Below are 72,089 nucleotides of genomic sequence, written 5' to 3' on the forward strand. Positions count from 1 at the left end.
GAAACTCTGTCTTGGTTAGGGGCAGTAATGGTTTGTTAGAATCCACTTACTGTCTGTGGGCCGTGAGCCCACTGCTAGCTAAGGACAGTCCCATAGGATCGTGCACATCGAACATCTGAGTTAGAACTTATAGAACGGTACATTGGAGAGATGAAATTAATTAATTGATTGATAGTAAAATATCAATGTAATTAATTGGTGGTTGATTAATTGATTAATTGATTAATGGTCTTAAGTGTTGAGTATTTAATTGATTAATTAGTTTGCGGGATATAATTAATTAATTTGTAAATTAATGAAATTGCATTCAGTGAATAATTAATTAGATTAATACGTCAATTTATTAATTAGTGTTATTTATTTAATTGGGGTAATTAAATTTAATCTAATCATAATCAATTGCATAGAATAAATATTATTGGTATTTATTTATGTAATTAGATTAGGATTGGATTAGTTTTGTAATTAACCAATTAACCCTAAACCAATTAGGTTTAGGAATACACTATATATATAAATTAAAACACTCTAAAACCCTAATTTAACATGTATATTCGGCCACCACCTAATTCAGGTAGAAAATCAAAAATTGATTTTCGGCAGAATGTGAGTTGGTGATAAAGTGGAATAGTTTTGGCAAATTTCACAATCTCTCCAGTTCTTCATCCGTTCTTCGGTTAGCACCGGTTCTAACTCAATAGCTGTTCGTGCACCTGACTACGGAGATCTTACTACCTTGTGGATTCTTCAGTCGTCTCTAGAAGAGACAGTCCGGGTATGTTTATATCCCTAAACGGATCAAAAGGTTTTATTCAATCAATGGTTAACGGACAAAGATCAAATTAAAGGGATTAGAAATAAATTTTAAATCGCAATTCCGCTGCGCTACAGTTGATTAACTGGCTATAATCCCTAACAGTGGTATCAGAGCCATGGTTTAGTCCGTTTTGATTGATTGAAAAATTAATATGATTTGGTTTTATTATTTTTCCAAATCAAGTTTTGAAATTTCCTATTAATTCCTCGTGTAGAAATTGTTCTAGGAAGGTTTCAATTTTATTTCTGTCTGTATTTTTGGTGTGTTTGGTTCTGAAATTAATTTTAGAATAATTCAAAATTAAATAAAAAAATACAGCAACATTTTTTTTAAAATAATAAAAGAAAAAAAATAGTTTTGGACACGGAACAGTAGTCGTGGGACTGCTGTCCGCGAACAGCAGCCCCGCGGCTGCTGTTGGGCGGACAGCAGCACTACTGCTGTCCGCCAGACGGCAGCCACGGGGCTGCTGTTCGCGGACAGCAGCCCCGTCACTATTTCGGGTCCGTTAAAGATTCAGAATTTGTTTAATTTTGGATTTGACGGGACTGATTTTAATCTTTAAATTTTTCTCGGGTAATTTTAATAAAATCAGGGCCCTAGTACCGTTTAATTTATTAAACGTGTTTTAATAAAAACTAATTGGTATTAAAATGTTTTTGATTGGCATGCATATTTAATTTTAATCGAATTGATAATTTGTGTAAAATTGAATATGGTTAATTTGTGAAATTGGCCCAATAGACCGTGACACCGGTTTAAATTGGGAGGGCTAAATTTTAGATATGTGACGACCCTAAAATTCAGTGGGAGCGAAATTGTAATTTTGCATACAAATGGATGTTAACCGTTTGGGCCTTTATGGGCCTTAGTCACATATGGTAAAATTGGCGATTTCACCCTAAGTAACTCGGCTTAACTTTATTAGATGATTTTGGAATGCCATGATCATGCATTATATTTATGTCTTACCGTGCAGCAATGTGTTATAGAGTTCTATGGGCCCTAAATTAAAGTCGGTTTGTAATTTAATTTATTTTGGGAAATATGGCCTGCGTGCCATTCTTTCATTAATGTAATTTTAGAATAGGTTCTATTCATAAAATTGTAATTGGCCGTGAAGAAGTCCAAATGGTCCAAGCCCATGGTGGGAGCCCAAGGAGACTTGAAGCAAGCCCGTGAAGATTAGATAGTTTATCTAGTTTCACTAGGATGTATTATAAGGCCCATAGAGTCTCTATGTTTATTTTATTATACAATTGCTTAGTATAACATGAAATATAAGTAGCAACGATCACCAGATCATCACCCGCGATAATTATATGTTAAAGCCGTATCACTTAATTAATCCAGATAATGAAATATTGAGTCGCTTAAAAGTGCTTTCCAGATTCACACCTCTTCCTCCCAGGTAGTGCTACAGTGTATGACGTGCCCTAGCAGGTATGCTGTAGTAATTAGTGGGCCGTCGAGGGTTAGGATACTTCGGTATGGCTAACACGTGTATGGTGGTTGGACTCAACGTGGGTAGCATTAGCTCAGAGCGGGCCCTAAGCACAGATAGGCTAAGTGTCACAAAGCCCATCAAACCAAGAGTCCTTGTGGAGGATTGGATAATTTATCCTACCAAATCGTCAATGGTCGATGGCGGAGCCCTAGCTCGGTCTATTATTGATGGATTGTGGATCTTGGTCAAGACAGCCAAATAAATATCACCAATAACAAATTAAAATGGATTATTAATTTGATCTTTGGCTTAAGCCCTTTATTCTAACTCTAATGTAATTTTTCCACGTAGATAAAAATCACCAAGTTACATAAAAGAAATAATGAATGCAACAAGCAACAACTCACTCAGACCACTCTTGGAAAAGGAAAAACTTTCAGGGACTGATTTCCTTGACTGTCTTGTAAACTCACAAAAGGTTTGTAGACATGAGTGGAAGGAATCTGTACTGATTGCTACCTTACCAGCCAACAAAGGGAACACACCTAAGGGAAAGGCCAAGTCCAAGTCCAAGGCGAACGCCCAAAAGGCCAAGTCAAAGACAAGGAAGGCGGCAGCTCCTAAAGTTAGGTTGGCCTTGGCAGATGATATCTGTCACGAGTGTAATGAGAAGGGACACTGGAAGAACACGTGTCCAAAGCTAAGGGAGAAACAGAAGGCTAAAGCTTCTGGTTCTGGTATTTATATTGTTGAGATAAATCTGGCTATTTCTACATCTTGGGTTTTAGACACTGGATGTGGTACTCACATTTGTTCAAATGTGCAGGGACTGAGAAATAGGAGGTTGTTAGGATCTGGTGAAGTGGATCTTCGAGTCGGCAATGGTGCTCGTGTAGAGGCCTTGGAGATCGGAGATTACACTTTAGAGATGCCTACTGGTTTAGTTTTAGAACTTAGAGATTGTTGTTTTGTACCTGCAATGCGCAGGAACATTATCTCAGTTTCTATGTTGGATATTTCCGGTTTTAATTTTAATATTGGACGTGGTAGGATTTCTATACATCGTGGCAATATTGTTTATGGAACCGCATTTCTAGAAAATGGTTTGTATATCCTTGATCTAAAACGTAGTGAATCAATCTATAACATAAACGCTAAAAGGATTAAGACTAATGAATTGAATCCTACATATATCTGGCACTGTCGTCTTGGCCACATAAATGAGAAACGCATAACTAGGCTTCACTCTAGTGGAGCGCTAGGGTCATTTGACATGCAGTCTTATGATACGTGTGAATCCTGTTTAAGAGGGAAGATGACAAAGGCGCCTTTCACCAAAACTGGTGTAAGGGCCACAGAGCTATTGGAGCTGATACACTCAGATGTATGCGGTCCAATGAGCACCGGTGCTAGATCTGGTTTTCTGTACTTTGTTACCTTCACAGATGACTATAGCCGATACGGGTATGTGTATCTGATGAAACATAAATCTGAAACTCTTCTGAGATTTAAAGATTTTAAAAATGAAGTAGAAAATCAACTTGGCAAGAAAGTAAAAGCGCTTCGGTCTGATAGAGGGGGCGAATACTTGAGCCAAGAGTTTGTCTCATTCTTGAGAGAGTGTGGGATTGTATCCCAACTCACTCCTCCTGGTACACCCCAATGGAATGGAGTGTCAGAAAGGAGGAACATGACCCTGCTTGACATGGTCCGCTCAATGATGAGTCAAGCTTCTCTCCCTATCTCCTTTTGGGGATTTGCTTTGGAAACTGCTGCTCATATAATTAATAATACACCGAGCAAGGCAGTTGAAGGAACACCATATGAATTATGGACGGGCCGAAAGCCCAACGTTTCCTTCATGAAGATTTGGGGCTGTGATGCACATGTCAAGAAATTGATGAGTGGCAAACTAGAGTCCAAATCTGTCAAATGCTAATTCGTGGGTTACCCTAAGGAAACTAAGGGTTATTACTTCTACAACCCAGCCGAGAATAAAACATTCGTGGCTAGGTTTGCAGTCTTTTTGGAAAAGGAATTCCTTTCCAAAGTAGACAGTGGGAGCAATATTGATCTCGCTGAGATTCAAGACTCGCCGACTCCTGCAGCAGATGCTGAGGATGCTCAGGTAACTGATTTAGGTCCTCAAGAAATTGAAGAGGCTGAACCAGTTACACAGGAACCTAGAAGGTCTGATAGGACACGTCATCAGCTCGAGAGGTACGGCTTTGTCGTGACTGATGATGGGGACATAATGGTCGATGACCAGGATGAGCCCAAGACTTATCAAGAGGCTATTGAAAGCCCACAATCAGATCAATGGCGTAAAGCCATGGAGGCTGAAATGCAGTCTATGCGTGATAACCAAGTGTGGAACTTGGTGGATCCACCCCCGGGTGTTAAAACGATTGGCTGCAAGTGGTGTTTCAAATTAAAAGCCGATAACACCTTCAAGGGGCGACTGGTGGCAAAAGGTTATAGACAAATCCAAGGAATTGACTATGATGAAACCTTTTCACCAGTTGCTATATTCAAATCCATTAGGATAGTACTAGCCATAGCTGCATGGTATAACTATGAGATATGGCAGATGGATGTTAAAACCGCTTTCCTGAATGGGAAGTTACTGGAGGATGTCTACATGACTCAACCAGAGGGTTTTATCGATCCGAAGTATCCTAACCGAGTATGTAAGCTTCAAAGATCCATTTATGGATTGAAGCAAGCATCTAGGTCATGGAATCAAAGATTCAATAAAGCCATAACTGAATATGGTTTCGTGCAGAATCCTGATGAACCCTGTGTATATGAAATTCAGTGGGAGCATATCCACTTTCCTGATATTGTATGTCGATGGCATACTGCTCATTGGAGGCGATATACCAACACTGCAAGGCGTGAAGCAGTGGTTGAGTAAATGCTTCGCAATGAAAGACTTAGGAGAAGCCGAAACGATCTTAGGGATCAGGATCTACAGAGATAGATCCAACAGACTTCTAGGCTTGAGTCAGGCAATGTACATAGACAAAGTTCTTAGAAGATTCAGCATGGACTAGGCTAAGAAAGGATTCATGCCTATGCGCCATGGGTTGAAACTTGGTAAGAAAGATTGTCCTCAGACAAAGCAGGACAGAGAGAACATGGAAAAGATCCCATATGCGTCAGCTATAGGATCTATCATGTATTCTATGTTATGTACAAGGCCAGATGTTGCATTTGCACTTAGCATGACTAGACGGTACCAGTCAGACCTCGGCGAGGAGCACTGGAAGGCAGTTAAGGCTATCCTAAAGTATCTTAAGCGTACCAAGGATCTCTTTTTAGTTTTTGGTGGGCAAGAGGAGTTGGCAGTATCAGGTTACACTGACGCGAGTTTCGAGACTGATGAGGACCAGAAACAATCACAATCTGTTTATGTTTTTCTCCTGAATGGCGGTGCCATTAGTTGGAGATCCTCAAAGCAGCCTACTATTGCCGATTCTACAACGGAAGCTGAGTACATAGCTGCATGTGATGCTGCAAAGGAAGCAGTTTGGATCAAGAAGTTCATAACTGACTTAAGTGTAGTTCCCACTATCCTAGGTGCAGTTGATGTTTTCTGTGATAACAACGGTGCCATAGCACAAGCACTGGAGCCCCGATCACACAAGAGATCCAAACATGTACTTAGAAAGTTTCACCTCATCCGGGAGATCCAGGCGAGAGGTGACATTACATTACAAAGAGTTGACACCGAGAACAATGTCGCAGATCCGTTTACCAAGGCACTTGCACAGCGCCTACATGATGGTCATACTAGATCTATAGGGATTAGGGCAATGCCTGCTTGGAACTAGTCCAAGTGGGAGACTGTTGGTGTGCCCTAGTTCTTAGGCATTGGTTCATGTATATTGTATTATGCTTTTTGATTATTCTTGCATAGATACACTATTTGTGTTACATTAATAAAGGCATTAATCTAGTTCATTTATATCTTGTGCTATAATATGAATAGAGAATCCATTGATTGATAATCGTAAAACCATATCCCAAGTCTATTCTATCATGGGAATGATTAGGACCACAGACTTGTATATTCGACGACTGTATGGTAGTAATTGATACTAGCCATAGCACTTGATAAGTCAGTTGTGAATATAGGTACATGTTGTATACATGTGACTGGATCGATCCGCCCGAGAAAACTACATGGTGGTTGTGTCATTAGTTTTCTTAAGTAGGTCTCTAACTATCTTCAGACCAGATTTCATTATAATATCAATATGGGATCCGGTTCACTTTGACATACGCCTAACAGGTCTGTAATAGGATGCTAAATACGGGTATGATTGGGTGAACATGTGAACATGTTGGTATTGATATTGAAGTGATGGAATTACCACTCATGTAACAGTGAGATGATATCACAGGCCACTTGATAAGTGAGATTGATAAGTGTGTGGCCACACCCTGATAAGTAGTTTACTTATCGGATTCATTAATCTACTTAAGATCAAGAAATATCATAAACATCAGAGAGGATGACAGCCGCCATGCCTCTAGTTTATAATATCGATATCAAATGGTAAAAGACGTTAAGAGATAACTACAGGGTCTCTGCATCTTTAGACTGCTGAAACTCTGTCTTGGTTAGGGGCAGTAATGGTTTGCTAGAACCCACTTACTGTCTGTGGGCCGTGAGCCCACTTCTAGCTAAGGACAGTCCCATAGGATCGTGCACATCGAACATCTGAGTTAGAACTTATAGAACGGTACATTGGAGAGATGAAATTAATTAATTGATTGATAGTAAAATATCAATGTAATTAATTAGTGGTTGATTAATTGATTAATTGATTAATGGTCTTAAGTGTTGAGTATTTAATTGATTAATTAGTTTGCGGGATGTAATTAATTAATTTGTAAATTAATGAAATTGCATTCAGTGAATAATTAATTAGATTAATACGTCAATTTATTAATTAGTGTTATTTATTTAATTGGGGTAATTAAATTTAATCTAATCATAATCAATTGCATAGAATAAATATTATTGGTATTTATTTATGTAATTATATTAGGATTGGATTAGTTTTGTAATTAACCAATTAACCCTAAACCAATTAGGTTTAGGAATACACTATATATATAAATTAAAACACTCTAAAACCCTAATTTAACATGTATATTCGGCCACCACCTAATTCAGGTAGAAAATCAAAAATTGATTTTCGGCAGAATGTGAGTTGGTGATAAAGTGGAATAGTTTTGGCAAATTTCACAATCTCTCCAGTTCTTCATCCGTTCTTCGGCTAGCACCGGTTCTAACTCAATAGCTGTTCGTGCACCTGACTACGGAGATCTTACTACCTTGTGGATTCTTCAGCCGTCTCTAGAAGAGACAGTCCGGGTATGTTTATATCCCTAAACGGATCAAAAGGTTTTATTCAATCAATGGTTAAAGGACAAAGATCAAATTAAAGGGATTAGAAATAAATTTTAAACCGCAATTCCGCTGCGCTACAGTTGATTAACTGACTATAATCCCTAACAGGACTCGCCGGACTCGAGGACTCGGTGGGGACACGGCCGGAAAATTGGACACGGATAGGGACACGGCGGGACATGGCGGGACTCGGATCGGGACACGGTTGGGGTAAAAAAAGTTAAAGTTCAGGGTTTTCTCACCTGCGCAAATCGCAATTCTTCCTTCTCCCCCTCGGATTGCAAATCGCTGGGTTCTTCTTTGCGCAAATCGTGGGTTCTTCCTTCTCTCCTTCCTGCGCAAATCCTGGGTTCGTCTTTCTCTCCTTCATGCGCAAATCCTGCGCAACATCACGATTCCAATTTCCTTCTCCTGGGATAAACAAAAACCATGAACAGAAACCATTCCTTCTCCTGGGATATTCCGATTTCAATTTCATACTTCTTTTGGGGTTCTTCATCTCCCTTCCCTTCTAATTTCATACTTCTTTACTCACTCATGGCTTCTTCTTCTTCAGCCAGCAATATAAATTCTGCCAGTGTTTCTTCTTTACTCACTTATCAATGTTTGTTTATGGATTAGAGAATGATTTATTTGTGATTTAGCAAGTTTTTTATATATTTTTATATCTAATATATATGTATAATTAATTATATAAAATTTTCCGTGTCCCTGCCGCATCCGTGTCTCATATTTTCTAAAAATATCGTTTGCCGTGTCCGCACCCGAGTCGGTGCTTAATAGGTCTCAACTAAGCTTTTTCCAAGATCTCCAATTCCTTTAAGCTCTGAAAACTGACTATCAGATCTCACATCAAAAATATAAGTTTCCAATTGATCTTCAAGTACAGCAATTTGCACTGTAGAAAAATCAGAAGGATAAAGTTGAGTAAGTCTGATCAGTTTATGCTTATCAAAGACTGCAAAAGAGTCAATAGGATTTAAGCACGCGACACATAGAAGTAATTCAGATTTTTCTCCGTCAAGCGGTCATTGAGTTCTATAAGTTGCTTATCAAGGATAGTGTTAAATATATCAAATCGATAAGGATGCAAGTTTGTAATTGTTGGAGCATTTCTTCGTGACCTTCCTTGATCCACAAACACACAATCCATTTCTGGAACATTGATGCTATTCAAGTAAAATAGTAGCAAAAATATAAATCCAAAATTCAAGTAGGAGTAAAAAAATACTAGAGCAAAAAGGCAAAGATCGGATATGGAGTGTCAAATCAATGATCAACGATCCGACTATGGAGGGATTGGCTACCGATTTTAATTTAATCTTAGTTAGGATTAGGGATTTAGGCTTAAGAAGAAAGAGGAATTGAAGAAGAAGAACTAGAGAGATTAAAGAGAGTAAGAGAGACCGATGGTGTGTTTTAGGACCTATTTAGTTTTACATTTAAATATTTACATTTTATTTTTTATTTTTGTTGTAAACAAAACGACGTAGTTCTAATTAAATAAAACGGCGTCGTTTTGTTTTAAAATAGAATTAAAAAAATAAAAATAAAATATTAAATTTAAGACCTTCATCCTCAATTATAGAACCAGTAAACCTTAAACCTCTATTGATGAATGAAAGCAAAGTTCTGAAATTTCAAAATTAATATCTGGGTTTAAAAAAAAATACAAATGTTTGTGGGGGCAACTGCCCCCAGTGCTCCCATAATGATTCACCTCTCTCCTTTTATGTTGTGAAGTAGCAATTTGAAGTTAATTATGTAAAATTAAATAAATTTAGAAAAATAATAAGATATCTTTATAATTTAGCGGAGTACTATCATTAACCATTAGGAATTTTTCAAAAAGTAAAAGACTAATTTATTTAGTTAATCCAAATATTCAATTCAATTCACCATTAGGAATTTACACATTAGGAGTGCAATCCTTTTTTATCATCACATAAAGCACTTTTCTAAAACTAAGGTATGCATTCATATTTAAAAATTAGGAATTGCATCCATATTATGAATTATTTCTAAAATTTACTAAATTTATCAATGTTAGGAATAAAATTGCACTATTTTAGACATTAGGGGTAAAAGTATTCCTGACCCAAAATGTTATGTTTGCACTTTAACCCTTAATTAGAATAAAAATTTAAGAGTTTATATTCATATGAAAATTTGTATTTAATTTCATAGGCTTTAAATTATATGTAAATTTGTGCTTGTATGTAATTTGTATTTTTAATTTAAATTAGACTCATTTTTATTTAATTTCATAGGCTTTTATCGAGCCAAGATTTTATCAACCTGAACTTTTATTTGATATTCAATTTAATTTTATCTTTAATAATATATTTATTTATTATTGATATTATTAAATTTATTAGAACCATTATTATTATTATTATTATAAGTTTATTAATGTCTAATATTATCATTAAAATTATATTAAAATCTAATATCATTATTATTGTTAAGTTCGGTATAATTCAATTAAGTTCAGTAGCATTCAGTTAAATTCAGTTCAGTATTCAGTAGCATTCAGTTCAATTCAGTTCAGTTCAATTTTTTTCAGCGATAAAGAACAGAACCTTAGAGTGCAAAAGCTAACATTTTGGATATATGAGATGCAAATGTTACCAAATAATATATCATATCATGGCCCAAAAACCAACATTTTAGATAGATAAGTGGTCGAATAGTGCTTTAATCCTCTGAAGTTATTGGGAAAGATCAATTTTTTTTCTTACCGTACAAAGCGTGTTGGCCATATATTTTGTTTTTTTCCCTCCCAAGTTCAAAACAACGTTATTTTGATTGTAGGACAAAAACTTTACTCAATCCGTAAATTTTGCATCCTCATTTCCTATTGACACGAATAATTATATGCATGCAAATCTCTCTCTCAATCCATAATAGAGCAAACACATGTCTGGTGATTAGACCGAATCCATCGAATAATCAAAATTAAAAAGAAAATAGTGAATATGTATTTAGAGGGCGTCTTGAACTTGGCCGACCCTGAAGTTGGCCTAAACGACTGACTGGTCATCTGGATTCTGAAGGTGTTTCATTAATCACTTGAACTTATTTATTTAAAGTGACACATTGATATATTTTAAGCAATATACCGGCCTTCTGACGTATTGAACCTGTAAGTTTGATTAAAATGATATATATTTTAATTTGTTTAAATCTCCTTTTATGTTGTGAAGTAGCAATATGAAGTTAATTATGTCAAATTAAATAAAGGGATAAGTACAAAAAAAAATGTCTGTGGTATACCGGATTTGCGAACTCGGCCATGTGGGTTTTTTTTTTTTTGCAAACAGAGGTCTGTGCTAAACGCCGTTAGCAAACAGAAGCTAAATTGACTAACGGTGTTAAAATTCAAAGAGAAAATGGTTAATTTGGTCCTTATATTTATTTATTTTATAAATTAACCCTCCTAATTATCTAATTATCACAAATAAACCCCAAAAACAAAAATACCTTCTTCTTCTATTTGTTTAAGTTCCAAAATCCGGAAATTCCAGATTTCTGGGAATTTTCAGAAATCTGGAATTTCCAGATTTCTGATTTGGGAAATCTCAGATTTCCGATTTCAAAAATCTGGAAATTCTAGATTTCTGGAAATTTCCAGAAATCTGGAATTTCCAGGAAGGAAATTTAAAAATTTCCAGATTTTCGATTTTCAAAATCTGGTATTTTTAGATTTTCGATTTTCGAAGAAGAAGTTGAAGAAGAAGAAGAAGAAGGTATTTTTTATTTTTATTTTTGATTTTGAGGTTTATTTGTGATAATTAGATAATTAGGGGGTTAATTTATAAAATAAATAAATATAAGGACCAAATTAACTTTTTTCTCTTTGGATTTTAACACCGTTAGTGAAAAAGGAATCAGAGGAGAGAGATATTATTGATCCTTTCAAAAATGAATTGAAAGAATCTATTTAGAGCTGTTAGCTCTTATCTCTTTTATACACAGTTCCCTAGCTAACTAAAATAGTTACAAATAACAACTTTCCCTCCAAAAGTAGCTAAAGGATCTTCACCCTTGATTAACCAACGAACCAGATTGTTTCTTCATGCCACATCAGTCTTCTAGATTGCTGTGGAAACACTGCAGCTCTTCTAGCTTGTTAGTATTTCTACAGCCCCTCCTCAAGCTTGAAGAGGTAAAGTGTTGATAAAACCCATTTTGACAAGTGATGGTGTCATCTGATTGCTGCTCAAATTCTTTGTAAACACATCAGCCAATTGATCAGTTGACTGCACATATGGAGTTTCTACAAACCCATTCTCTACATTCTCTCTTATGTAATGACAGTCAATCTCCACATGCTTCATGGTTTCATGAAAAACTGGGTTCTTTGCTATTGCTATTGCTGCTTGACTATCACAGTGGAGCTTAATTGGCAATTGCAGATCTATAGAGAAGTCTTGCAACAAGAATGTTATCCACTTCAATTCACAGCTAGTTATACTCATGCTTCTGTATTATGCTTCTGCAGAAGATTTACTAGTCACTGCTTGCTTTTTGCTTTTCCAGGAGATGAGTGCATTACCTAGAAAAACACAATACCCCGAAATTGATCTTCTAGTTGTTAGACACCCTCCCCAATCTGAATCAAAGTACCCCTCTACTCTGTAATTGGATTCTGCTGGATAAAAAAGACCATAATTCTTTGTACCCTTTAAGTATCTTAACACTTGAAGTGCAGCAGTTAGGTGATGTTCACAGGGTGCTTGCATATACTGGCTTAGCTGTTGTGAAATTTCATGGTGCCGCTGCCTACCAGCCTGTTTTAACCCATACAGGGATTTATTTAGCTTGCAGGCTCACCCTTCTGCCTTGAAATACCCTTCTGGAGGTAGGAGGTACAGATCTTCATCAATGCTTCCATGTAAGTAAGCATTGTTGATGTCTATTTGGTGGATTGCCCAATGCTTCGCTGCTCCAATTGCTAATAGCAATCTGGCTGTTACTGTTTTTGCCACTGGGTTGAAAGTTTCATGGAAGTCGATACCATGTTTCTGGTTGTAACCTTTGGCCACTAAACGAGCCTTATACCTATCCACTTCACCATTGGGTTTGTATTTGATTTTAAAGAGCCACCTGGATGCAATGCCTCGTTTTTCTTTTGGCATGTCCACTATCTCCCATGTATTGTTAGCTTCCAGTGCATTGATTTCCTATTGCATTGCTTTGATCCAATGTGGTGACTGACATGCCTCCTCATAGTTCTTTGGCGTTTTCTCCTGCATTATATTTGTGAGAAAAGCATAATGGGAAGGGTTAATGCTATATACCTATGCAATGGATGTTGTGTTGGACTGTGCAGATAGTACATAATCCTGCATCCATTTTGGAACTTGCTTTTGTCTAGTTGTTCTTCTGGGAATTGATTGTTCATTTGAAATAGCAGTTGTTGTATTCATGTCAGTCGTTATAGCACTGCTTGTGGTAGGTTCTTGTACTTGTAAAGGATTCACACCACTGTGAATTGTTGCTTCTTGTGTGTGAATGTTGACATTGTCATCAGTTGCTGCATAGTTCTCGGTTGCTTTTTGATATGGAAATGTAGTTTCATCAAATATGACTTCTCTGCTGACAATGAGTTTATCTGTTTCGAGGTCATATACTTTATATCCTTTTCTACCAATGGCACGCCCCATACACATCTATGAGATCTGGTTGAGAACTTATCTGAAGTGGGAAGGAGTTTGTATTGGCAAGAACAATCGAATACAAATATATCAGAGTATGTGGGGGGCCTTTTGTGAAATTTCTCAAATGGTGTTTTCCAATTGAGTATTCTGCTGGGCAGAATATTAATAAGAACAACAGCTTGTAGTATGGCTTCCCCCCAGAAATGTATTGGCAGATTTGCTTGAAACATAATGGATCTTGCTACTTCAAGCAAATGTCTATGCTTACGCTCTACAACCCTATTTTGTTGTGGAGTGTAGGCACATGATCGTTGATGAATTATGCCCTCTTGCTGAAACAATTGATGACATTTATCATTAACAAACTCCCCTGCATTATCGCTTCTCATAACTTGTACAACTGCATTGTACTGAGTCTGTACCAATTTCAGGAAAGCTGTCAAGGCCTCTATAACCTGTGATTTATACTTCAGCAACACTATCCATGTAACACGTGTAAAGTCATCTACAATTGTCAGAAAAAATTTCCCCCCTGTCATAGTGGGCACTGCATAAGGCCCCCAAATATCAACATGTAACATTTGACATCTATACGTAGTTTTAATTTCACTGTGAGCAAAAGAAAATCTAACTTGCTTTGCACAAGGACAAACATGACAATTAGCAGAATCTTTTATCACTTTTATATTTTTAATCCGACTAAGTACATCAATAGGGGCATGTCCAAGTCTTTGATGCCACTTATCAGTATTACATTGAACATTACAAGCCAAATCACTACTATTTGTCCTATATTGTTTTGCTTTATTAATAACATCTTCTGAAAAAGAATTGCAGTCTAGAATGTAAAGGCCATCAGTTTTCCATGCCACAGCTAGAACTTCATGTGTCCTCAAGTCCTGCAAACAGCAATAACTCCCATAAAACATGATTTCAATCTGAGATTGTTGCAACAATTGGCCAACTGAGAGTAGGTTATATTTAAAAGATGGCACATATAACACATCCAACAGAACAGACTGTTTGTGAGCTTTATAGTGCCTCTATGACTGACTTCCTGCACTGAACCATCTGGTAGGACTATCTCTTGTTTTTTGAAAACTGATTTGCATCTTAAAAACCAGTGTTTTTGATAGCACATATGGGAGGTTGATCCACTATCAATTATCCAGTATTCATTTTCAGGCACAAAACAAGTAGAGTTATGTTTGTTACTTGAGAAACCTGCAAAAGCAGTGAAATCTCCCCTCCCTGACAATGGACTGTCGATCATATCAGGTTGTTTGCCTGCTCTTCATCATATTGTACACCTCTCGAATCATGTGTGTCATGTCTTCTCCTTCATATGCTTCTGCTTTCGACCTGCTTTCAGTGTTAGCAGAAGAGCTAGCATTATTGCTTCTATGGATCATTTTGTTACCTCATTTTCCTCGCTTAGAAGGATCTTTCCACCAATTTGGATAGCCTATGAGCTTAAAGCAACCTGACTTCACATGCCCTGTGTTCTTGCAGTGTTCACAATACTTATCTTCATTTTCCTTCTTCCTGTTCTTATAATTGTTTTCTGCTCTGCCTTTACCAGTTGAGAAACTGGCTATCTCAATGTTTTGCTCCTGAGATATTTCAGTTTGTTTTTCGATCCTCAAAACCATAGAGTATGCTTTATCAATGTCAGGTAGTGAATCTGTAATGAGGATCTGATTCTTTATATGATCATAGTGCGGATTAAGGCCCATCAAGAACTGAATCAACTTATCTTCCTCATTAAGATCTGTTATTCTCTGAAATGCATACAGATACAGTTTCTAGCAATTCCACATTTACAGTTAGGTACTGGCCTTAACATCATCAATTCATCCCAAAATTTCTTCAGTTTATTGAAATATTGCATAAGAGTCATATTACCTTGACTGCAGAGACTCAGATCTCGTTTGATCTTGTACAGGAGAGGTCCATTGCTATCTCCATATCTGTGTTGCAGTTGCATCCACAACATTCTTGATGAAGTGACATACTGAAAACCTTCAGCAATCTCCTTTGATATCGTGCTCAAGATCCACGAAGTCACCAAACAATCGTTCTTCTTCCATCTTCTATGTTCGATTGTTCCTTCCTCAGGTGCTTCTTCAGATCCATCGATGAATTGTAGCTTCTCCTTCACTGTAAGAACTCTGTACATCGAATTCTTCCAGGATAAGTAGTTGTTTCCTGTGAGTTGATTTTGGAACAAGATCAACCCTGGATTATCAGAGTTCGGGCCATTAGATCTCCTTTCTGTTGGGGTTTAGTGTCCTATAGACAATTGTTGCAGGATACAAACTTATTGTAAATGAATTGTTTTTTATATCATTTGTTTTAATGAGATATATGTTTAATAACTATATAAAGGCAACCCCTTTCAAAGCACTAAATAAAGTCTAATAAAAGGAAATCCATAAGTTTGTTTAAAGTGATTATAAAGTGTTCATACAAGCATGAAGTGAGACAAAACTTTATAATAAACTAATAAACTTAAAACCACCCCAAGTCAAGTGATATGTTTAGGATTGATATATCACTGTTGAGACTTGTATGTAACAATGTCTTCTGTCCGACAGAAAGCTGATCTCACAAGCTTCATATATAAAGATATATGGACAGTTACATAGATCCGATGAAACGTCGTTCATTAGGATTGGGGATCCGATTTGAGATAACAGGATGGGTAGATTTGTCCTTGTCACCTGTTCATCTCATTGGTATTAATAGGTATAAATAATCCTCAAACTCAAAGGAATGTTAATTGGTCATCCTGAATCACTGAATGTGAGACTTTGATCGCGTGGTCCCACGATCCTTAACAGAGATGACTCTGGAGTGTGAACTGCAAAGGTTGGGTGTCACATGAGGTAATGTCAGGGTAGTTATACATTGGATTGAGCATTTATCACTCCCGACGAATGGGAGATACGTCCAAGGATCGCTTGTGGAAGACTCGACTCTAAATCCTTGCAAGGTGATAGCTTAAGAGTAGAAATACAGATTTCACTTAACCTATCTATTTGAGTTGACTCGGCCTGTACAAGTAAAACAAACGTCTCGCTATATGTGACTTGACATCATCCATAGTCATAAGATTCAATTCAAGGATGTAGTTGATAAAGGATCGAATTATACTGTAACTAATACGGAAGGGTTAACGGGAGAATCAACCTGTCTTCTTAACGGACTCTGGGGGAATGATTACGGACATGCCGATAACATGCTCTGTTCATCATTCCGTTATGCAAGGATTAAATATAATTCTTGAAGAAATTAATTTAATAGTTGCATACGGCCAGAAGTAGTAAGGACCTAATGGATCACACATAAGACTTGGAAACAAAAGAGAGATGGATATGATTAATAGATGGAATCCCAATTGAGCCCAGTAAGGCCCATATTAAGGAGGGGGTTGAAATTTATGTATATTAGGGGAAGGAATTAATTTATTCCACTCTTCCTAATTTGATTAGGATTGTGAAATTAAATTAATTAAGAGATAATCAAGTTAGGAGTTTTAATTAGATTAATATACTCCTATTATTATCTAACTAGGTTATTTATTATTATCCTAATTATATTGGATATATAGTAAGATAATAATTAGAAATCCTATTCCGAATTGGATTCCTATTAAGTAACTTATTCCTATCTAACTAGGGTTTATAGACAAGCTAATATATACCCCTTCCCTTTGGAATTTCAACACACACAAACCCTCCCCCTATATGTGATTTTCGAAATTGCTTCAAGAGAGAGAGAAAAGAATTCTATTCCCAAGTTCGTGAACACGAATTCGTACGGCATTCCATCGATTGATTAATCTTATTCATCCCTCTTTCTCTTTGATCTTGTGTTGGTTTGTTAGAGGCAATCTATTTTGGTTGCATCTCATAAGGGTTGATTCTAACTTAATCTCACTGTGTTCACGAAAGAAGGAAAAACAAACAAAAGGGAGAAATTCGTTTTTCTTCACCTACATCAGGTCAGTTCACTATTTCGCGGATTTCGCGGATTCCCAGAGATTGAACCGTCGGATCGTCGTGATTTTGGACAGTAGCTTCTAGACATATTCTTCCACGTTTCCACCAAAGGGATTGTCGTTCGGAGTCCTGTAAGGTCTGTTTCGGATAGGGCAGATTGGTAAACAGTTTACATCTCCTTTGAAGTTGTGGGCACTTCGTTTGCAACAGTAGATTGATCATCGAAAGGTATTTCTTCTTATCCCTCTTTATATGAAATAACGATTAACGGATCCTATGGTTAAAAGGAAGTAGGCTAAAATTTTTATATTTCCGCTGCTATACCTTAGCCTTTATTCCCAACAAGTGGTATTAGAGCCATCGTTAAATCCGTTATTTCATATATGAAATTTAGAAGCTTTTCAATAGGATTGAATGAATATTTATGGTTAGGATTAATTAACAAATTGTTTGGTTAATTAATTCTAAAGATAAATAAGTGAAATAGATTATGCGTATGTTCCTAATTATTTCGGTTGATAATTATTAGAACAAAATCTATTAGTTTTATGGTTAGATTAATAAAATTAGTTTTATTGATTCTAAAGATAAAACGGAAATCTATTGTAGTTTTTCCTATTTCTGAAAATCGATTTTCAACCGTTTGGAAAATCTGATATATATATGTACTTTAAAATTAGTTTTGAATATAAAATATATATATACATGTTTCGGAAATTAATAGTTTTCTGTTTTGATTATCGAATGAAAATTCGTTTAAAAGTTTCTTTTACCAAGTTGTAAATCAAAGCGTTAAATGAATTGAAATAAAAAATAATTGGGACATGCATAATCAACGTTTTATATGGTTATATTAATCTAAGAATTAATATAAAGATACAAAACGATTAGAAGTAAAATTGGATGAAATTAATTTGATAAGTTAATGTGATTAACATAAATATTACATAAATCAGTTATGTAATCAACCAATTAAATTTATTTAATTGAGTCTTTGCATGTTTGGAGTTATGAACATATTTGGACCCTCTTTTATTCTTTTGGTATTTTTGAAATAGGGCCTGCGCGTCCTGCCTTTCTACTATCTATTGTAATTTCTCTTCTCATCTGATTCTCTTCAATTCAATTGAAGTTTTCTTTTAGTAGTATAGAAAATTAACATGTAATTTTCAAGGTGCTATGGAGAAGACGGAGGACCTAAAGAGAAATATGTAATAGTTTGTATTTCCTTAGGTTTGCCCTTTTATTCCGTCTCTAGCTCGACGGAATAAATTAGATGATATGTCCATAACGCCAATGTATGTGTGAATGTGTGTCTGATGTATGCTAAAGCAAATCAAGACTAAGTTAGATTATGAGACTTAAATAAAAATCCCTCATTAAAAGTTAAGTAAATAAATAAGTTATTTTAATCGATTGCCCCTCCCTAATATTATAATTCAGCCGGCAGTACTAGGGGCCTTTGGGTTGTTGGCCAAAGTCAAGCTCGGGGTCTTATGGTAACACCTGGATTATCGAAAATCGTTCTTTCATGAATATGGGGTAATACTTAAATTAGAGTATGATAATTGGATGGGCAAACTCATGTTGTCATACACTAATGGGCAAAATGGTTGGGATTAATATGAATGACATATTAGTTACTAATGTGGTTAGTAACCCAATAACCTAGGAATCGCATTCGAGATGTGATTGATTGAATGAATCTACCTAACGAATGAGACTAGTTTGTTGGCTAAAGTTAAGGCGAAATCTCAGGAGTTAGGATCCTAGCTCACTAAAGGATTTGTGAAATTCTTTGAATTAATATGGAGGGTTATTAATTTGGCAAAATAGTGGGAGCAATCTGAAATAAATTAAAAGGCCTATAATTTTAGATTGTTATACTTTAAAACAAATGAATAACATACGTTTACTCTTTCTCACTCTCAGGTTTTGTTTAAACACTCACTCTTTAAAATCATGACTAAAACCAATCTGCAAAACATTCTTACCGATAACAAGTTGAATGGTTCAAACTTCACCGACTGGTTTCGTAACCTCAAAATTGTTTTGAAGTTCGAGAAAATTGGGTATGTACTTGATACACCGATACCCCCTATCCAGGAAGATGATGCTCCCATCGAGGAAATTGATGCTTACCAGAAGCACAAGGCTGATGATGATCATGCCGGTTGCATCATACTTGCATCGATGACGTCGGAATTACAAAGGCAACATGAGGAGATGGATGCCTATTCCGTCATCATGCACCTAAAGGAACTGTTTGGGAAACAGACCAGGTGCGAACGCTACGAGATATCCAAATTGCTATATCGTTGCCGGATGTAAGAGGGCACATCAGTCATGACACATTGTGTCAAGATGATTGGCTACATTACCAAACTTTCTAGTATTGGATTTGTGATGGACAATGAATTAAGTATAGACTTGATTCTTCAATCCCTCCCAGAGAATTATTCACAGTTCATCATGAACTATCAGATGAATGACTTGCAAACTTCTCTTGAAGAGCTTGCAAACATGCTCAAGTCAGTTGAGCCCAATATGAATAAAGACAAGGCCATACTGGCTCTTGTAATTGAGGGATCAAAGAAGAGGAAAGGGAAATTTCCCAATCCTAAACATCCCAAGAAAGGTAAGAAAGCTGTGTCCAAGGGAAAGGAAGTGAAGAAGCCCAAAGGAGAGTGCCACTTCTGTGGTAAAGATGGGCATTGGAAGAGAAACTGCAAGGAGTATCTAGCCACCCTCAAGAAGGGAAAGGGCGATGCTTCTACATCTGGTATGTTCTATATTGAAATAAATACAGTTTCGCAATCTGAATCTTGGGTACTTGATACTGGATGTGGATCTCATATTTGTACAAATATGCAGGAGCTAAAACAGATTAGGGAACTAAAGAAAGGAAGCATAAACTTGCGAGTGGGAAATGGAGCAAGAGTTGCCGCCATCGCAATTGGAGATTATGTTTTACTTTTGCCCTCTGGGCTTGTAATAGAATTAAAGAATTGTTTATACGTTCCTGAGATGTCTCGTAACATTATTTCTATTAGCCGTCTTGTTGACGACGATTTTCATATTTCAATAAAGAACAATAGTTGCAATTTTTATAAAGATTCGATCTTTTATTTTTCAGGAATATCACAAAATGGGATTTATGTGTTAGATGATAAAACTCATGTTTTTGCAATTGATACCAAAAGACATAAACTAGATAATTCAACCTACTTGTGGCATTGTCGTTTAGGCCATATAAACAAGAGAGCATGCTAAAGCTTCATTCAGATGGGCTTATAGATTCAATTGATTCTGAATCATTGGAAACATGTGAATCATGTTTAAAAGGTAAAATGACAAGAACACCCTTTAGCAATAAAGGTGAGCGTGTATCAGACACTCTAGGACTCATTCATTCAGATGTATGCGGTCCTATGTCAGTCCAAGCAAGAGGAGGATTCAGATACTTCATTAGCTTCATAGATGACCATACTCGATATGGTTACATCTACTTGATGAAGAACAAATCAGAAGCTTTTGACAAGTTCAAATGCTTCAAGAATGAAGTGGAAAATCAATTAGGAAAGAAAATAAAGACGCTTCGATCCGATCGAGGTGGCGAATATCTTTCAGATGATTTTCTGAATTATCTAACTGAATGTGGGATATGCTCACAATGGTGTATCCGAGAGGAGAAACCGTACCCTATTAGATATGGTACGATCCATGATGAGCATGGCTTTACTTCCAAAGACGTTCTGGGGCTATGCCTTAGAAATTGCCCTCTTCACCCTAAATCGAGTACCAACTAAATCCGCCAGTTCCACACCATATGAATTGTTCGTTGGTAGGAAACATGTATTCTCATTTATGAGAGTATGGGGTTGTTCAGCATATGTCAAACGCATTGCGTCCGACAAATTGGATTCTAAATCTGATAAATGTTTCTTCATTGGATATCCCAAAGAGACCATAGGGTATTACTTCTATCATCCAGATGATTAGAAAGTAATAGTATCCAGATACACAACCTTCTTAGAGAAAGAGTTTCTCGAAGAAACGCAAAAGGGAAGCGTGATTGAACTCGACGAAGTTCAAGGGGAAGAGACACCGACTGAAACAACAGAAGCGGTTGAGGTACCCGAAGAAGTCCCATTAGATGAGACTCCAGTGGCACCTATTCGTAGATCACGAAGAGTTCGTGAACTCCCAGTTAGATATGGTTTTCTAGTGGGAGATGATGACGAGGTTCCCGTGTTAAACGACGAACCCAAAAACTATGAAGAGGCTCTTACTAGTCCAGATTCTAAAGCATAGCTTGAGGCCATGGATTCTGAAATGGATTCCATGTATACTAACCAAGTGTGGACTTTGGTTGATCCACCCGAAGGGATAAAACCTATCGGGTGCAGGTGGATCTTCAAAAGGAAGACTGACATGGATGGAAAGGTTAGCACCTACAAGGCTAGGTTGGTAGCGAAAGGATATCATCAAAAACAAGGTGTTGATTATGACGAAACCTTCTCTCCCATTGCTATGTCCAAATCAATCAGAATCATGCTTGCAATTGCCGCTCATTTTGATTATGAGATTTGGCAAATGGATATGAAAATAGCTTTCCTAAACGGAAACCTGCTTGAGGATATATACATGATGCAACCTGAAAGTTTCATATCAAAGGATGCAAATAAAGTTTGCAAACTTCATAGATCCATTTATGGACTCAAGCAAGCATCTAGAAGATGGAATAAGCGTTTTGACGAAACCATAAAACAATTTGGTTTTGAACAAAATTGCGAAGAAGCTTGCATTTACAAGAAAGCAAGTGGGAGCTCTATAGCATTTCTCATACTATATATGGACGATATACTGTTAATGGGAAATGACATTGCTCTATTACAATCGGTGAAAGTATGGTTATCCGGTAACTTCTCAATGAAAGACCTTGGTGAAGCAGCCTATATACTTGGTATAAAGATCTATAGAGATAGATCGCGTAGACTGCTTGGTCTTTCACAGGCTACATACATTGAAAAGGTGCTAAATCGGTTTAGCAGGCTTGAATCGAAACGAGGTAACTTACCCATGGTACATGGAGTAAAGTTAAACAATCATCAATGTCCTAAAACTGATGATGACAAACGACGCATGGCTGTTGTCCCATACGCCAGCGCGATCGGTTCGATTATATATGCTATGCTATGCACTAGACCTGACATAGCGTTCGTGTTATCTGTAACGAGTCGCTACCAAGGGAATCCGGGAGACGAGCATTGGATTGCCGTCAAGAACATTCTTAAGTACTTGAGAATGACTAAAGATATGTTCCTAGTGTACGGAGAAGGAGATCTGAAAATTGAGGGATTTTCAGACGCTAGTCATCTCACAGATGAGAATGATTTTAAATCCCAATCAGGATACCTGTTGCGATACCACATCATTAGAGAGATTGTGGCTAGAGGAGATGTGAGAATAGAAAGAGTACCTACCGAGGACAACGTTGCAGATCCGTTGACAAAGCCATTAGCCCAGAAAGTACATGATCGTCATTTAACTTCTACTGCATAAGTTTTAGAAACAATTGGCTTTAGTCCAAGTGGGAGTATGTTGGGGTTTAGTGTCCTATAGACAATTATTGCAGGATACAAACTTATTGTAAATGAATTGTTCTTTATATCATTTGTTTTAATGAGATATATGTTTTATAACTATATAATTAAAACACTAAATAAAGTCTAATAAAAGGAAATCCATAAGTTTGTTTAAAGTGATTATAAAGTGTTCATACAAGCATGAAGTGAGACAAAACTTTATAATAAACTAATAAACTTAAAACCACCCCAAGTCAAGTGATATGTTTAGGATTGATATATCACTGTTGAGACTTGTATGTAACAATGTCTTCTGTCCGACAGAAAGCTGATCTCACAAGCTTCATATATAAAGATATATGGACAGTTACATAGATCCGATGAAACGTCGTTCATTGGGATTGGGGATCCGATTTGAGATAAAAGGATGGGTAGATTCATCCTTGTCACCTGTTCATCTCATTGGTATTAATAGGTATAAATAATCCTCAGACTCAAAGGAATGTTAATTGGTCATCCTGAATCACTGAATGTGAGACTTTGATCGCGTGGTCCCACGATCCTTAACAGAGATGACTCTGGAGTGTGAACTGCAAAGGTTGGGTGTCACATGAGGTAATGTCAGGGTAGTTATACATTGGATTGAGCATTTATCACTCTCGACGAATGGGAGATACGTCCAAGGATCGCTTGTGGAAGACTCGACTCTAAATCCTTGCAAGGTGATAGCTTAAGAGTAGAAATACAGATTTCACTTAACCTATCTATTTGAGTTGACTCGGCCTGTACAAGTAAAACAAACGTCTCGCTATATGTGACTTGACATCATCCATAGTCATAAGATTCAGTTCAAGGATGTAGTTGATAAATGATCGAATTATACTGTAACTAATATGGAAGGGTTAACGGCAGAATCAACCTGTCTTCTTAACGGACTCTGGGGGAATGATTACGGACATGCCGACAACATGCTCTGTTCATCATTCCGTTATGCAAGGATTAAATATAATTCTTGAAGAAATTAATTTAATAGTTGCATACGGCCAGAAGTAGTAAGGACCTAATGGATCACACATAAGACTTGAAAACAAAAGAGAGATGGATATGATTAATAGATGGAAGCCCAATTGAGCCCAGTAAGGCCCATATTAAGGAGGGGGTTGAAATTTATGTATATTAGGGGAAGGAATTAATTTATTCCACTCTTCCTAATTTGATTAGGATTGTGAAATTAAATTAATTAAGAGATAATCAAGTTAGGAGTTTTAATTAGATTAATATACTCCTATTATTATCTAACTAGGTTATTTATTATTATCCTAATTATATTGGATATATAGTAAGATAATAATTAGAAATCCTATTCCGAATTGGATTCCTATTAAGTAACTTATTCCTATCTAACTAGGGTTTAGAGACAAGCTAATATATACCCCTTCCCTTTGGAATTTCAACACACACAAACCCTCCCCCTACATGTGATTTTCGAAATTGCTTTAAGAGAGAGAGAAAAGAATTCTATTCCCAAGTTCGTGAACACGAATTCGTATGGCATTCCATCGATTGATTAATCTTATTCATCCCTCTTTCTCTTTGATCTTGTGTTGGTTTGTTAGAGGCAATCTATTTTGGTTGCATCTCATAAGGGTTGATTCTAACTTAATCTCACCGTGTTCACGAAAGAAGGAAAAATAAACAAAAGGGAGAAATTCGTTTTTCTTCACTTACATCAGGTCAGTTCACTATTTCGCGGATTCCCAAAGATTGAACCGTCGGATCGTCGCGATGTTTGGACAGTAGCTTCTAGACATATTCTTCCACGTTTCCACCAAAGGGATTGTCGTTCGGAGTCCTGTAAGGTCTGTTTCGGATAGGGCAGATTGGTAAACAGTTTACATCTCCTTTGAAGTTGTGGGCACTTCGTTTGCAACGGTAGATTGATCATCGAAAGGTATTTCTTCTTATCCCTCTTTATATGAAATAACGATTAACGGATCCTATGGTTAAAAGGAAGTAGGCTAAAATTTTTATATTTCCGCTGCTATACCTTAGCCTTTATTCCCAACACTTTCACCTTCGCCGGACTGATTGATTGAGTCTTCTTCCTCATCAGTAAACAGCTCATCTTCTCCGATCTCAGTTACTTTGTTCTTCGTGCCACGCCTCTTTCTTCGAACCATGGCTCTGATACCATGAAAAAGGAATCAGAGGAGAGAGATATTATTGATCCTTTCAAAAATTAATTGAAAAAATCTATTTACAGCTGTTAGCTCTTATCTCTTTTATACACAGTTCCCTAGCTAACTAAAACAGTTACAAATAACAACTTTCTCTCCAAAAGTAGCTAAAGGATCTTCACCCTTGATTAACCAATGAACTAGATTGTTTCTTCATGCCACATCAGTCTTCTAGATTGCTGTGGAAACACTGCAGCTCTTCTAACTTGTTAGTATTTCTACAGTTAGTCAATTTAGCATCTATTTGCTAACGGTTTGTAACATAGACCTCTGTTTGCAAAAAAAAGAATACCACAGGGCCGAGTTCGCAAATCCGGTATACTACATGCATTTTTTTTTGTACTTATTCCTTAAATAAATTTAGAAAAATAATAAGATATGTTTATAATTTAGAGGACTACTTGAATTTTAGAGTATCATTAACCATTAGGTATTTTTCAAAAAGTAAAAGACTAATTTATTTAGTTTAATCCAAATACTCAATTCAATTCACCATTAAGAATTTACACATTAGGAGTGCAATCCTTTCATATCATCACATCAAGCAATTTTCTAACAAGATGCTGCATTTACCCATGTAGTAGACTATATCCATCCATTAATGAATTGTAAGTAACAACATTACGTTCAACACCCTTTTGAATCATTCTTCCAACTAACATTCAATGAACAATGCCAAAACTTCATTCCACTTACTCAAACTGAATATTCCATGAATTAAAGAATTATACGTAATAACATTAGGCAAATTTTGACTCTCAATTTGTGCGAAGAGGTCAAATGCTTCACTAGTTAAGTCATACTTGCAAATTCCATAAATTATAGAATTATGAGTGACCACATCAGGCTCACAACCATTCTCAGCCGTTCTCTTGAGCAAACCCATAACCACATGCAATTTCCCAATTTTACAAAGAGCATTCACAATCATAGTATAAGTATGCACACCGGGTTGATGACCCATAGCTACTATTTTGTCAAATAAATCTACAACATGACCAATTTTTGCATCTCGACATAACTCATCAATCAAAGTAGTGAAAGTTATAATGTTAGGCTAAAAACCAAGCTTGTAAAACAATCCTAATAGTGAATATTAAACCAAATGTTAATACTTGCAACATCTTAATTAATTTGTATTGTCAATTAATTTGTATTGTCAGTTAGATCGTGTGGATTTTGGATTCAAGTTTGTAAAACAATCCTAATGGTGAATATTAAACCAAATGTTTATACTTGCAACATCTTAATTAATTTGTAGTATCAGTTAGATAGTGCGGATTTTGGATTCTCTTGTCTTGCCATAATCTACAAGCTTGGTTTACAGCCTAGCATTATAACATTCAATAGTTACCTTAATTAGTGAATTATGTAGAAATGGTAAAATTGATCATACAATAGATTTATTTGATAAGATATTGGCCATAGGTCATCGACCTGATGTGCATACGTATACTGTGATTGTGAATGATCTATGTAAAATTGGAATTTGTATGTGGCTATGACTTTGCTCAAAAGAATGGCTGAGAAAGGTTGCGAACCTGGTGTTGTGACATATAATGCCATTATTGATGGTCTCTGCAAGTGTAACCAAGTTGGCGAAGCATTTGATCTCTTCAAAGAGATTAAGAGTCAAGGAATTTTGACTAATGTTGTTACTCACACTTTAGTAATTCATGGGTTTTGCTATTCAAGTAAGTGGAAGGAAGCTTTGGCGTTTTTCGAATAAATATTGGATAGTAATATAGCACCAAATGTAGTCACTTTTAATTTATTAGTCGATGAACTTTCCAAAATGCTCAATCTATTTTAAGCATAATGATTCCAACAGGTGTTGTGTTGGAAAGAAAAAAGAAGAAAATATAAAATGAAAGAAAGGGAGGAGGAAGCTTTTTCAAAAATTATGTTTTTTTTTTTTTGCTTCTTAATTTTTAACTTATACAAGATAACTATTTATACTACCTAGAAATTATAACTGTTACAAACCTAATAAAATAAAACTTAATAACTCATAATGACTAATTAAGAAATTAATTTAACTCTCATAATTTCTCATAACTAAAGTAACTTATGTAACTTTAATAGTTATAAGTTAATTTAAGTGAGATACTAAATACCGCCATCAAATTCCTTTTCACCGCCTCTTTTGGACTTTTTTTCCCTTCTCATAATTTTGATCCAAAACTGAAAATTCTCTCTCCAAAATCATAAACCCGAACAACAATAATTGAAACTATGAAAATAATTGATGTGTGACAATCCGAACCCCGAAAATGAATGATTACGAGTCGGAAACATTAAGATTTACATCTTTTTTATCAACGAACTCATGAAAATAATACATATTTTTCATGACAATTTTGCATTTTTCGTCACAAAAAATAGGAGAATTTTTAATTTTTCATCACAAAAAATTGAATGATTTAGTATTTTTCGTCACTAAAAATTATACGATTTTGCATATTTCAAAATTTGACCTAAACGAATGCGGCATACAGCGGGAACGGATGCGGCGTACCGCCCGACCCATGGTGGGAATGGTATGTCGCATCTGTTCCCACCATGGCTGGAACGGATGCGGCATACCATTCCCACCATGGCGGGAACGGATGCGGCATCCGTTCCCACCATGGTGGGAATGGTATGTCGTATCCGTTTAGGCTAAATTTTGAATTTTCTCTCAAAAATTTTTTTTCCCAATTTTGACAAAAAATTTATGCCAAGGGCAAAATTGTCCAATGAGTGCGGTAATAAGAAATTTGGGTTCGGTATATAGCAATACCCTAATGTAATCTGTCAACATGTTAAGCCCGATGTTGTTACATATAGTTCACTTGTAGAGGGATATGATCTACATGGACAAATGTGTTTTTCATGTTAATATATTCTTTTTTTTCTTCAGAGTTTCAAATCAATAATTTTTAATCACTCAATTTATTTGAGAGAGGGAGAAAACATTAAGGTTTCAATATAGATTTATAGCTTGAGAAATGTTGAAGGGGATGCTTTTAAGAAAAGGAACAACTACATGTATAGAATTCCAACTTGCTACTGCAATGTGTAGATACCCATTTTGTCCCCGACGCCTGCTCCCGAAAAATCCGGTTGCGACACAATGTACAAATTGCTTCAACATATACATTTATATATATATATATATATATATATATATATATATATATATATATATATTTTTTATAAAAGATACTTAATTTTTTTTATAACACATTTAAGAAGATTCAATAAATCAGGGATCCATATAATTTATCAAAAAAAAAAAAAAATTTGAATCAAAAGGTTAAGGGATCCATATAGTTGATCAAATAATTTAATTGAGTCAGAGGGTTAAGATGGTTAATGAGCATTTCTAAATTTTTTTATTTTATTTTATTTAAAAAACTATTAAAATACTAATTCACTTATCATTTTAAATAAGTTTAGAAAGCCGGTTACACATAAAATTCACTCAATCTTAATCATTTTAACAGTTGGTAAATCTTCATTATAAAACTGATTGTAATTATATTCTAAGATACTTTAATTCGTCAATTTTTTCTTTGGTTAAAAAAAGAGATAATAAATGCTTAGAGAGAGAAAACTCAAAAAATTGTGATTTGAAAAATAAAAAATGTGGTCTCATGGTAAATATAGAGGTGTTCAAACATGATTTGGGTGAGTTATAATAAAGTTTTTACCCAACCCATCGTAAGAATACTAACTTGATGGTTTGGATGGGTTATATTAATTTTTTTTAGATGTATTGAGTGGATTGGGTCATGTGGGTATATGAGTTGGACTATTTTTCAACCAATGAATTGATTTTTTTTCTTTTACTATAAATAGGAGTGACAATGAGGTAGAGATTCGAACCGGTAGAGATGAGGATCCTGGATGATCCGGAGCTCAAACATATCAGTAAAACAAATTTCAAAACGTAAAAAAAAATCGAAATTAACTGTGCGGTTGACGGTAAATTTTCAAAGTCTAGCCCGTTAGGACTGGGTAAATTTTTTTTAGCTTCCAACGCATTAAAACTGTAAAAAAATTATCATTTTTTTTAGAAACTAGCATTGAACTAATAGAAAATTAAACATGTTTACTTTTTTTTTATGGTAAAGACATAATAAAAATGAATATTTTTTTTTTTGGTAAGAAAGGAAAGGAAAAAAACAAAACCAACAAAAAACCTACACCGGGATCAGTCTAGGAAGGCTGACTCCAATCCTATCCTCTAGGAGAGAAGGCAAAAGAAAAGAAGGAGGAATAGATAGGGTAGAAACACCTAACATTCTCCCATGCCCAGCAGCTGCTAAGCGATCCGCCACGCGGTTTTGCTCCCTAAAAATATGGGAGAAATTAAGATACTCAAAGGCAGGACGAAGCCTCAAAATAGCTTTGATGAGATTCTGGCTCTTCAGACAAACAGCCTGGCTATCTGAAATCCTGTTAATAGCCTCCAGATTATCAGATTCCACCGAGAGCTTTTTAACACCCATGCGAATGGCGAGTTTAATACCCTAATAAAAATGAATATTAATATGTCTACTTTTTTTAATGGTAAAGACATTAAAAATGAATTCAAAAGTATTATCAAAATAAAAAGGCCTAATGCTCCTCCAACCCCCTTAACTTGTTCAAATTGGTCATTTTACCCCCTCAACTCATCGAATGTCCTATTTACCCCCCTTAACTCTATAAAACTGGTATTTCTCACCCCCATCAACTTATCCATTTATCCCTTCAACTCATAGAATGTCCTATTTACCCCCTTAACTCCATAAAAGTGGTATTTTTCACCCCTTACAATCCGTTATCGAAGCCTAAATTGATAACCATTTTTAAACGTTAAACTTATATTTATGTTATTTTGTACGTTGAACCTAAATTGATACTTCCCAAAAAATCATAGGCCTATTTTAGTACATTATCCCTACATATAATGTATTTAACTTATTTATATTAATGTTCTTGTTATTTGTATTTTTTATTCGTTTGAATAAGTCCTATTGATTTTGTACTATAAAGGGGGTAAGAAATACCATTTTTATAAGAGGGTAAATAGAATCATAAGGGGTGACAAATACTACTTTTATAGAGTTAAAGGGGTAAATAGGACATTCGATGAGTTGAGAAGGGGTAAAATGACCAATTTGGATAAGTTAAGGGGGTGAGAAATACCAATTTTATAGAGTTAAGGGGATAAATAGGACATTCGATGAGTTGGAGGGGTAAAATAACCAATTTGGACAAGTTAAGGGGGCTGAATAAGCATTAAGCCAAATAAAAATAAAGAATCCATTTAAATTAATTAATAATGGTAACATATTTTTATAATTATTGAAAAATAAAATAAAAATAAATAAAAACTTTTAAAAAAAAATAAGGTTAAAAGGAGTCAAACATAGAACCTCTCAAATAGAAGCATCTTTAACCAATTCTCTCCAAAATATTGAAATACTACTACATAGAGTCAATATAATTCTCTCCAAAATATTACCAGACACTATTACTAAAAAAACCAATTCTCCGGTCATCTACCGGGACTCAAATTGCGTAATTAAAAATGAGCAGTGGCATAATCAAATTAGGGTCAATGGACGAAAATGTATTAAAAAAATTACAAAAAATGGAGACTAGGTATTATAATACAAAACCCATTCTTAATTATAAATAAACCATAACAAATCCTTAATCAAGGACAGAGATGTCCCGAGGGGCCGGACCCTTCTGGCCGCCGGAATTACCATGACCACGAGTAGTTTCGGTCCTTTTGTCTTCACGAAATTTAAGACTGTGGTGGTTACAGCCCTTTGTTTCCAAAAAATAATGATTTGAGGTTGAGTTAGCACCCAAAATTGGGCTATGTCCCGTTAGATTCTCTTTTAAATCCAAAATTTCAATTTTTATTTTGCCAGTATTGGTTCAACCAAATTTCTAAATTTTTTTTAGCTAGGCCATTCTTAAATCCAAATTTATAGTTTTTTTTCCCCTATTAAGCCATCCTTAAATTTTATTTTTGTATTAGATACAAATTTTTTCACATGTAAGAATCTTAAACATAATATAACTTAATTTTGTAAAATTTTACATTGTTAGGTTCTTAACCACTCTGATTATAACACGTGCAAAATCGGACCCCTTTCCAATCGAACAATCTTGTATTCGCCACTGCCCTCAATGGCCCTTGTAAATCTATCATTGTTGAGAGCTTATATCAAAATAGGTTCAAAATGAGTTTTTCCTATCAAATTAGTCCATCTTGGCAACAAAGTAAAAAATTTGATAATACTTTAATCATCTTTGCAAAACTAGTCTCTTCAATGCTCTCGTTTCACTTTCTATTAAACCCTTTATTTTTCTATACAGCTTCTTTTAACCAATTCTCTTAAAACTTTTGACTGGCTTAAACATCAGAAAGTTGATACAGATAAACCAATAGAAAGGACATCCAAAGTGTTACCGACTTCAATGGTATAAATTTTGAAATCATATAAATTAAAAAGATTGATCATATTATGACCTGTAAAATATATGTGTGGCCCCTGAACCATGTCATAACTAACATTATGGATCCTAAACTTTATTTTGCAACGTAAAAGTCCTGAACTTTACATTGTACTATTAAACTCGAAATCAAATCAATACAAAAAAAATTAAAAAATTGATGATTTGGACAAGTTTGACTCATCATTGACTCATGTTTTTTTTTTATGTCACCATAATTTATGACAAATACCTATTTAAAGGGCAACATTTTGTTTCTTTGATATGAACTTTCAAAGACTTTTATTCACTAAATGAAGTTCAGAGGCAATAATGTTAGCAGCGATAGCTCACAAGCCATAGGTGTATTTTAAGTTCCGGGGATGAACTACTTTGAGTCCGCAAAGAAAACAACATGCCTCTCAGTCAATTGAACAAGGTTTATCAGTTCCTCCTCAGAACCTACGGGTATCGGACATTTCAGGAGCAAAGAGAGAAACAGCATAGGAAAAGTAACAATAACTCAGCTTCTGCCTGGCAAAGTTTAGCTTGTCCAATCTTTTGGCCACAATCCATCTGTTATTCAAATTGCATCAGAAATACATCATCAATTTTAATTTCTAAGCTTTCCTATAAATTTCCACTGTAATTTGAATCGGAAATTTCATGAATACACCATATCATGATCCAAGAAAAGTGTGTAGAACAAGAACAAGACCCGTCATTGAGTTGATTGTAAACTATTCAATTCGAGCACTCCGGAAAACAAGGAGCTTCTAATGAATTTGAAGAGGAGGCCGTTGCTACCCAAGTAGTATCATACAGAGAAACCCGAAAGTTCAATCTTATCAAACATCTTAATCTTTTCTTTAGTTCTATCAAGTTGTTCAATTTGACACAGAAACAACAACCATTTGATACAATATGAGCCTCACTTTTTTAGACACCTGAATTGCTGTATTGCTTTCTGCTACTGGTTTTAACTTATGATGTCCTAATTTTGCTTTGGGAGAAAATTAGGCATAGGATAGAGAAAGTTAATAAAATGAATTCAAAACTAAAACACCAACATTTTGATGAATTTATCTCATATATGCAAAGCTACTATTTTCACTGTCTTCATATTAAGAACTCAATTTAGGTATTATTAACTCATTCATCAATGTCCAATTTCACCAATGTGAATAAGAAAATAACAAACTGAATATTACGTATTGAAGTGAAACTACAGGGCCAATTTCATAATCAAAATGAACAAAATTGATAATAAATGGCATATTATTACATCAGGGTCCTGAACTTGGCCAAATAATCCGATTGACCCCCTTGAAATTTAGAGATGTCTATTAATTAGCCTGTAAATTTGTTTAAAGTGATATTATTAACCCCTAGTCCTACGTGGAGATTTGGACAAATTGAAGTGCGTATAACTTTAAGCAAGTTCAAGGGTTAATAAGTCAATTTCAGTAATTTAAGTGAGCTAATGAGACACATTAAAAAAATTAGGAGTGAATCGGTCACTTAAGCAAGTTTAAGCGACCAACATGTCACTTTAAGCAAATTCAATAGCTAACCACGCATCTCCAAAATCAAGGGAAATTTGGATTATTTGGCCAAGATAGAGCCCTGATGTATTAAGCCATAATAATTGGTAAGCTTAGTACTGAGTTCGCCATTTTTTTTCTATTTATATACTAAATAGGAATAACTGCCAATGGAAATTTAAAAAAAAAAAAAAATCATTGGAAATCATTTCAAATATGGCTTCCATTATTCAACCTTTCTTCAATAAGATCAAAATGATGTACATTTTTTTACATGTAAGTTTAGAGTCAAGTGACAAAATGACCCAATCATGCATCAACTTCATATTTACTCTGTTAAAAAATAATACAACATAGAAATCTGTTTAACATTTTGAAAAAGCTGCTAACCTCTCAAACTTTTAGGCACTGCAACAAACTTCAGAGACACCGACTTCAATTGGAGATGGTGCGCAAGCAGATGCTGAAATCAACTTCCAAATGAAGAAATCCCCTAACATGTGGAGATACTCTAGTGCAAGTCCTACTTCTGATGCATAAAACTTCTGGTACAAATATGTATTCCATATAATATTCATCAAATTTAGAAACATAAGCATAGCTACAAGCCAGTTAAAGCAACCTTTTGAAGACTTCATAGAAAAAATTAAAGACCGTTTACCTGCAACTATAGCCATTTGTTTATTCCAAGCAACGAAACAAACCAAAAATAAAATTTTGAAGTTTTGTCAGTCAATATCATTAATTTATTAGAATTTAAAAAAAAAAAAACGCAATATAATCTCCATCTATATTTGAAATCACAAATTTTCAAGTTCAATTGCTTAGTAAGCACAAAAGTAGATCTGTCTACCTATCACAAATCTCCTATAAAGAATTTTGACTCATACAGACTAGAGGCACTAGACTCGTATTAAAATACATTGGACTACCAATAACAAATAGTAATAAAAAACCGTTGGTAAGAAACTATAATATCGTAATTTGCAAATGTGTAAACAACCGGTCACTTGAATTGCTTAAGCGAAATGACTGATGCATGAGATGATCCTCAGTACACTCGAGAAAAGGAACCTCTGCTGGCCTTTGGATACCTGATTTCAATCATGGCTGCTTGAACTCCCTCACAGCTACTCTCTCATAATTATAATATGGTAATAGGTCTCTATGAACAATTACTGAAGTTAGCTTTCGATGTACTTGCCTGCTTTCAAATCACCATAGAGACAGTAAATAACAAGCACTCCTGCCTTCTGTATATAAATTTAAACCAAAAGTTGCTGCTGAACTTGAATTGTTTTTATCGACCTATAAGCATATACAAGGCAAATAGGATCAAAATCTTTAACACTTATGAGCCTAGCAAAACAGAGTTAATTATTCATTGCCAACAAATGATAAAACTGCTATAAAAATAACTCGCAAATTAAAAATAGAAATTGCTCCAAAAATACAATAAATACAAAAATTATAATACTAACTCTCGATGCTCATCCATTGAATCTCTCAAACTTGCAACACTAACTCTTATAATAGATTGAAAGGTAGGAGAAACGAAAAAATTACCTTTTAGAATTTAGGTTTAATAAGTTTTTGTATGTAGTTATTACAGAATAGACAAGTTTTAGGGAGTTGGTGAGACACTTGCGAAGTTCAGGGAGCTAATCTACTTTTATGGACAAGTTTAGGGAGCTGGTGATACGAAATAAGCAAGTTTAGGGAGCTGGTGATACACTTGCAAAATTCAGGGATCCACTCTACTATTTTGGACAAGTTTAGGGAGCTGGTAATGTATTAGGCCTAAAAGGAATAGTCATCAACTTTACATTTTCAAGCATAGCATTAAACTTGAGACTCACCAATTTCAACAGAAACAATGATGCTTAGACATCAAGCCATGGCAACATAACCCACAATTAAGCGAAATCACTGATGCATCAGATGATCCTCAGTACACTCAAGAAAGGAACCTCTGCTCGCCTTCGGATTCCTGATTTCAATCATGGCTGCTTGAACTCCCTCAACTCCTGATCTGGAAATCAATCCTATGATAATAGGTCTCTATGAACAACTGCTGAAGTTAGCTTTCGATGTACTTGCCTGCTTTCAAACCACCATAGAGACGGTAAATAACAAGCAGTCCTGCCTTCTGTATATAAATTTAACCCAAAATTTGCTGCTGAACTTAAAATTTTCTTTATCGACCTATAAGCATATACAAGGCAAATAGGATCAAAATCTTTAACTCTTATGAGCCTAGAGAAACAGAGTTACCTATTCATTGCCAACAAATGCAAGTCGTATTTTTATATGTCCTAAATGTATAAAACTACTATAAAAATAACTAGCAAAATAAAAATAAAAATTGCTCCAAAAATACTATAATTTGAATAGATGTAAGCTCAACAAATTGCATTCTACCTCCAGCTCAACAAGGACAGTCCAAAATAAATAAAAGATCAATTGTAATTTGCATAATAATGTGGAAAAAGAAAGAAGCAAAGAGGAGCATATCAATGAAGTTAAACAAATTAAGGGGATAGGAGAATATCTTGCCCCTAAAGTTATTAGAGAATCTCAGTTTTGTCCTCATAGTACAAAACGGCTCAATTTTTCTCCATGGTCGAAATCCTAGCTTAATTTTACCCTTTTTTAAAGAATTTCGTCACTAACTTTCGTCTACATTGACTTAGAAAAGGGTGTCATTGGGGTATAGTAAAGCTAAAATTTCTACTATGGGGTAAAAATTGGACTATTTTGTACGATAAGATTGATCTTCCCCAATAACCTTAGGAGCAAATTTGACCCTTATCCCGAAATTAAACTTATGTTTCTCATTCAAGACACTAAGCATTGAACCTTTTTTTATTATGAGATAAGAAAACGTAAAAAGAAAATAAGGACAAGTTGACAATAAATAAAATTCACATACTAAAGCCTTAACTATCAAATATCTACTCTATACCCTTTACCCTGCAATGGATGTTTATATATTTAGAAAGAACATTCAGCATATAGAAGGCACAATAAGGAAATCAGTCGGACCATTCCTCACTACAATGTTAGAAATGATATCTAATTAGCCAACAAAGGGCAGACTGCACAAAATTATCCTTTCTCCAGCAACTAAAAGTTAATAAGACGAATGCATATAACAAACAACATAAAGGGTGAAAGGGTTTCCAAAGGAACTTCCATAACTATTTGAGCTAAAGATTCATTTCAGTACAATTTTAAAAGCTATTATCCTACATAGAGCATTCGAGCCAAGCAGGTTTCAAATCAAGCAACATAATGACTCAATTTAAATGTAGAAGGTTTCAACTTTACATTTACTCATTTAAAAAAATAAAATACAAGATTAATCTACTGAATATTTTGAAAAGTTGCTAACTCAGATTTTCAAGCATTGCAATGAACTTTAGACTCACCAATTTCAACATAAACAATGATGATTACACATCAACCCATGGCAACATCCCCCACAAATATTGGGTCCATAAACAAATGCTTAGACATCAAGCCAAGTCATATGCCTGTGAAATAAGTATCATAAACTCATTCCGTAGCTTGAAAATAACACTAGATTCTAAACTATCATGCAAGTGAAAGAAAATTTTAAGCATTAAATAACTACTTTGATTTACAGTAATACTCTCAGATTCTATTCTCACATTGCAATTTCACAAATTCAATTGTAAGTTGTTGCTTGTGCTATAAGAGATCACTAATTGCACAACCCAATGAACAAAATTGAACAACTTATATAATCATACATGTTCTTCAAAATAATTTCTCATCCAACACATGAATTTCTATCCCTAGCACAAACTCGTCGTAGACTATTCTGACCGACTCTTTATACTTATATATATGACTCATACTAGAATAAATTGAATTGGAGTATTGAGCGCAGTAGAACATAGTTTGTAAGCTGATGTAATAAAAACGTAAACTTCAACTCATCATCTCACCTTGATATGCATGAGGACTTTTTATAGTAACTTCAAGATGGAATTATTCTCAGCTACCAACACCAATGTGGTGTTATCTGCAGAGAAACCCTTGCAACGCATGTCACGAATAAGCTCCGCTGCCTTGGCTAAATCCTTGCCCCGAAGAAATCCATGAATCATCACATTGTAAGAGCAATTATTTGGCGATAAAACATCATTTTCCATATTTCTGAAGACCTGGTATGCTTCATCTACAAATCCTTTCTTGCAAAGTCCATCAATTATTATAGTATATGTGTGAATTGTAGGCTGCAATCGATCAACAAAAAGTCTAGTCAACAATTTCTTTACATCTTTAAATCTTCCAGCTTTGCACATGCCTTCAATTAGGATATTATACGTGGTTATATCAGGCTTTAAATTGCTCACTTGCACTTCATCAAATAAGGAGAGTGCTACTTCAAGATACCCGTTTTCAGAAAAACCATGTAGCAAAGTTGAATATGTTACTACATTCGGAAGGTAGCCACTTGCACATATATCTCTAAAAAATTCGAGTGCTTCCCAAGGTCTTCTTGTATAACATAAGCCATATATAAGAGAACTATAAGTATAATGGTTAGGAATTAAACCTATAGAAGATATTTCGTAGAGAAATTGCTTTGCCTTGTAAATACATTTCTTCTTACAATACCAATTGATCAAGATGTTATAAGTATGGACATTAGGATTGCAACCCTTTCTCATCATAACATCAAACACTTTTCTAGCTAGATGCATTTGTCCATGTAGACCATGTCCATCTATAAGCGAACTATATGTAACGACATCAGGCTCAACACCCGTTTGAATCATTCTGCTTAAAATAGATTGAGCCTCTATTATCATTCCATCTTTGCAAAGTTCATCTACTAATATATTGAAAGTCACTACATTTGGTGCGATATTCCTATCCAACATTTCTTCAAACAACGCCAAAGCTTCCTTCCACTTACTTGAATAGCAAAGACCATGAATTAGTGAAGTGTGAGTGACAACATTAGGCAAAATTCCTTGACTCCTAATCTTTTTGAAGAGATCAAATGCTTCATCAACTTGGTTATTCTTGCAAAGTCCATCAATAATGGCATTGTATGTCACCACATTAGGCTCGCAACCTTTCTCAGCCATTCTTTTGACCAAACCCATAGCCACATGCAATTTTCCAATTTTACACAGACCATTCACAATCACACTATAAGTAAGCACATTAGGTTGATGATCCATACCTACTATTTTGTCAAACAAATCTACTGCATGACCAATTTTACCATCTCTACATAAACCATTGATTAAAGTATTGAACGTTACAAGGTCAGGTTGAAAACCAAGCTTCAAAATTTTAGCGAGAACAGAAAACCCCAAATCCACACGCTGTAAATGGCAGAAGCAATTAATTAAGATGCTACAAGTATAAACATTAGGTTTAATACGTACCAATTCCATCTGCTTGGACAAAGAAATGACAGTCTGAAATTGTTTCATCTTCGCCAGTGAAGAAGACAATTTATTGAACTCGATAACAGATGGCCGGGGGTTCGTGTGAAGAAGCTTATGGAAGGAAGAGACGAGTTCATTGAGCTCAGCGGCAGAGTAACTCGTATGGAGGGGAGAAATGAAAGCAGGAATCTGATGAAATGGAGAGGTTGAAAAGGAAGAAAGAAGAAGGCCTCTGGAGGTGATGGAGAGCATTGTGGATCTGATCTGATGATCTGAATAACAGAAAGCAGATTAGAAATTGAGAAAATTGGGGATTTTGATTTCAATGTTAAACTCGATCGTTTAAAAGTGTTCTGTTGTTGCATTTAACTTTGTAATTCTAAAGCATGAGTTTGATTTCAAGGTATCTTTTACTGTTTCAACCAATAGGATTTAAAATGTTTAATATGTAAATGTTTTAAATTAATTAATAAAGAAATTAGGGTAAATAATTTATTAGTCCCTTAGTTTTTATCAACCACACTGTTTAGTCCTTTTATTTTGTAAAACACATTATAAGATCCCTAACTTTTGTAAATATTAACCCTTTAGTCATTTTGTCTAGTTTTTTTAGACTTGAAATCGATATATTTTAGCATAAACAGATATATATAAAATAACATAGTAACATGGTCAACTTGTATTATACTGTGATTGTCCTAAAAGCTAAGATATGTTCGATTAAAAATCTAAAAAAAATAGATAAAAGGACCACAAAGTTAATATTGGCAAAAGATAGGGACATTAAAATGTGTTTTTCAAAATAGGAGGACTAAACAGTGTGTTAGGTAAAAACTAGGGGACTAATAAATGATTTATCCAAGAAATTATAAGGTGAAAAAATATCCACAACATTTACAACTAGAAGCAATTTTATTCTTAACGTCTAAAATTGTGCAATTTTATCCTTAACATTAGCAAGTTGGGTCAATTTCAGATATTATTATAAAGGGTAAATAATTATAAAGTTGTTATGTTTTTAGTTAACATATTTAGTAGGTCCATCATATTATTATAAGGTTCTTAAGTTTTATTTTAATCAACTTTTTAGGCCCTGTTCTTTATTACTTAATTTCAGTAACAATCAGTTCAGTTCAGTTCAGTTCAGTAGTAATCAGTTCAGTTCAGTTCAGTTTCAGTATTCAGTTTCAGTATTCAATAATTTATCATTATTTATTATAATTATTATATATTATTATTATTTATATATAATTTATTATTATTATCATTATTTATTTATAATTTCAGCAATTTATTATAATTATTATAATTTATTATATATTAATTTATCTATTTTCATTATAATTATATTTATATATAATTTATGCTTTGTCATTATATATATTATCATTATTTATTATAATTATAATTATTTGGTGCAACTTATTTGCAAATTTTGCGAAAAGTAAATAAATATTATATTAATACGTTTATATTACAATGCTCTAAAAAATTAACTGGTTCAACTACCTTAATATCTCAAATAGTGCAATTTTATCCCTAATATTAGAAGCCAATAGCAATTTTACCCTTAACATTGATAAATTGAGTCAAGATTTTGTATTCATATGAAAATTCATATTTAGACGTTAGGAGTAAAATAACCCCGGACCCAAAACGTTAAAGGTATTTTTGTACCTTAATACTTAATTGTAATAAAAAGTTAAGAGTGTGTATTCATATAAAAATTTGTATTTAATTTCATAGGCTTTAAATTATATATAAATTTGTGTTTGTATGTAATTTATATTTTTAATTTAAATTAGACTCATTTTTATTTAATGTCATAGGATTTTATCGAGCCTAGATTTTATTTGATATTTAATTTAGTTTAATCTTTAATAATATGTTTATTTATTATTGATATTATTTTTTTTGGTAGAAATATTATTATTATTATTATTATTATTATTATTATTATTATAAGCTTATTAATGTCCAATATTATCATTAAATTATTTTAAAGTCCAATATCATCATTATTGTTACGTTCGATTAAACTCGGTTAAGTTCGGTATCATTCAGTTAAGTTCAGTAGCATTCAGTTAAATTCAGTTCAGTTCAGTATTCAGTATCATTCAGTTCAGTTCAGTTCAGTTCAGTAGCATTCAGTTCAGTTCAGTAGCATTCAGTTCAGTTCAGTTCAGTTTTTTTCAGTAATAAAGAACAGAGCCTCAGTATCATTCAGTTCAGTTCAGTTCAGTTCAGTTCAGTTCATTAGCATTCAGTTCAGTTCAGTTCAGTTCAGTTCAGTTTTTTTCAGTAATAAAGAACAGAGCCTTAGTCATTCCATCTGTTTTTGTAGATGAAAGTCCAAATTGCCCCTAATTATTTGCTTAAAAAACTTATCTTTTAATACCAAAATTTAATCTAAATAGTTTTAATAAAGTTTATGAAGTATATATACACCAAAATTTATATAATTGTATATATTAATCATTAAAAATATATTTTTATTCTCTTAAATTTTTATTTTTTAATATAATATTTTTAAACTAACATTAAATATTAATAATTTTTTTAAAAAATCATATTTTTTTCTCCATTTATAAAATTTATTAGAGATAAATAAAGATTACTTTTTACAAAAATTATATAGTTTTCCTCATTTTTTGATAATTTTTGAAATATTTTTCATTCATTTTTTTAGATAATAAATTTTAGGCTGCTAAGTTACAGTTCTATAATTATATAAAATTCAATAAATTAATTACTCAATATTGTAGAAATTATGTAGGAAAAAAAGAAGAAAAAACATAAAATAGAAAAAATAGATGTTTTATTATTAAAACATAATTTTGATCCCCATGATTGCTCTGTTAACAGGATCCTGACTTGGGTCAGATTCCTGGCCTCCCTCTTGAATACTACAGTGAGAGATTCTTGAATAAGATAGGTAGCCTTGTTGGGAAGGTACACCATATTGATAAAACCACCGTTGGGGCTGTAAGGGGCAAGTTTGCCAGGGTGTGTATTGATATTGACCTCGCTAAACCCCTTCTTTCTCAATTCTGTGTTCAGAATAAAGTCTTTCATATTGAATATGAAGGTTTACACAACATATGCTATGAATGTGGGATGTTTGGCCATACCGTTGAGGGATGTCCTGGGAAAAGAAAGGTGGTGGAGGAGGTGGTTCAACCTATTATAGGAGGAGGTGAGAAGGGTCAGGGGGAGGATAAGAGCTTTGGTCCTTGGATGCTTGCCAAAAGGACAACAAGGAGGAAGCCACGTGCTAAAGCTAATACTAGTCACTCTCCGGATATCAATAGTAGGATGACTTCTCTCCAGATTGCCCCCGAGATCAAGGTCAAACCTCCGGATACCAAGAAGGGCAGAGAGGCGGGTGTGGATGTAGCCTCTGGCTCCGGGTCAAGATTTGAGATTCTGCCTATGGAGGAAGGACAGATCTCGAATCCTCCTGAGGAGCAGTTTGAATTGAGCAGGCCAGGTCTGGTATCTTCCGAGCCGGGTTCAAATCTGGATAACTCTATTAACCCTCTCTTTGTTGCTAATGTTGAGTCCAAAGGGAGTTCACAATCCCTTCTCCCTGCAAGGAATGACTCGAGTATTGAGATTGGTAATCTGAATCCTCTTGCTGTTGTTCCTATTGGAAAAACTTTAGGAGTGATGAAGTCAAATATAAAGAAGCCCAAAGCAAAGCCTAAAAAGAACCCTGGTAGGTTGGATTCTTGGGATAAAAGGGGGCCTTCTGGTTCCTCCTCTAGGCTCTCTGGAGCCCCGAATAAATACCTGATCTAAGGTTTGGGCTTGTGTCAGTTGCTCTCCTTTCTTATGGACTTCTTTGTTTGGAATATTAGAGGTGCGGCGAGCAAGGATACCCGCATTCATGTTAATGATCTCATTAAACAGTTTAACCCGTCTTACTTTGTTCTTTTGGAAACCAAGGTTAGTGGGCCCAAAGCTGATGAGGTGGTTAAGAAATTTAAGAACTGGAAGTGTGTTAGATCGGAGGCTACTGACCGAGCAGGGGGGATTTGGCTCTTTTGGAAGCCAAATCAAATCAATATTGATATAATAAGTATGGACAGTCAATTCATTCATAGTAAGGTGTGTTACCCTGGTAATAAACCTTTCTTTCTTTCCTTTGTTTATGTCGATCCTGTTTTGACTAATCGAAGAAGGCTGTGGGAGATTCTTCATTCTATTAGTTTAAATATGACCGAGGCTTGGTTGGTGGCCGGGGATTTTAATGACATTGCCCTTTTGAGTGATCAGAGAGGAGGGGGTAATCATTATGTTAACCGGTGCCTTAACCATAAGCATAGTATGTATATCTGTGGTCTTTCGGACCTGGGTGCTGCTGGCCACAAGTTTACCTGGAAAAGGAATAATGTGTTTGTCCGGTTGGATAAGGTTTATGCTAATGTTGCTGCTATTTGTAGGTTTTCTAAGGTTAATGTGCTCAACCTCCCTTTCCGTCATTCTGACCACTGCCCCATCCTCATCAAAATGGTCAAAGGGAACCGGCTGAGAAGTATTAGACCTTTTATGTATCTGGTAGCTTGGATTCCCACCCAGATTTTAAGAGTTTTGGCATCCTCAATCTCATGTCCTTCTCGCAACTGAGGAATTCAGGAGGAATGTGGTTGGCTGGAACAAAAATGTTTTTGGCCATATTATCATGAGGAAAAACAAGCTTTTGAGAAGGATGGAAGGCGTTCAACGTTGTTTGGAGACTCGCTTTGGCCACAGCCTGAATGGTCATCTTAGATCCCTCCAGAACGAATTAGAAGCTGTCCTTAGACAGGAAGAGCTTCTTTGGTTCCAGAAATCAAGGAAGTCTTGGATTCAAGACGGAGACCGGAATACCAGGTTTTTCCACCTCTCAACGATCATCAGGAGGCAGAGGAACAGGATCGATGCTATCAAGGATACCAATGGTGAGTGGATTTTTTAGGAAGAAAACATTCGGCGCCTTGCCCTTGAGTTCTAGCAAGATCTTTTCAGAGAGGAAGTGGTGGACTTGGAGAGTGCCCAATCTAGTATCTCCTTTCCTCGTTTAGGGGAGGGTGCTATTAGAGATGCTTTCCATCCTGTGGACTTTAAGGAAATTGATCTGGCATTCTCCAGCATTGGTTCCACTAAGGCTCCTTGGGTTGATGGTATTCCTTCCAGTTTTTATCATAAACATTGGGACACTGTGAAAGAGGGCATTTATGACTTTGTGTTAGGTGTTTTTGGTGGTTCTAACGATATCAGTTTGGTTAATAAAACCCTCCTTGTTCTGATTCCTAAGGTCGAGAAGCCTTCCTCCTTCCTTCAGATGAGGCCAATCAGTCTTTGTAATGTGATGTATAAAGCTATTACTAAGATTGTGGCTAATAGAATCCGGAAGATCCTTCCTGATATTATCAGCCAAAACCAAGGGAGCTTTGTTCATGGTAGACAAATGATGGATAACATTGTTATTGCCCAGGAGGTTGTCCATTCTATGAAGATTAAGAAGGGCAAGAAAGGGATCGTGGCTCTTAAACTAGACCTGGAGAAAGCCTATGATAGACTGAACTGGAGCTTTCTTCTGGATAGCTTAGGTAAAGCGGGTATCCCGGATAACTGGAGGAATTTGATAGAGAGGTGCATTTCCTCTCCGGTTTTCCAGGTGATGATCAATGGGGATATGTCTGATGAGTTCTCTCCCTCTAGGGGTATTCGTCAAGGGGATCCTATGAGCCCATTCCTGTTTGTGATTGCCATGGAAAGACTGTCACACATGATCTAGGAGGCGGTAAGTAAGGGGACTATCCATCCTGTTTCCATCATCAAACATTGCCCGTCTATTACCCACCTGTTCTTTGCTGACGATGTAATGCTTTTCGTGGAGGGTAATGAGGAGCAAATTCAGGTGGTGATGGATATCCTTAATGGCTTTTGTGAGGCTTCTGGCTAGAAGATTAACATCCAAAAATCCCGCATGCTTTGCTCTAAGAATATGAACAATAGCTTATGCAGAAGACTGAGTGAGCTCTCTGGCATCCCCCTGACTCACTCGTTGGGGAAGTATCTTGGGGTCCCTATTCATAGTGATAGGGTTTCCAAAGCTTCTTTTAAAGACATTTTGGATAAAACTAACGGTTTGTGTGCTAGCTGGAAAGCTAATTCTCTTTCCCTTGCAGGTCGCCTTACTTTAATCCAATCTGTTAATTGTGCTGCTCCGAACTATATCATGCAGGCCTGTAAGCTTCCTGAACCTGTGCTTAATGACCTTGATAAGATTAATCAACGGTTCCTGTGGGGGAGTCTGGAACTGGGAGGAAGGTTCACCTGGTTCCTTGGAAGGAGACCTGTCAGCCTAAATGCAAGAGGGGTCTTGGAATCAGGCAAGCAAAGGACAATAATAAAGTCCTTTTGATGAAGCTTCTTTGGAGAATGTGGCAAAATCCCTCCTCTCTTTGGGTTCGTCTCCTTTGTGGCAAATATCGGAAGGATAGAATTTTCGGAGGTCCAAAGGAGAGGGTTGTCAACTGTTCCTTCCTCTGGAAAGGGATTAGTGCGGTGTTTGATGAGTTCTATTCGGGGGTTGGTCTGGAGGTGGGTAATGGTAGATCCACCAGTTTTTGGTATGATACCTGGGTTGGTGACAAACCTCTGATTGAAGTTTGCAGAACCCCTCCGCCTTGTGATATCCGTCCTTGGAAGGTTGCTGATGTGGTGGACTCGGAGGGTGACTGGATCTGGTCTAAGTTCGCCTTTTTCTTCAACCTGGAGACCCTTCTGAACATTAGGGGAGTGAAAGTTAGAAACCAAGAGGAGGACAAGGACAGACATTGCTGGGCCTTAACGAATAATGGCATTTTCTCTTGTAAATCATCCTATGAAGCTCTTTCCCCTTATAGGGCTAACCCCCCGGTGGAGATTTGGAAGTCCATTTGGGCCCTCAAGATCCCTTATCGTATCAGAAGTTTCATGTGGCTGGGAGTTAAGGACAGGCTGCTTACTAATGCGGATAGACACAGAAGGCATTTGGCTGAGTCTGGAGCCTGTAGTAGATGCAGTGGTCATATGGAAACCTTGTGCCATGCTTTGAGGGATTGCCCTAAGAGTAAGAAGATTTGGGAGGGGATTCTCCCTCGCCACACCCTGCCCTCTTTTATGGCTCATGCGGATGCTGACTGGTTCTCTGATGGAGCCAATGGGAAGTTGTTGGCCAATATGGTGCATGGTGACATTTTCTTCGCCATTATCTATCACCAAATCTGGAAATGGAGAAATGAAGAGTTGTTTTCTGAGAAGACTGTCCTTATTCCTGATTTACTTGGTTACTTCTCAGAAAAACTCTCTGTTATTACAAAGAGCTTTGAAGGGGAGCCCCTGGTTAGACCTGTCCCGGATAAAGTGGTCCAGTTAGTTGGTTGGATTAAGCCTAGAGAAGGGTTTGTGAAGTTGAACTCGGATGGCTCTTGCCTTAGCAATGGTAGAATTGCTGCTGGGGGAGTTCTTCGGGATGTTGGTGGCGCTTGGCTGGCTGGGTTTTTCCATAACTTGGGGACGGGCTCTTCCTTTTCTGCGGAGCTCTGGGGTATCTTGTCGGGAGTTAAATTGGCCATTCGCATGGGTGTTAAAAGGCTTTTGGTGGAATCTGATAATTTGGAGGCGATCAACAGGATTTCTGATTGCCAGGCTGTTGGTCTGAAGAACCAGAATCTTATCAAGGCTATTTTGAGGCTTCGTCCTGCCTTTGAGGTTCTTAGCTTCTCCCATATCTTTAGGGAGCAAAACCCCGTGGCGGATCGCTTGGCAGCTGTTGGGCATGGGGGGATTTTAGGTGTTTCTACCCTTTCTGTTCCCCCCTCCTTTCTGTTCCCCCCTCCTTTCTGTTACCCATCCTTCTCGAGGATAGGGTTGGGGTCAGCCGTCCTAGACTGATCCCGGGTTAGGTTTTTTTGTTTGTTTGTTTTCTTTTCCCTTCCTACCAAAAAAAAACATAAAGTAAAGGGTAATTTTGGTATTTTAAAATTTATTTGGTGTAATTTGACTATTGACTCAAACATAAGGACTAAAGAGTTGATGAACACAAAAACTAAGGGATTATATAATTATTTCTAAAAACAGAGTGACTGACTAATGTATTAAGTAAAAACTCAATGACCTTATAATTATTTACCCTATTATAAAACACAAATATTTCATTTCTTATTACACATATCAGTTAGTTCTAAAAAAAATCATATTTTGTGTGATTTAATAATAAAATTGAAAATTAATATTTAAAAATTCAATGAAATGTTTGAATTTTTTATCCAACTCGTACAAAAGATAATATATATATATATATTTTTTTTTAAATTTCACATCTAATCATATGTGTTATCTGTTATTAATGATGCACATGGTAATATTCATGATCAAGAAAATAATTTGATCAATTATTTCTCAAATTGACCACACTTGTCAATGTTACTCTTGATTGCCAATGTTAGGACTAGGATTGCACCATTTTAGACATTAAGGGTGAAATTACATCTAGCTATAAACGTTAGGGGGTATTTTTGCACCTTATCCTATTATAAAATAATAAATGTGTTACACAAATTAATAAAAATAATCTATATAAAAAATTATTGAACGCAACAAAACCTTATTCTGTCGGTAATTATGTTGTAGAAATATAAATAATGTTAAAGAATAAACATATTTTATGGAAATAAGAAGGATAATTTTGTCAATAACAAATAACTACAAGCCTTTGTTTACGAAAAGCTCCAAAACGCTGCAGATTCCAGATAAAATGTTAAAAATTACGGTTATATAAATTTAACCAAACGCTATATTTCCTGCGGTATGAAATGAAATGCTAAAGTCTCATCCGAAAAGTTGAAACGAACACCCTTTTAATATAGTAGACTTCCCAAAATTAACAACACAAAATTAAATTGAATCTTCCAATTGGATAAATTAAAAATATAATCATGTTTAATTTTTTTTATGTTATTAGTATCATGTTTTATATTAAGCAATAAATATATTATAAAAATAAAATATATAATATATTTTTTGAGGAATAAAATATATAATATATAAATTAATAAAAATAACTTTCATAACTAAATTAAAATTAATAATAATAATTTGTTGTTTTAATGTTGCATTTAACTTAAAATGTTGAGTTAAATATTTTGATTTATCAAAATAAATGATTTTAACTTAATTAACTAATTTAAATGCTGGAGAAACAACATTTATCAAACACATTTAAATTAAATAAGTGCTTAACATTTTAATTTTAATTTAAATGATAAATATTATTATCAAACAAGTCCAATCTATTTCTATTCTAAATCATTTTATCATGCGATTTTATCTTCACTTTTTTACGATTATTTTATTTTTCTATCAACTGAATTCATTCTAAATTTAATAATTTTTGGATATCTTTTAGTGTTTCAACACATGTCTTATGCCTTATTTTAATATCACAAGCTTCCGAAAATTAACAATAAAAATTAAATAGAATATTTCAACTGGGATAAATTAAAAATAGAAACATGATTAATTTTGTTGCTAGTGTTAATATGTAAAATTTCATGTTTTATATTAAGTGACAGATAAATTATAAAAAAAAAAATATCTTATATAAATTAATAAAAATAATTTGTAAAGATAAATTACAATTAAAAATATTAATTTATTGAACGAAGTAAAATTTTGCTGTTTCAGCAATAACATTATACTGATAGGAATGACGTTAAAGAAGAAACATATGATTTATGGAATTAAGAAATATAATTTTGTAAAAATTAAAAAGCTACAAATTTCATTAAAAGCTCTAAAACGATGTTGTTTTGATCAAAAAATGCTAAACGTTTATTTGGGAAAAGCTGTTATTTCATAAAACTAATCGAACACTATATTTCACATGGTTTGGAGTGAAACACTAAAAACTATTATGAAAAGCTGAAACAAACACCATTTAAATAAGTTTTCAAAGAGTCAATGAAACACTTTTTATACTTAAAAGGTTAATCGATTTTTAAGTAAAGTTTATGAGATTATCGATATATTCTATCTTTGAAAATGTTATCTTATTAGATTGGGTTATACTTAACTTTTAAGAATAGTAGAATAGCTCAACGATAAATTCTATTGGTTGGACCTAATTGAGTTTAAACAGAACCGAGATAAATGTGTAAAAACACCATATTAAAAACACTTATTCTTTTCTTTTATTAACCGATTTATCACTTGTTTATTTGGTAAGTAATATTAATATTGAATATCATGGCTCCGATACTATGTAAATAAAAGTCTAATTCACCCAAAATGTATCTAAAAGAGAAAGGGAGATAATTGTTTCACATATTTTAAAGAATCATATAGCTTTCCAATTTAAATGCGGGATGTTTAACACTATCCAAATCGATTCATATTTTTTAGAATTCGATATGTTAAAGATAAATGTATCAAATCATAAATCAGAGCCGATAAACCAATATTATTTATACCAAATAATACTTTAAACCTAAATTAAATACATTAGATTCTCTATATTATGCTAGGTTGGTGATGAAAACTTAATACTCCCATTCAGCACCGACTTCACATAATCTCATACTTACTTTCCATCCCAAGTTTCTTTCTGAAGTTTTCACAATTTGGATCGTTTAGTCATTTCGTAAAGATGTCAGCAACCTGATCGACGATTTTTAGTACTGCATTTTAATGTCTTCATGCAAGACCTTCTCTTGTACGAAGTGATAATGCACCTCTACGTGTTTGGTTCTTGCATGGAACATTGGATTCTCACTCAAGTGGATAGCTGACTAATTATCACAATATAACTATACCGAGTAATCAATTGACTGATGAAGATCCTTCATGAGCTGCATTAGCCAGGTACATTCTTGAGCTACTGTTGCTGATCTTCTGTACTCTGTCTCGGTACTTGATAAGGATGTTGAAACATATTTCCACATGATTTTGATTTGACAAAATTATTTAAGTTAATCCATGATTAAGGGACAATTAAATTTAAGTGCTTTGATTTAATTGTACTAATATGTTTGTTCAATGTTGAGTATAAATATAAATACAAATATAAATAAAAAGTAAGACAAGACGAAGTCAGCATAAGATCACATCACAAGCAGAGTGGAGTGAAACTGAGCGTGAAAGAAGATAAGTTATCTTCAAAACAGAAGCTTAAAGATCAAGCTAACCAACGAAACTGAGTGGAACGAAACTCAGCGTGAAAGAAGATAAGTTATCTTCAGAACAGAAGCTTAAAGATCAAGCTAACCAACGAAGCTGAGTGGAACGAAACTCAATATCAAAAGTAGAAAAGTCTCATTGGGAACTATGTCTTGCAGAACGAAGCTTGTTGAAACACCTTTCCACAAGATTTTGATTTGACAAAATCATCCATGATTAAGAGGCAATTAAATTTAGATGTTTTGATTTAATTGTACTAATATGTTTGTTAAATCTTGAGTGCAAAAATATATATAAGTAAAAGACATGACAAACGAAGCTGTGTAGAAAAGAACTCAGCATGACAGAAAAGAAGCTGAGTGGAGTTATAATTCAGAAACAAAACAAAGCTGACTAGAGCTGAAGACCTATTAACAAAACGGAGCTGACCTTGGAAGAGCTCAGCATGAACCATAAACATTCGAAGAGAATAATCGAAGTTGAGTATGTGTCAGGACAGCATGAAGGTTCCGTTTTATTAAACGACAGTTCTGCCAATCTTCTGCACCAAAAAAATAGAACCTTGAAGAAACCTAAAAGACTGATTCCGAGAGTCATGGGACATTGGATTATTGGAAACAGACAACTGACACAAGCAAACAAAACAGACACTAAAAGACAACCTGACGCCTGAAGAAATACAGAACCAGGAAATGGTGGGCAGTCTGAAGATTTCCAGAAGATGTTCCCCAAAAGAGCCGTTTTGGTGTCAATGGTCAAGACATTTGAAACGATCAAATCCACAGATTTTAGCCTATATAAGGACAATCGAAGAACCTAAACAAAAAGAAAACAGATCCATCAAAAGAAATATACAAGAGAGAAAAGTCTCAAAAAGCACTCAAATACAAAAAGGAATCTTACACCCACATTGTATTCTTGTGTAAATGCTAGATTGAGTTGTAATCATCTAAAGTGTTCTCTAGTTCAAAAAGGGGAACAAGTCTGTTATCAATAGTGATATTGAGAGAAGTTGAGTGCTAGGTTGTTAGCATTTCAGTAGTAGAGAAATCTCGGTGCTGGGTTGTAGCACTTAGTAGGAGTTGAGTAGACGAATAGAGGAAGGTACTTTTGCATATTCAACTGCATTGTAATTGGTTTGTGCTCTACCTTTAAAGAGCTCAATATTGGATTCTAAAAGCCCGGAGGACTCTGGGGACTGGACGTAGGCAAGGAGGCCGAACCAGGATAAGTGATACTGAGCAATCTCTAAACTCTCTCTTTATGTTGCATATGTTATTTGCTAGATTTACTTAACACATAAATTGTCTAAGCTGATATTGAGTAAATTAGTGGTGCTGAGTTAGAAGCTGATCTCCAAGAGTATCAATTCACAACTCGCGTGAAAACAATTTTAGCCAACTCCTGACTAAAGCTGTCTTCAATCATATATCACCAAGCTTACCAAAGTCAGAGTTAATAAACTCTCAATATAACTTCTGGTCAGCTTAGTTAAAACGCGAAAAAGTTATATTAGTTCCTAACCCCCCCTTGGAACTAATTATCAGGGACCAACAAGTGGTATCAGAGCAAAAGCTCACTACTCAAAGATCTAACAATCTTGAGCTGATCCCTAAAAATGGGTGAGAATAGCACTCGCTTTCTTCCTGGAAACCAAACAACACAGATACTTCCTGAGGGATTATCAATCACTAGACCACCCCTATTCTTTGGATCAAATTATACATTATGGAAGAATAGGATGAAGAACTTTATTCAAGCCACAAACATGACTGCATGGCTTGCAATTGTTCAAGGTCCACATGTGCCATACAAAACTATTAACAATGAGAAAATTGTTAAGAGCGAGGCTGAGTGGACAGAGGATGACCTCAGAAAACTACAAAATAATGCTTCGGCTAACAATGAGAAAATTGTTAAGAGCGAGGCTGAGTGGACAGAGGATGACCTCAGAAAACTACAAAATAATGCTTCACTGTGCGTTAGATGCTGCAGAATACAATAAGATTTCAGGTTGTAAGTCAGCACAGGAGATTTGGAAGAAGCTTGAAGTAACTTATGAAGGCACAAGCAAAGTTAAGGAGTCTAAAGTCAATCAACACATGAGACTCTACGAGTTGTTTGAGATGAAGGAAAGTGAAGACATCTCAGAAATGAACGCAAGGTTCACAAATATTATAAATGAGCTAAAAAGGCTCGGAAAGAACTTCACTGAAGAAGAACAAGTAAAGAAGATTCTGAGAAGTCTGCCCAAAAGCTGGCAAGCAAAGAAGACAGCCGTAGAGGAAGCTCAAGACTTGACTACCTATAAATATGATGAGCTGATAGGATCCTTGCTGACCCATGAAATCTCTATGAAGAACTTTGAAGCCAAAGAAAATGAAAGATCAGAGGACAAGAAACAAAAATCCCTTGTCATGAAAGCTGACTCAACTGAAGCAGAGTCAACTGATGATGAGGAAATAACCATGTTTACCAGAAAAATGAAAAAGCTGTTCAGAAGAAATGATAGAAATGGCAAAAGATCGTTCAGAAGGAATGATAAGTACAAAGCTGAGCCAAGCGACAAGTACAAGAAAGACAGCTCGAAATTTGTCACATGTTTTGAGTGTCATCAAACCGGACACATCAAGTCAAGCTGTCCCAATCTCAAGAAAGAGAAGAAGGGAAGCAAGAAGGCTATGGTAGCCACATGGAGTGACAGTGATGAGTCAACATCATCTGAAGGTGAGCAAAATAAAACAGCCAACATATGTTTTATGGCAGATGATGGAGCTGACCAATCCCAGACTGAGCATGCTGACCTTTCTGATGGAACTGACCAAGAGAATCACAACCATGAGGTAACATCTTTACTTTTGCTTAGAAATGAAATGGTAAATGCCCTGAGTGACTTATATACACTTACTAAGAAGTGTAACAAAAAGATTAAGGCACTCAGCAGGCGCTGTGATGAGATTGAAGAGGTCAAGCTGAGTGATCTCCGATATCTTCTCCAGGACAACTCCGACTTGCATACCAATATGCAAATCTTACATAAGTTTGTCACGGAGGTCCAATCTGAGTCAAAGAAACTTAGAAAGGATATCACAGCATTACAAAGTCAAGGGAAGGGCTTAAACAGGAGTAAAGCCCATACTGAGTACGCAAATAGTAGTCAGCATAAGCAAATCACTCAATGTGAATGTTGTGGAAAATGGGGACACACAAAGGATGTGTGTTGGCATAACAAGCGGACTGTCCAATGTGACTTCTGCGGAAGAAAAGGGCATACCACAAAAGTATGTTGGCATGCTCAACACAATAATGCTGACTACACTCAGTTCAATCCACAAAGGGTACCTTTTTGTGACTTTTGTGGTAAACCAGGCCACACCATAAAAGTATGCCGTCATAAATTGAAACATGACTTTGCACCTGTCTATACTAACAAGAAAGGACCCAAAAGAAATTGGGTACCTAAAAATGAATAGTTTGAATTGCAGGTCAGCTTGACATGCATGGAGAAATCAAAACTATGGTATATAGACAGCGCATACTCAAGACATATGACAAGTGATGAAACTCAGTTCATCACACTAGAGCTTAAATGAGGTGGAAGTGTAAGCTTTGGAGACAACAAAAAGGGTAAGATTGACGGCTCAGGTACTATCGGAAGTAACCCAACCATTGAGTCTGTCTCCTTAGTCAAAGGTCTCAAATATAACCTGTTGAGTGTAGCTCAGCTCTGCAAGAGCGGCAGAAGGGTTGTATTTGATGATACTAAATGTCAAATACTCGAGGGAAACACAAATGAATTGATTTTAACTGCTCCTCGTGTGGAAAATGTATATATGTTGAATTTGGAAAAACAGTTTTCTAAAAATATATACTTATAAGAGGATAACTTCTGGCTATGGCATAGAAGACTTGGGCATGTCAGCATGGACCTTCTTGCCAAATTAGCTAGAAAGCAATTAGTTGAGGGATTACCCAAATTAAAGTTTGAAAAAGATCAACTGTGTAAAGCCTGTCAGCAAGGCAAACAAACTAAAAAGTCATTTCATAGTAAAAATATCGTCTCAACCAAAAGGCCATTGGAATTACTACATTTGGATCTTTTCGGACCTATCCTGCCACTCAGTATGGGAGGTAAGAAATTTTCCTTGGTTATTATAGATGATTTCTCTCGATACACTTGGATCATCTTGCTGAGTAGCAAGGATGAAACCTTTGAGATGTTCACCACATTGATCAAAAGGCTTGAAAATGACAAAGACCTAAAAGTAGCTCACATTAGAAGTGACAATGGTGGAGAATTAAAAAACCAACTGTTTGATGAATTCTGTGAAACCTGTGGTATTGACCACAACTTTTCAGCTCCCAGAACACCTCAGCAAAATGGGGTTATTGAAAGGAAAAATAGAACCATTGTCGAAATAGCTAGGACAATGCTGAGTGAAAATAGGCTTCCAAAATACTTCTGGGGTGAAGCTGTTCACACGACATGTTATATACTAAATAGGGCTCTAGTCAGACCTATACTTAAGAAAACCCCATATGAACTTTGGAAAGGTCGAAAACCCAACATTGGATACTTTCGTGCCTTTGGGTGTAAATGCTTTATACTCAATACAAAAGGCAATCTTACTAAATTTGATGCTAAAGCTGATGAGGCGATCTTTTTAGGGTACTCAACAAACAGTAAAGCATGTAGAGTATTTAATAAAAGAACTCAGATTGTAGAAGAGTCTGTACATATTGAGTTCGACGAAACTAACCCTACAGGTAAGTCAGCTCAGCCTGAAGAAGATGAACCAGGCTCAGTTTCTGCTGATCAACAAGAAGTCACAGTGTCAGACATACAGGAGCTGACCCAAGGTAAGCAAGAAATTGAAATATCATTTGCTGACCAATCTATTCCTGTAGAGATTGTAGAAACACCTCTTCCAAACAACTCAACATTGCCAAAAGAAATAAAGATCCCAAGAGGTCATATAGAACAAGCCATTCTTGATGCTGCCAACAATAAACTAATGACCAGAGATCAACTCAGAAAATACCTCAGCAATGTTGCATTCGTATCAATACATGAGCCAAAGAATTTTGCTGATGCTGAGCAAGATGAGTATTGGATCAATGTTATGCAAGAAGAGCTTGATCAATTCACTAGAAATGAGGTATGGGATTTAATACCAAAACCTAGGAATCAAAAGCCCATAGGAACTAAGTGGGTCTTTAGAAATAAGCTAGATGACCATGGAAACGTGATCAGAAACAAAGCTCGACTTGTAGCCCAAGGCTATAGTCAGCAAGAGGGTATAGACTATAGAGAAACATTTGCTCCTGTTGCTAGATTAGAGGCTATACGTATATTGTGTGCCTATGCTAGCTACATGAATTTTAAATTATACCAAATGGATGTAAAAAGTGCATTTCTTAATGGCTTTATAAATGAAGAGGTATATGTTAATCAACCTCCTGGATTTGAAGACTCACAATTTCCAAATCACGTTTATAAACTAAAAAAGGCTCTGTACGGCCTAAAACAAGCTCCAAGAGCTTGGTATGAGAGGTTGACCAACTTCCTGCTGGCCAGGAACTATGTCAGGGGAAAAGCTGACACAACCTTGTTCATTAAGAAAAAGGGTAAACATACCCTACTTGCACAGATATATGTTGATGATATAATCTTTGGTGCTACTGACGAATCTTTGTGCAAGGAATTTAGCCAACAGATGCAAACTGAGTTTGAAATGTCCATGATGGGAGAACTCAACTTCTTTCTTGAACTCCAAATCAAGCAAGGTAAAAATGGCATATTTATAAGTCAATCTAAGTACACCAAGGAAATGTTAAAGAAGTTCAGCATGGAAGAATGCAAGCCAATATCAACCCCCATGGGTACTGATACTGTCCTATGCAATGATGAAAAGAGTAAGTCAGTTGATAGTAAACTCTATCGAGGTATGATAGGTTCATTACTCTATCTTACTGCTAGTAGACCAAACATTCAATACTCAGTATGCTATTGTGCTAGATATCAAGCTGACCCCAGGGAATCTCATATAACTGCTGTAAAAAGAATTTTTAGATACTTGCAAAGCTCAGTTGATGTAGGTCTATGGTATCCAACCTCAGATGACTTTACACTTATTGGATATACTGATGCTGACTACGGACCAGATAAGCTAGAACGAAAAAGTACTTCAGGAGGATGTCATTTCCTCGGAAGCTGACTAGTATCTTGGTTTAGCAAAAATTCTAGTATCTTGGTTTAGCAAAAAGCAATCATCTGTTGCTCTGTCTACAACTGAAGCTGAGTACGTGGCTGCTGGAAGCTGTGTTGCACAAGTCCTATGGATAAAGCAACAGCTTGAGGATTATGGTGTCAAAACAAAGACAATAGAGATCAAATGTGACAACAAAAGTGCCATTGATCTATCAAAAAAACCCAGTCCAATATAGCAGGATGAAGCATGTTAGCATAAGACATCACTTCATCAGAGATCATGTACTAAAGGATGAGATCAAGCTGGCCTATGTACCAACAAATGATCAGCTTGCAGATATCTTCACAAAGCCCTTGGCACGAGAACAATTTCATACACTAAGGGAAGCCATTGGTATGTCAAACCCTCTCTGACCAAATGTACCTGAATAAAATGTCTTGCCTTGATGTGTAAAAATTGATTGAATGTGTAAATGTTCTGTGCTGAGTAGAACAAATAATCATGCTATGTTGAGTAAAAATACATGCTGAGTAACTAGTTTATGATAAGTCACTAAGAAACAGAAAATTTTGTCTGGACAAAACTAAATGCTTATGGTTCATCTTCTAGGAAAACCGAACTAAAAGCCAACCTGCAACCATAAATGCCAACACGTGTCATAAAATAAACCTAGGAAAGGCAAATAATTATGGGATTACCCATGCACCGAAAAGTGTCATAAATGGCAGGATCTGTGTCCATTGACTTCCCCAAGATAAACTCGGGTAGACCAAACGACGATTTTAGTCTAAATAAGTAAAGGAAGAAAACCCTCTTCACCTTCACTACACACAAAAATCCTTGGCGTTCAAAATCTTCTCCACGTCCAAAATTTCCAAAGTCACCTAAGAACTCTGAAGATGTCTAACCCCCAAAGCATCTCTGGTGGCGATCTCGACGAACATGAAAACCCTAAATCTCTCAGCCCGACTACTAAAAAACGCTCTCAGGATACGCCAGCTAGCTCCTCCAAACCACAAAAGTCTAAGGTTAGATCCATGATAAAGGTGTATTCCAAAGTAGATAAACTTGAGGTTCTCAAGTGCCGGTGGTTCTCATCCACTTTTGTTACTACCGAGAAGCCATTTTACGAGTGGTTTGAGAAAAACGAATGGACATGTCTTTTCTCCCTCCCGGGAACTTCCTATCCACAACTAGTTAAAGAATTCTACTCTGGTTTCAAAGTTGATAAAGATGATGTTGACTATTTGGAAACATATGTTAAGGGCCACAAGATCATAATCACTCCGTCATATCTAGCGACCTTACTGAACTTGCCTAACAAAGGAACAGAGTTCAGGACAATGAAAAAAAAGCTCGACCACGTCAAGGAATTTTGCAAACCTACAAACTACAAAGGAGAAGTGTCCAGTACTTGCTTGGGACAGCACCAGAAAATGGCGCATTTTATCCTCACAAACTTCATTTTGCCTAAACTCAATGCAGCCTCTTCCGCATCCAACTTTGAGCAGTGCTTTATTTGGCACATGCTAACCTACAATCCACTCAACTTGCCTGTATTTCTGGTCAGTGCTTTTCAACACGGGGGAAAGAAACTCAGGTTAGGCTCTCTGATCACAAAAATTCTTATCGACCACGACATAGAAACAAAAAGTGAGATTAAGAGTTTAGGATCCAAAATTACTGCTGCACTATTGTTTGGACTAGTCCATAGCCAACCATTAAAAGGACTAGAAGAAGTTGAAGAGGATGAGGAAGGGATAAATGATGTGCAAGAGGAAATTGAGGATGATGAGCCAGCAGATGCTCATGCTGTACCAGAGGCTGAATCAGAAGATATCACTCCCACTCCCTCAAAAGAGAAAAGGAAAAGGAAGGCACTTTCCACCTGTGCCAAGGATATTGATACTGTGCTAAGGATATTGATATTGTGCCAAGAAAACGGAGGACTATGACCAGAGGAAGGCTTGCTGATGCCGACCTGTCTCAGGATACACCTGAATTAGCAAAATCAAAGATAGGACAGCCAATATCCGAGGAAGACAATACTGAATCCCCAGAACAGCCTTTGATAAGAAAAAAGAAGAGCTATGTCTTGATGTCTGTTGAAACTGATCAGGTTGTAACACAAGAAACTCACTGTGCTCAGGATATTGGGATCAATCTTGAGAAAGCTTCAGCTGAGCAAGCTGATGAAGAAAAGGGAAGAAGTCAGGATGATATTCAGCTCAATACTAATGAACCTGATCATGTTGAGCTAAACATTATTGAGAAGGAACATGATGCTGAACCTGAGGATGAGGACATAGATATACCGCACGAAACCAAGTCCCACAGAAGGTTTAAGAAGAAGGCCAACAAACCTCTTCTTATCGATCTCCTGGCCGATTCTCCTTCTGAGCCAACTACGGATCCCTCCTCTATCCAATTCGAGTATTTTTCCCATCACACTGAGTTTGCTTCCACTAAACTAAAGGAAAATCAAGCCACTGGTACTCACATTGAGGAACATGCCAAGACTCCATCCAATCCAAACTCTGCAGAAAAATAACTCGAAACACCAGTGACTCAACTGTTGAAACACCTTTCCACAAGATTTTGATTTGACAAAATTAATTAAGTGAAAGTAAATATTCTACAACACACTAAGTTTAAATGCTTTGATTTAGTGTTACTAATGTGTTTGTTCAATGTTGAGTTTATAATTTGTCATAAGACATAAAGATCATAAGGCTCAAGCCCTATATGGAAATCAAGGCCCAAGTCAAACAAGCCAAAGATCACTCAGCCCGCGTATCTCCAAAATGTCGCCGTTGAAGTGATGAAACGCATGCTGAGTAAAGAAGGATCGAGAAGATCCACGTAGACAACTTCGGTATGAAGCTGCTGAGCTGTCACGACAAAACGTGCAAGACAGCTGCTGACCATAAGACAGCTTCCAGACAAAGTATTTCCCCATTAAGTAAAGATCAGAAGACACAACAAGCTGTCTGGTTGACGTTACCCAAAATGGTGGAACATACTGACACACTGACCGAAGAATAGAAGACGCTGGAATTTGATTGGCTAAAGAGAACTGCTGGCAGACTCAGTGAAAGCGACTTATAGCCGTTTCCCTCCAACGGTTATTTCGAAATTCGAAATAACCAGAAGCTCTCACAGCTCTCTATAAATAGTCCATTCAGAATCCACATTCTGCAGAGAACTTTGAGCAAAAGTCGTTACGCTGACCAAACGTATACAAAAGTTCTCCATCAAAAGCAAAGCAAAATTCTTACACTACAAAGTCTATTCATTTGTGTAAAGTCTAGAGTGGTTGTTTTTCAATCATCTAAGGTGTTCTAGCAATTGTTGTTTAGGACAAAATCTTTATCATTTCTAGAAGTAGAAAGGAGAAGCTGAGTACTCGGTTTTAGTACTTAGTGAATTAGAATAGAAGTGAGTAGAGGTATAGAGGAATGTACTCTTGTTATACTCAGCTTCTGATTTTGTAAAAGGTTTGAGGCTCTACCTTTAAAGAGCTCAGTAGAGGATTTGAAATCTCAGAAGTGTTCCGGGGACAGGACGTAGGCTTAGAAGAAGCCGAACCTGGATAAATCTGCTGAGTGAAGTTTCCTTAAACCTTAACTCCTTATTTATATTGCTTGCTTAAAACAAACTAAAACTGACCAAGTAAAAGAGGTCAAGCTGAGTTGTGCGCTACCAATGAGCAGGTTCAGGAATAGACTCTAAGTGCTATTTCCTGACCTAAGCAACGAAGCTGTCCTAGTCACTAGTTGACTAAGCTAGTGTCTTGCTGAGTGTTAAGTGCCGTTGTTATATAAACTTTTCTTAAAGAAAAGAAATCTGCCCAAATTATTTTAAAAAGGTAAAATAGTTCCTAACCCCCCCCCCTTGGAACTATATTTGCAACCTTACAAGGGACCAACAAGTGGTATCAGAGCCTAAAAGCTCATTACTAAAGGTCTAACAACCTTGAGTTGATCCATACCATGGGCAAAAACAGCACTCGGTTTCTCCCTGGAAACCAGACAACTCAGATATTACCTGAGGGGCTGTCCATTCGGGTCAAACTATACCTTTTGGAAGAATAGGATGAAAAACTTCATTCAAGCTACAAACATGAGTGCCTGGATATCTATAGTCCAAGGCCCGTTTGTACCTGTGAAAGTTGTGGATGGCCAGTCAGTTGTTAAAGCTGAGGTTGAATGGACAGAGGATGATCTCAAGAAGCTACAAAACCATGCTTCGGCTATCAATATGCTTCACTGTGCGCTGGATGCTGCAGAATACAACAAAATATCAGGTTGTGAATCCGCACAGGAGATCTGGAGAAAGCTGGAGGTGACCTACGAAGGAACCAATAAGGTGAAGGAGTCCAAGGTCAACCAGCAAATGAGATTATATGAGCTGTTCGAAATGAACAATGATGAAGGGATCTCTGAGATGAATGCAAGATTCACCAACATCATAAATGAGCTCAAAAGACTTGGAAAAATCTTCACTGAGGAAGAACAAGTCAAGAAGATACTCAGAAGTCTTCCTAAGGACTGGCAAGCCAAGAAGACAGCCGTTGAAGAAGCTCAGGATTTAACCACCTATAAATATGATGAACTCATCGGCTCACTGCTGACCTATGAGATATCCATGAAGAATTTTGAGGTGAAAGAAAAATCCGAAGACAAGAAACAAAAATCACTTGTCATGAGAGCTGACTCAACCGATGATGGCTCAACTGACGATGAGGAGATGGCGATGTTCACGAGGAAAATGAAGAGGCTGTTCAAAAGGAATGACAAATACTCCAAAAAGCCTTATAGAAAATTTGACAAATATAAGGCTGACTCAAGTGACAGCAAATTCAAGAAGGACAACTCGAAGCCCATTACATGTTTTGAGTGCCATCAAACCGGACACATCAAGTCAAGCTGCCCAACTCTGAGGAAAGACAAAAAGAAGGCAATGGTGGCGACATGGAGTGACAGTGATGATTCTTCATCAACTGAAGCCGAGGCTACTGAGTCAGCGAAGATATGCTTCATGGCTGACGAACTTGCTGAGCCATGCATTTCTGAGCATGCTGACCAAGTTGATAAGTCAGACAATGAAGAGCAATCTAATGAGGTAATCTCACTCTCTCAACTCAGAAATGAAATGGGTAATGCCCTGAGTGATCTTTGCACACTTGTCAAAAAGTGTAACAAAAAGATTAAAACACTCAGCCGGCGCTGTGATGAGGTGGAAGAGGTCAAACTGAGTGACCTCAGATACCTTCTTCAAGACAACTCAGTCTTGCATGAAAATATGAAAACCATTCATGAGTCTGTCGTTGAAGTCCAGTCAGTTTCCAAGAAACTGAGGAAGGATGTCACAACCATTCAGAACCAACTAAAGGTTCCAAACAAAAATAATTTTCCTCTGAGAACTAAGTATCAAGGTACTCAGTACCAAGGTACTTAGCAGAGACGAAATCCCCAGCAAAGAGTCCAGTGTGACTTTTGTGGGAAGTTAGGACACACCACTAAGGTGTGCTGGCACGCTCAGCACTGGGGTGCTGACAAGTCAGTTAAGAGTCCTAAACAGAAAGTCAGTTGTGACTTCTGTGGAAAAAGTGGCCACACTATTAATGTATGTCGCCACAAAATAAAATATGATGCTTTACCTATTGAACCTAACAAGTCAGGACCCAAAAAGAATTGGGTACCTAAAGGAAACTGATTACAATGCAGGTAAGCCTGAGATGTGCCGAGAAGTAAAAAATGTGGTATATTGACAGCGCATGCTCAAGGCATATGACGGGTGATGAAACTCAATTCATCACGTTCGAACGTAAACGAGGAGGAAGCGTAAGTTTTGGAGACAACAAAAAGGGTAAAATAGTAGGATCAGGCACCGTTGGAGGTAATCCCACTATTGAATCTGTCTCCCTAGTCAGCGGACTCAAATATAACTTACTCAGCGTAGCTCAGCTATGTGACAATGGGAGAAAAGTTATATTTGACGATACTGGATGTAAAATATATGAGGGAAAAACAAATGAGTTAATCTTAACTGCCCCTCGGATAGACAATGTCTTCATGCTAAACCTAGAAAAGAAGTTTTCAAAAACTGTATGCTTAGTCACAAAGGAAGAAAATTCCTGGCTATGGCACATGAGACTTGGTCATGTAAGCATGGACCTCCTGGCCAAATTAGCAAGAAAGCAATTGGTTGAGGGACTGCCTGAACTTAAATTTCAAAAAGATCAATTATGCCATGCCTGTCAAGCTGGAAAACAAACCAAGCAATCTTTTCAAAGTAAAAACATTGTCTCAACTAAGCGTCCGTTAGAAATGCTACACTTGGATCTCTTTGGTCCAGTCCAGCCGCTGAGTCTGGGCGGAAGAAGGTTTTCCTTGGTTATTGTAGATGATTTCTCTCGGTACACATGGGTTATCCTGCTGACCAGTAAGGATGAGACCTTTGAGACATTTTCAAACTTGGTTAGAAAAATTGAAAATGAGAAAGACCTAAAATTAGCTCATATCCGTAGTGATAATGGTGGAGAATTCAAGAACCAAAAGTTTGTTGAATTCTGTGAAGCCAGCGGCATTGACCACAATTTCTCTGCTCCTAGAACGCCTCAGCAAAATGGGGTTGTTGAAAGGAAGAACAGAACTCTGGTTGAGATTGCCAGGACAATGCTGGATGAGCATAGGCTTCCAAAGTATTTTTGGGGAGAAGCTGTCAACACAGCATGCTATATTTTGAATAGGGCTTTAGTTAGACCTATACTTAAGAAAACCCCATATGAACTTTGGAAAGGACGAAAGCCCAACATTGGATACTTTCGTGCCTTTGGCTGTAGGTGTTTTATTTTAAATACCAAAGATAGCTTAGCCAAATTTGTTTCAAAAGCTGATGAGGCTATCTTTCTAGGCTACTCAACAAACAGCAAAGCATACAGAGTTTTTAATAAGAGAACTCAAGTATTAGAAGAATCTATACATGTGCAATTCGATGAAACTAACCCTGCAGGAAGATACCAGCCGCTGACAGAAGATGAACCAAACTCAGCACCTGCTGATCGAGAACCAGCTACTGAGTCCTTCATAAAACGGCTAACTAAGAGTAAGAGTGAACCTAAAATTACTTTCACTGACCCATCTACTTCTGTAGAGAATGTTGAAACACAGATAGAACAAGACACAAGTCTACCAAAGGAGATAAGAGTCCCAAGAGGGCATTCAGAAAATGCAACTCTTGACTCAGCTGGAAATACGCTGATGACAAGAAATCAACTAAGGAAGTATCTCGGTAATGTAGCTTTTGTCTTAGTACTTGAGCCGAAGAACTTTGCCGAAGCTGAGGATGACGAATTCTGGATGAATGCCATGCAAGAGGAACTCAATCAGTTCAGGAGGAATAATGTATGGGAGCTAGTGCCACATCCTAGGAGCCAAAAGACCATTGGAACGAGATGGGTCTTCAGGAACAAGCTAGATGAGCAAGGAAACGTAGTCAGAAACAAGGCAAGACTTGTAGCTCAGGGCTACAGTCAGCAAGAAGGTATAGACTACGGTGAGACCTTTGCCCCAGTGGCAAGGCTAGAAGCTATTAGGATTTTATGTGCATATGCATCTCACATGAACTTTAAACTGTTTCAAATGGATGTTAAAAGTGCCTTTCTTAATGGAGTAATAGACGAGGAGGTCTATGTAAATCAGCCTCCAGGGTTTAAGGATTCTAAGTTCCCAAACCACGTTTACAAACTCAAAAAGGCTCTGTATGGACTCAAGCAAGCACCACGTGCTTGGTATGAGAGGCTGACCAACTTTTTACTGACTAGAGGTTACGTCAGGGGTCAAGCTGATACAACCTTATTCATTAAGAGAAAGGGTAAAGATACCCTGCTGGCACAAATATATGTAGATGACATTATATTTGGTGCTACTAATGAATCTATGTGCAAGGAATTTAGCAAACAAATGCAGACTGAATTCGAAATGTCAATGATGGGAGAACTCAACTTCTTCCTCGGACTTCAAATTAAGCAAGGAAAGAATGGCATATTCATAAGTCAAGCTAAATATGCCAAGGAGATATTGAAGAAATATGAACTAGAACATTGTAAGCCAATATCCACTCCTATGGGCACTGACACTGTCCTTTGTGCCGATGAAAATGGTAAGTCAGTAGACAGCAAGTTATACCGAGGTATGATTGGTTCTTTACTTTACTTAACAGCAAGTAGACCGGACATTCAGTTCTCAGTATGTTATTGTGCTAGATATCAAGCTAACCCTAAGGAATCCCATTACATAGCCGTAAAAAGGATCCTTAGATATTTGCAAAGCTCAGTAAATGCAGGTCTGTGGTATCCAAATACTCATGACTTTACACTCATCGGATACACTGACGCTGACTATGGACGAGACAAGCTGGAAAGAAAAAGCACCTCTGGAGGATGCCAGTTCCTAGGAAGCTGTCTTGTATCTTGGTTCAGCAAGAAGCAGGCGTCAGTAGCCCTGTCCACAACTGAAGCTGAGTACATTGCTGCTAGAAGCTGTGTTGCTCAAGTCCTTTAGATTAAGCAACAGCTTGAAGACTATGGTGTTCAAACAAAGACAATTGAAGTCAAATGCGACAACAAGAGTGCAATTGACCTCTCAAAGAACTCAATTCAACACAGCAGGATGAAACATGTCAGCATAAGACATCACTTCATCAGAGATCATGTACTCAAGAAAGAAATCAAGCTGACTTATGTGCCAACAGATGAGCAGCTTGCTAATATCTTTACAAAGCCTCTAGCACGAGAGCAATTTAGCATACTGAGAGAAGCAATTGGTATGTTTAATCCTCTTCAGTAAATTTATGTGCCTAAATGATTATTGAATGCTGAATGAATTACATGCTGAATGATTCATTGTTTGCTGAGTATGTCATTGAAACTGACTGAATATATAATACTGAGTAACCCTGCACACTGAGTAAATTAGTTTCGAACTTGAACTGAAAACCATCCTTAAAGAATGCACTGACCACTCAGAATATCAAACGCTTGATATTCTAAATACTGAGTGATTAATCCGTTAGCATTTAATGCCCCCACATGCGAAATGACACATGTACTGCGCATGCGCCGAATACGTCTTAAGTATGTCATAAGTGTCAGGATTTCTGCCGATTGGACAACCCAAGGGCAAAACCTAATTAAACTCAAACGGAACCCTAAACAAAAAAAATCTATAAATAGTGGATACTAACCCACTACTCTCTTTACATGTGCACTAAACTTTAAAGCTTCAGAATTTTCTTTAAACACCTAAGAGCTTTAGAACTCCAAAAATGTCTTTCAACAAAAGCATTTTCTCTCCAACTCCCAAATCCTCTGACCAAGCTGGTTCTTCAACCAGCATCATGAGAAAGATGATCAAGGTACCCTCTTGCGCCAAAAATCAAGAGGTACTAAGGAGTCGATATTTCCACTCCGACTTCATCTCTTCAGAAACTCCATTCTGTGAATGGATCAAAAACAACGAATGGAAAGGTCTCTTCTCTCTTTCCGGTCAAACCTATCCCACGCTAGTAAGAGAGTTCTACTCCAACCTCCACGTTGATGCAGATGACTCTGACTACCTAGAGACCACAGTTAAAGGTCGAAAGATAGTGATAACCCCTGAGTATCTAGCAACCCTGCTAGAAATACCAAATACAGGGATTCAGTTCAGGACAACAAAGGAACCTATCCCAAAAGGCATCGCAGAAAAGATGAAGGGGTTTTGTAAACCCAAAGACTACAAAGGAGAAGTACCCAACACCTGCATGGGGAAAAATCAGAAGATGGCCCATTTCTTGCTGACCAACTTTATCTTCCCTAAACTCAGTTCTCCCTCATCTGCCTCTAATTTTGAACAATGTTTCATCTGGCATATGCTGACCAGCACTCCTTTCAACATGCCTGTATTTCTGGTCGGGGCTTTCCAAAGAAGTGGAAGGAAGCTCCGTTTAGGTTCTCTCATCACCAGGATAATACAAGACCAGAACATAGAAACTGTTGATGAAATAAGTTCAACAGGAACTGTTATCACAGCACGTCTGCTGAATGGACTATCACACAGCCAACCCCTGAAAGGATATGACGAGAATGAAACCTCTGAGGAGGAGGATCCTATGGCTGAGGGTGAGCAACCCATTGGAGAAATGGAAAATCTGACAAACCTGGATGCCATTATAGATGATGTTATGGCTGAAGCTGCGCACACTGCTGACGGTACAGAACCAATCAATGAACCTTCAACTGAGAATCCTCCTACTGTGCCATCTGAGTTTGCTGAAGCTGAGAAGGAGAAGAAAAAAAGAGCCTGCACCAAGGATATTCGTACTGTCCCAAGAAAGGTAAGGCTTATGGAAAGAAACAAGAGGAAAGCTGATCAGGACCTAGCTGAGTCAGCTGAGAAGAAACTGAGAACAGATGAAGAACCTGTTCTTGAGGGCCATGCTGCTCAAGAGGGGTCTCCACAAAATCAAGCCTATGTTCCTCCAAGAGAGAAACAAGCCAAGACCCCTGCAAGTCCAAAGGAAGCTCCACTTCCACCTCAAGCTCAAAGCAACTCAGCACCTGAGGTCAACACGCCTCGTAGTCCTGTCACTACACAAGGCACTCAGTGCGAGCCCACTCCTGCCAAATATGCACATCTAGGTGCCACTAAGTCAGGACGGCGTGTCATCGCCTCAGCTAACACTCTGCTTCAAGAACAAGCTCATCCTCCCCCAACTCATGTCCAGTCCTCTCATCCACCTGTCACTCACCATATTCTGCGTGAAATCCATGACTTGATCAATCACTTCTCCTCTGTCCAGACGCAGCCACCAACACATGCTCAAATGACCAAAATGACCGAACTCATGCTGACTATGGTCAGTCACATGAATTCCTTAGAGGGTCAAATACGTGTGCTGCAGGATCAGGCCAAATCTCCTGCCCCTACCGTTAATTTGCCTACTGCTGATGCTGGCAAAACGGGGGAGAAAAGTGGCAACTAAGGAGAAGGAACTCTAAGTGAGAGAAACTAGAGAGTTAGAAGTTAGGAAGAAGAAGTTTATTTTGTTATTTCGTTATTTTGTTTTGTAATGCTTTTTTGTTGTTTTGTTTTAAACAATATGCCTAACTTTTGTCACTTCTGAAATACTTGCATTCGTATTTAACTGTTGATTATTCATCCTTCAAATGCCAAGTATTATATAAATGCATGCTGCATATAAATGTTTGAACTTGTCAAATATAAACCATTGAACAAATGATTTACTCAGCGCTCTGTCACTATATATTACTTCCGCTGAATACTGAGTAAAATAGAATATGTCCCATAAGCTGACCTATAACTGAAAACTGATCTTAGGCTTATTCAGCTAAACCTTAGAATGTTTAGAATAAAACTAAGTCAGTAGTTCTATCCTCACGGGGGAGTTCACTTAATTAAAAAGGTCAACTATCATGGGGGAGCTCATACTGAGTTCCTTGCTGATTAGTTTTGCCAACATCAAAATGGGGGAGTTTGTTGAAACACCTTTCCACAAGATTTTGATTTGACAAAATTAATTAAGTGAAAGTAAATATTCTACAACACACTAAGTTTAAATGCTTTGATTTAGTGTTACTAATGTGTTTGTTCAATGTTGAGTTTATAATTTGTCATAAGACATAAAGATCATAAGGCTCAAGCCCTATATGGAAATCAAGGCCCAAGTCAAACAAGCCAAAGATCACTCAGCCCGCGTATCTCCAAAACGTCGCCGTTGAAGTGATGAAACGCATGCTGAGTAAAGAAGGATCGAGAAGATCCACGTAGACAACTTCGGTATGAAGCTGCTAAGCTGTCTCGACAAAACGTGCAAGACAGCTGCTGACCATAAGACAGCTTCCAGACAAAGTATTTTTCCATTAAGTAAAGATCAGAAGACACAACAAGCTGTCTGGTTGACGTTACCCAAAATGGTGGAACATACTGACACACTGACCGAAGAACAGAAGACGCTGGAATCTGATTGGCTAAAGAGAACTGCTGGCAGACTCAGTGAAAGCGACTTATAGCCGTTTCCCTCCAACGGTTATTTCGAAATTCGAAATAACCAGAAGCTCTCACAGCTCTCTATAAATAGTCCATTCAGAATCCACATTCTGCAGAGAACTTTGAGCAAAAGCCGTTACGCTGACCAAACGTATACAAAAGTTCTCCATCAAAAGCAAAGCAAAATTCTTACACTACAAAGTCTATTCATTTGTGTAAAAGTCTAGAGTGGTTGTTTTTCAATCATCTAGGGTGTTCTAGCAATTGTTGTTTAGGACAAAATCTTTATCATTTCTAGAAGTAGAAAGGAGAAGCTGAGTACTCGGTTTTAGTACTTAGTGAATTAGAATAGAAGTGAGTAGAGGTATAGAGGAAGGTACTCTTGTTATACTCAACTTCTGATTTTGTAAAAGGTTTGAGGCTCTACCTTTAAAGAGCTCAGTAGAGGATTTGAAATCTCGGAAGTGTTCCGGGGACAGGACGTAGGCTTAGAAGAAGCCGAACCTGGATAAATCTGCTGAGTGAAGTTTCCTTAAACCTTAACTCCTTATTTATATTGCTTGCTTAAAACAAACTAAAACTGACCAAGTAAAAGAGGTCAAGCTGAGTTGTGCGCTACCAACGAGCAGGTTCAGGAATAGACTCTAAGTGCTATTTCCTGACCTAAGCAACGAAGCTGTCCTAGTCACTAGTTGACTAAGCCAGTGTCTTGCTGAGTGTTAAGTGCCGCTGTTATATAAACTTTTCTTAAAGAAAAGAAATCTGCCCAAATTATTTTAAAAAGGTAAAATAGTTCCTAACCCCCCCCCTTGGAACTATATTTGCAACCTTACAAGGGACCAACATCAATAAGAAAAGGAACCACCGGTTAACACTCCACACTCCCATCAAGACCAAGATCTACCACCGTCTAGCTCCATCCCCACTTCCGTATCTGAACCAGTTTCAGATCAGCACCAAGCTCAGTTCACAGCAACTCAGGCTGGACATCGCCTCGTGGAAACGGCCAAATCTCTTTTGCAGGAGTTCACCACTTCTGCTACTGCTAAGACAGCCAACGCTGAGTCCACTCCTACCACCACCATTGCTCAGCTCCTCACAGAACTTCAGGGACTCAAAGCTCTTGTCAGCATGATGACGTCTGTCCAATCCCAGCAACCTACTCAAGAGCACATTGCCAAACTGATCGAGCTTTTCTTACTAATGATCAATCATATCAACTCCATCGAAGACAATATCAACCATATCTTTGTCCCTACCTCTGGCTATGCCACTTCGGCAGAACTGCATCAACAATTTGCAAATCTCCAAGCAAACCTGCCTAACTTTGGAGCCTCAGCCCATCCTGCATATGCCACATCTACTGAACTGAAGGAATACTTTGACAAGCTGACTGGTGATCTTCTTTGTACTCGAGAGCTTATATCCTCCACCTCTCAATGCCAAATTGACCAACTTAGTGAAGCTGTGAGTCTTCTGAGTGTCCACAAAGATCAAATGGAAATTGACCCAACTGGTGACCACACTTTCCCACGAACTAGCCAGACTGTTAGCTATGACCTTGGTCAACGCATCTTCTATGATTCTGCTCTCTTGAAGATGTTTCATCAATCTTTTGCCCAAATAACCAGTTCCCTCACATGGCTCAGCAAGTCTCATGAATGTATAACCAACCTGATTACTGGCTCTATCCCTGTGCCTCGCACTGTTCAAGATGATTGCATCCATGTCATCGATGGCCTGAGTGAAAGCACGAAGCGCTTACAGCGTTATTCTGGTGTTTTATCCTCAGCTGCCCGCAATAACACTTTTGTCTATAAGGGTGATGCCGGTAAAATGGGGGAGAGATATCAGAGTGTAACTCCAAAAGAATCAACTGCATCCGGAAGCAAGGAAAAAGGGAAAGGTAAAGCCACACAGTGAAGATAAGAAGAAGAGAAGTTAATGCTAGGAAACTAGCGCAAGTGAAATTTAAGTGTTTGTTGTTTTTCTTTTTAGAAGGCACTAATATGAAATTTAAGCTGTTGTCTGTTTGGTAGGCATTTTTGATGGTAGGCACTACTATGTCGTACTGTACTTTGTATGCCTCAATGAACCTTTGTTTTCTTTCTGTCAAATGTCTCACCCATCCAGAATTAAGCAAACTGATACTTAGCATTTGATGAATGAACCAAACTAAGTATTCAAACATTCATAAACTCAGGACACTCTAAGGCTATATCCAGAGTTTATTTCAAAACGAAAAACATAAAAATTCAGAAATAAATGCAACCCTTACGGGGGAGTAGTTTCCATATGAAAAATAAATCAATCATGGGGCAACTTATAACTGAGTTCCATAATCATGTATTTTGCCAACATCAAAATGGGGGAGTTTGTTGAAACACCTTTCCACAAGATTTTGATTTGACAAAATCATCCATGATTAAGAGGCAAATAAATTTAGATGTTTTGATTTAATTGTACTAATATGTTTGTTAAATCTTGAGTGCAAAAATATATATAAGTAAAAGACAGGACAAACGAAGCTGAGTAGAAAAGAACTCAGCATGACAGAAGAGAAGCTGAGTGGAGTTATAATTCAGAAACAAAACAAAGCTGACTAGAGCTGAAGACCTATTAACAAAATGGAGCTAACCTTGGAAGAGCTCAGCATGAACCATAAACATTCGAAGAGAATAATCGAAGCTGAGTATGTGTCAGGTTAGCATGAAGGTTCCGTTTTATTAAACGACAGTTCTGCCAATCTTCTGCACCAACAAAATAGAACCTCGAAGAAACCTAAAAGACTGATTCCGAGAGTCATGGGACGTTGGATTATTGGAAACAGACAACTGGCACAAACAAACAAAATAGACGCTAAAAGACAACCTGACGCCTGAAGAAATACAGAACCAGGAAATGGTGGGCAGTCTGAAGATTTCCAGAAGATGTTCCCCAAAAGAGCTGTTTTGGTGGCAACGGTCAAGACATTTGAAACGATCAAATCCACAGATTTTAGCCTATATAAGGACTATCGAAGAACCTAAACAAAAAGAAAACGGATCCATCAAAAGAAATATACAAGAGAGAAAAGTCTCAAAAAGCACTCAAATACAAAAAGGAATCTTACACCCACGTTGTATTCTTGTGTAAATGCTGGATTGAGTTGTAATCATCTATAGTGTTCTCTAGTTCAAAAAGGGGAACAAGTCTGTGATCAATAGTGATATTGAGAGAAGCTGAGTGCTAGGTTGTTAGCATTTCAGTAGTAGAGAAATCTCGGTGCTGGGTTGTAGCACTTAGTAGGAGTTGAGTAGACGAATAGAGGAAGGTACTCTTGCATATTCAACTGCATTGTAATTGGTTTGTGCTCTACCTTTAAAGAGCTCAATATTGGATTCTAAAAGCCCGGAGGACTCTGGGGACTAGACGTAGGCAAGGAGGCCGAACCAGGATAAGTGATACTGAGCAATCTCTAAACTCTCTCTTTATGTTGCATATGTTGTTTGCTAGATTTACTTAACACATAAATTGTCTAAGCTGATATTGAGTAAATTAGTGGTGCTGAGTTAGAAGCTGATATCCAAGAGTATCAATTCACAACTCGCGTGAAAACAATTTTAGCCAACTCCTGACCAAAGCTGTCTTCAATCATATATCACCAAGCTGACCAAAGTCAGAGTTAATAAACTCTCAATATAACTTCTGGTCAGCTCAGTTAAAACGCGAAAAAGTTATATTAGTTCCTAACCCCCCCTTGGAACTAATTATCAGGGACCAACAAAGCTGACCATAGAAGCTGAGTAAAAGAGAACTCAGTATATGCATTAGCAAACAATCACAAACAATGGTCGTCAAAGACAAGCTGAGTGATCTTCAGGACAACATGAATGATCCGTTTGCTGAAAGACAAGCTCCGACAACTGTCTGCACTAATAATAGAAACCTTGATATTACGCAAAAGCCAATTTCGAGATGCATGGGTCAACTG

At 36.5% G+C, this 72,089-nt stretch overlaps 2 protein-coding genes across 5 annotated transcripts in view; one reads left to right on the top strand and one right to left on the bottom strand.

The window, feature by feature from the left end:
* Nucleotides 1-3,245, top strand: part of LOC136205793 (pentatricopeptide repeat-containing protein At1g62910-like) — an 8,818-nt gene extending 5,573 nt beyond the window's left edge. Inside the window, exons 3-4 of one of the 2 annotated variants that reach the window (XR_010676086.1) lie at nt 575-775; nt 2,616-3,245. The gene's annotated coding sequence lies outside the window, so the exon portion shown is untranslated. Of the gene's footprint in view, nt 1-574; nt 1,187-2,615 lie in introns of those variants that run through there. The other variant, XR_010676085.1, reaches the window with a different exon arrangement.
* Nucleotides 3,246-32,119: 28,874 nt separating this feature from the next.
* Nucleotides 32,120-39,038, bottom strand: LOC136206817 (pentatricopeptide repeat-containing protein At1g63130, mitochondrial-like). 3 transcript variants are annotated; one of them, XM_065997997.1, is made up of 4 exons: nt 37,183-39,037; nt 35,068-35,413; nt 33,599-34,516; nt 32,120-32,240 (listed from the first exon to the last, which is right to left on the bottom strand). In XM_065997997.1, exon 1 carries the CDS (start codon nt 38,893-38,895, stop codon nt 37,204-37,206), a length of 1,692 nt encoding a protein of 563 aa, XP_065854069.1. In that variant the 5' UTR covers nt 38,896-39,037; the 3' UTR covers nt 32,120-32,240; nt 33,599-34,516; nt 35,068-35,413; nt 37,183-37,203. The 3 variants fall into 3 exon arrangements, with proteins under 3 accessions (XP_065854069.1, XP_065854070.1, XP_065854068.1); XM_065997998.1 differs by lacking the exon at nt 32,120-32,240 and having other exon boundaries at nt 33,438-34,516; nt 35,068-35,308; nt 37,183-39,038; XM_065997996.1 differs by lacking the exon at nt 32,120-32,240 and having other exon boundaries at nt 33,438-34,516.
* Nucleotides 39,039-72,089: the final 33,051 nt, after the last annotated feature.

The sequence above is a fragment of the Euphorbia lathyris genome, chromosome 9 (genome assembly GCF_963576675.1).
Source record: "Euphorbia lathyris chromosome 9, ddEupLath1.1, whole genome shotgun sequence".
Taxonomy (NCBI): Eukaryota; Viridiplantae; Streptophyta; class Magnoliopsida; order Malpighiales; family Euphorbiaceae; genus Euphorbia; species Euphorbia lathyris.

What these genes read in the sequence shown, in the direction of transcription:
- LOC136206817 (XM_065997997.1), bottom strand. Translation starts at nt 38,895, where the DNA reads ATGCTCTCCATCACCTCCAGAGGCCTTCTTCTTTCTTCCTTTTCAACC.